Consider the following 70,964-nt stretch of genomic DNA (forward strand, 5'->3'; position numbering starts at 1 on the left):
AGCTGATCGACTTTGCAATGTATTAGTTGATTGTTTGTTCGATTGGAATATTGATACAAAATTGTCTACTATCACTTTAGACAACTGCAGCACAAATGATAGCATGATTGAAAAAATTAAGGATAAGTTGAAGTTGGACACACTCATTAAGAAAGGGTCTTTGCTTCATATGCGTTGTTCAGCACATATCCTTAATTTGATTGTGAAAGAAGGGTTAGCCGTCCTAAAAGAAGGGGTGGAAAAAATTCGAGAAAGTGTAGCATATTGGACAGCAACTCCTAAAAGAATGGAAAAATTTGAGGAAACAGCTAGACAATTGCGAATTTCTTTCACTAAAAAGTTAAGTTTGGATTGCCCAACTAGATGGAATTCTACTTACAAGATGCTTGATATTGCCATATGTTATAAGGATGTGTTTTTTAGGTTAAAGCAACGTGAAGCTCAATACACTTCTTTGCCAACTGATATGCAGTGGGAATTTGCAAAGGATGTTTGTCGAAGGCTAAAATTATTTAATGACATCACAGAAATCATTTCTGGCTCCAAATACCCAACTGCCAACATCTTTTTCCCAAAGATTTGTGAGATCAAGATTGCAATAAATGATTGGGTTAAATCTCCTGAGATAACCATTCAAAATATGGCAATACAAATGTTAAAGAAATTTGAAAGTTACTGGAGTGTTATTCATGATATATTGACAATTGCTTCAGTTTTAGATCCAAGGTACAAGATGGACATGTTAGAATATTATTTTTATAAATTGTATGGTAATGATTTTGATCTGAAACTTAGTAGGATTCGTCAAATGTGCTATGATTTGGTTTTGGAATATCAATCAAAAAAGAATGAAACTTCTTCTTATAGAGCTACATCATTGGAGTTGGGAAAGGATGTTGATAATGATGCGAATGAATTTTTAGAGTTTATGGCAAAAAAGAAAAAATCTAGAACTACAGTTATGAAAACAGAGTTGGATTATTACTTGGAAGAAGATAATTTGCCGGTTACACAAGAATTTGATATCCTATCATGGTGGAAAACAAATGGGTTAAAGTTTCCAACCCTTCAAGCAATTGCAAGGGATGTTTTAGCTATTCCAATAACAACTGTAGCTTCTGAATCTGCTTTTAGTACTGGTGGTCAGATATTAACTTCTCACCGTAGTCGACTTCATCATATTACTATAGAGGCTTTGATGTGTACAAGAAGTTGGATATGGAACTCAAACCATCTAGGTAAGTTACTCAAATTTATTAATATTTTTTGTTAGTATTTTTTGTGAATTCTCATCTAATATTCTACATTTGGTGTTTGTAGGTGTTAAAAAATTAAAAGGAAAAGATGTTCTCATGAGTGAAAATGAATCTGATGAAGAAGGTACATTATATTCTAGTAATTAAAATTTTCAATTTCAATTATTATATCATATCTAATTTTTCATTTTTTTTCTATGTGTAGGTGGATCGAATGCAAATGAAACCACTGATCATTTGTAAAATTAATAAATATTTTGGTTATTATAAAATTTTAGTAATGTGTAATTTTTTAGCTTTTATATAATTATTTGAATTTTATTTAGTTGTTATTTGATACTTTAATTTGAGATTTATACTATTATAATATTTTTCTTAATATTTGACATCATGAAAATCAAAAAGAGTATGTAATTTTAATATTGAATATTTTGATAGTATCATGATTCCGTTGGTGTGATTTTTAAATTTTTTTTATAAAAAATATTTAATTGATATATGGAACAATAAAAAAATGGGTATAGGTATGGGTATAAGAAAATACCCGTTACACGGTGGGGATGGGGATGGGTCAAAAGTTGTATACCCGTTGGGTTTGGAGATGGGGATGTGGATGAATTTTTATTATGGGGATGGGGATGGGATCATGATACCCGTACCCGCCCCGCCCCGTTGCCATCCCTAAAACCCACCCTCCAAACCAACCCTACATCATCTACAATCCCACCCTCCAAACCAACCTATGCATCATTTGCAATCCCACCATCCAAACAAACTTCATGGTCACCTTGACCCTCCACACCAACCTCATGACCACAATATTCCAAAAAATGTACTATTTGAGGTTCAGACACCATGTGTACAACATAAAGATGCACTTGACCATTGAGTATGCCAATGTTGACCATATGACATGCACTTTTGTCATCACTAAGCAATTCCAACCTTCCTTCAAACACATAACCTTCACCCACCGAATACCATATCTCCTTGACATTCACATATCCCATCTCCTTCAGAATTGGCAATATCTCAAAGTAGCTCCATCCGTCTAGGTCACATGACAATGTATTGGTCTCACCCACATACCCATCATTGATAAACTTCCCCCTATGGTGAAAGACAACTTCAAAAAATGGCTTGTCCATCTCTCTATAAATCCTTGTGAAATATGAAAATGCCCAAACAATAATACAAAATTTACACACACCGACAAACACTTTAAAATGGGGGACCACAACCTCAACACCATCTCTGTCACACATAACAGTGGACCACCGTTAACAACAAATTGACTAAACAAACACTGACTCAAACGATTACAAAAAGATGCATAATGAAACTCGAAACGCATAAAATACAATAACCCTAAACACTACAATCAATGCAATCAACAAACACTGATAAAACCCCAAAGCCATCACAACAACACAATCAAACAAATGTGACACAAGTGGAACAAATACGCACCTTTGATCGAAAATCCACTGTTCATCGATGTCAATCACAACTTCAAAGTTCAATTTCATTTTCGAATGCCACAAAAATCCCAAATCGTGTTTGCCAGCTTCAGAGTTCACTTTCATCCTGTTCCTCGACCAATATTCTTCCAATTTGTAAGAAACCCTTTCGAAAATTATTTAATATTTAATTATTTACATTTTTTGCTTTACAATTCCACGCAAGAAACTAATTTAATATCATGTGTGCAAAAAATGCATTAGAAAACAACCTTAATTAGTCAACATTAATGATTTTAACATCGTTAATGAAAACGGACTTGATTTATGCACTTAAACTAATTTGAGGACCAAATTGACACTTTTTTAAGGTGAGGTACCAATTTGACACACTTAATCTAAAGTGAGTACCATCCGAGTAATTAAACCATATATTTTTAGTCTCACGCAAGATTGAAATTTGTCTTTATACGAAACTTTATATTTTTTGGTCTCAAACTTTAAAAATGAATAAATATAATTATTTTAATTACGTTAATTTTTTTACCTATCAAACATGTTTCATACTAACATTTGAGTTGTTTATACTGTTTAACATGTTCCAGCTTCGATATTAATTGAGAATGTATTTGACAAGTAAAACAAAAAATAACGTAATTGAAATAAAAGAATTATATTTATTCATTTCTAAAGTTTAAAGACAAAAATATATCAATATTTTGAAAAAATAAATTTTAATTTTGGATAAAAATTCATAGACTAAAAATATATTTAATTTTTCTGTAATGCACTCTTACACGTAGTTGAAAATGTGTAAACATCAATGTTATTTTAACCGTAAAATTTAGAATATTTTAAATCATACAATTCAAAAATATAGTTTTAAATACTTTTCTAAACTATTCAATAGAATATATATTTTTAAATTTTAGATTCTACTATCCACATAGATTTATTTTTTTATGATACACTTTCACGGGATTTATTTATTTTCAATGTTTCTTGAATTCCCAAATTTAAAAAATATTTTAAATCATACAACTTAAAACATATTTCAAATTAAAAATTATATTTTTAAATACTTTTCTAAATTATTCAATATAAAATATTTTTTTATTTATAGATTCTACTATCTTGATGTATTTATTTATTTATTACAATTTAAAATAATTCCGCCAAAAAACAATTTGGTCAAGAGGTTCGAATGCAAATGATGATGAAGGGGTATTAGCGTCATTTTCTATTATTAGGGTTTTTGCCTTTGTTGTATTTCCCCTCATCCATTCCCATGATAGTGGAGAATATTCAGAAACCCTAATTATTCAAATCTTCTGAGAACATATCAACACCACCGACTCCGCCTCTTCCACTCCCGCAGCCATGGCCGCTGCCGACTCCTCCGCCGCCGCTCCTTTGCGCCAGCTATCGCAGAAAGAGACGGACATCCAGATGATGCTCGCCGCCGACGTTCACCTCGGCACCAAAAACTGTGACTTTCAAATGGAGCGCTACGTCTTCAAGCGCCGCACTGACGGTCACTCCTCTATTCTCAAATTCTTCTTTCTACTTTTATTCTTGCATTTATTCACCCATTTTCTTAAACAGTGGTCATTTACATGTTCTTAGTTTCTCTGTTTTTTTTATATAATAGAATATGTCTGTGTAATATAAATAGGTTTCATTTTTATACATCACCATTGTGTTCCAATTAAATTCATGTAGTTATTCATAATCACCAAAATGTAGAATTCTGGATACCTTTGAATCTCCTTCATAGTGGCCATGATCTTGTAGTAATAGCTAAGGGTGTTTCATGAGTGGTCTAAATTTTGAGGTATTTTTGAAAGGTCAGTGATCCATGCCATTTGATAATTGTATGGTCTTTTAATCTTCAATCCTGAAATAAATTTCCTGTTTTGTGTATGATTTATGCCATCGGATAAATTTCTCCGTAAATATTTACGGAGGAAGAAATCAAGAATGTTATAATTGAGTTTCCAAATGTTAAAATCGGCTAATGTTAACTTCTCCAATAATTGACGTGCATAATTTGATTTTATATTATGGAAATACTCAATTCATTTTGACTTCGTAGTTTTTTTCTCCATTATGTGTTTGCAAACTGGTTTATCAAGCAAGGAATTAGTTGGACTCTTGTTTTTAAGTAATTGGATTGGATGTGAGATGTGCATTACCCTGATATTTGTGTAAGGTGTTATAGAGCAGTAAGGGCTAATTTAATTACTGATTTGAATTTTATAAATGTGGTCTTTTTCAACTACATGACCCTGATAATTATGTGTTTACAAACTGGTTTATCAAGCAAGGCATTAGTTGGACTCTTGTTTAAGTAATTGGATTGGATGTTGAGATGTGCATGACCCTGATATTTGTGTAAGGTGTTATTGAGCAGTAAGGGCTAATTTAATTACTGATTTGAATTTTATAAATGTGGTCTTTTTCAATTACATGACCCTGATAATTATGTGCTTACAAACTGGTTTATCAAGCAAGGCATTAATTGGACTCTTGTTTTTAAGTAATTGGATTGGATGTGAGATGTGCATGACCCTTATATTTCCTTAAGGTGTTATAGAGAAGTAAGGGCTAATTTAATTACTGATTTGAATTTTATAAATGTGGTCTTTCTGGTGTTTTCTTTTTCTAGCACAGTTATAGAGTTTTTCTCTTGCTACTAAAATAAAATTTTTTGGAGTTTTTGTTGATTTTTGGGGTTATGGTTTTTCAGGTATATACATAATCAACCTTGGAAAAACATGGGAGAAGCTCCTTCTTGCTGCTAGGATTATTGTTGCCATCGAGAACCCACAGGATATCATTGTTCAGTCCGCCAGGCCTTATGGTCAGAGGGCAGTGCTTAAGTTTGCTCAGTACACCGGGGCTCATGCAATTGCAGGAAGGCACACTCCTGGAACATTCACCAATCAGATGCAGACATCCTACAATGAGCCTCGTCTTCTAATTCTTACTGATCCAAGAACCGATCATCAGGTTATTTACCACTTGTAGAAGTTAGAACCAGATTATTGCAGCCATTGAGGATGTTTTGAATATCTGATAGTTATTGATACTGATATTGTTATACTGTGCATGATCTGCCACAATTTGCCTTATGTTATTGATATCTGTGCAGCCTATTAAGGAGGGTGCTCTTGGCAATATTCCCACTATTGCCTTTTGTGACACTGATTCTCCAATGCGGTATGTTGACGTTGGGATTCCGGCCAATAATAAGGGGAAGCATAGCATTGGTTGTCTCTTTTGGCTTTTAGCTCGTATGGTGCTGCAGATGCGGGGCACTATTCGTCCGGGTCACAAGTGGGATGTGATGGTAAAATACCTGTTGCTTTTCTGAATAAAATGGTGGCTGTTCCGTATCTCTAGAGAAGTCTTAGTCTGTTAGCATATGTGTTATTTGGGGGTTTTCTTTAACGTTTTTGGATTAGTAATCAATTATCTCAAATTTTCTTATGCAGGTGGATTTATTCTTCTATAGAGAACCTGAAGAAGCTAAGCAACAAGAGGAAGATGAAGCACCACCTGCGCAAGATTTTGCCATCGATTTCAATGGTGCTGCCATTAGCAGCTTCCCTGCAGACAGACAATGGCCTCCTGCACTCGACCAACCCTGGACAGATGACGCTCCACAACCAATTCCAGCAGTTCCTACTAACTGGACCCCAGAAACAGCTGGTACGACTATGAATTATTGGTTTATTTAAGGTCCTTGCTTTATGATGATTTGTACTGAGTTTTTATCTGCGGTGATTCAGGATGAACAAGTTCAGCTTGGTCATTTAGCTTGTTTATTATCCTAAAATCTATGTCTGGATTTGAATTTGAGATAATGCAATCTCCGTCTACCTTTATTTTATAAATTGTATGCAAAAATGGTACTAATCCCTGACTTTGCTATGATTCAACATTTCCTCTTCCCCTGTCGCACAAAGACGAGAATTTTTGATTCTGCAGTGATATGATGATGGGGGCACACACGCACATGCATTTTCTGATACCACTTATAATTGTTTTGAAATTTATGTAATCACAATTTGTTTGACTAATGTTCCTTTTACAGCTGCAGGAGATTGGGGTGAGGCTGTTCCTGCACCGGTCCCCGCTGCCGTACCGGCTCCACAAGTTGGTGTGCCTCCAGCTCAAAATCTTCCTGCTACTGGCTGGGACTAGGACAATTTATTTTGATTCCATGGTGTTAAAACCATAGTTTTTTTCCCCTCGGCTCAGAATTTTCCCTTTCGAGATTATCTTAGAAAAAAACATAATTTGCTTCTCAGTAAAATTTTGTTTGTTGACATATTGTAGGAAACTTTGTCATTTAAATTCAATAATTATTTATTTTATAATGGAATTTAACTTGTTTTATTGCATGTATTTCATAAATAGTTAATTTAACTTGTTTTATTGCATGTATTTGATCGAATTTCTTATGGAAAAGTATTTTGTATTTAAATGCCTCAGTAATACATAATTTATTTTTTCAATCACCTATTTTTCTAAGAATTCAGTGTCTTTTGTTAAGGACTTGAGTTAAGAACTGGGCTTACAAAAGAATTCACTTATTTGAATTCATAAGAGACAATTCATTTGTTAAATTGTAATAATTATATAAATATACGAATCTCACTAGATCTAAGAATCGATTGAGAATGGTTTAGAAGTGTTATTGTTGTAGTTATGAATTAAAGAACAAAACGTCAATTTTGACATTAAACAAATTACATTTCATAAAAATAATTACTTTTGTTATGTTAAAATTAAAATTTGTATACAGAAGATATTCTTATATATAATCACAAAAATGTTAGCTTTAGTATTTTTTTTAAGATTACATATTTATATATTGCAATTAAAATTTGAACATGCAAAGATCCTAATTTATTATGACACAAATACTATTTACTTGACATGTTCTCCTCTCAATTAATCCTGTTTTTTTTTTTTTCAAAAAAAACAATACGATCTTCTTATTTGTGTTGAAATAAAAATATTCTAAAAATATCAAGAAAAATAATACTTTTTAATCCCTGAAAAATTTTATATCTTGGTTTCTATTTTTTCAACTTAAATTGGACATGCCTTTATATTTATTTCATATTCATATTATGAGACTATTTTGATCCTTATGCACACAGAAACTTGTAATCTTCAATGCTTTTGATATTCATTGAAATTTTGAGTTGCACATCTTGATTCTAACGCAAACTCTTACGTTTATCAAAAATGATTTAGAATATGTTTGGAGAATTCTCTACAAGTAATTTTACAGTAGAACAACATGAAAGAAAAATATAATCGATTTTAGAGATTAAAATTAATTTATAAAATTATTTATTATTAGGTTTTGCATAAACTATTTTTTGTTTATAAAAAGTTTGTTTTTTTCTCTTCTAGAAAATCTCCTCTGAAACACATTCTTATTATTGCATTCGTTCTAACTTTTTAAACTCCATAACTAGAAAAATATAAAATATAATTAACCACAAGATTTCGACTAAAATCTTGACATAATTTTTCTCGGGCAAAATTTTCAACCACAAACATGAAATTATTTCTAGGAATTTTTTTCATAATTACACGAAATGTATTTAAACTCAATTTTGGTTAAAATGATTTCTGAAAACTGTGATTCTTATTAGTACTACATGGTAAGAAAATCAATTTTTTTTTTTTGTAATAGACTTTTTTTTCTTTTTGAATAATCATTTATTCATTCAATTAAAATGGGAAATAAAGTATTGTTTTTTCACATGGCCCATTCGGCCATGCGATCCACGAGTTAATACAAGCGACAAATTATTTGCGAAATGCAAGCTGCCTTTGATATTTTTTCAAAGGTCATTCAACATTTAAAATGAGAGGTGCACATTTTCCACCTAATCCAAATTTGAGGTGCACACTTACTACTTGTTGATTTATTAATATTTGCTGGTCACTAAAGTTTAAAATCACTAAAAAAATCATACTTTTTTTGATGATTTTATTAATTTTAAAATCTAAATTAAAAAATGTACAAGGTCAATAACTCAAATACAAGTATTGTTGTGTAAAAATCTAATTTTTAATTTTTAAAAATAAATAAAAAATGTAAAATGTATAAAACCAATTGCTCAATGTTAAAAAGTTAAAAAGTCTAATTAAAAATGTTAAGAAGTTTATAAAACTCTTTGAATGAGTCACTTTTTTCAAGAGAAAAAAATTTGAGAAAATGAAACAAATAATTTTTTTTTTTCAAATAAATTTAAGAAACTCCAAGTGTTATTTTAAATTTCACACATGCATTCACTCATACCGTGAGATTCACGAGTCCTTATTATATTAGTAAATAAATTATTCAATGTTACCTTGAATATTCATGGTACTTGCTTTTTATGATTCCTCTGTTCTTTCTCCAAAAGCTTATCTCATATATATGCCATGAAGCCACCAACATCACACTAACACTAAACTTACCACCCTTCATTGGATCTATCATTCTTCAACTTTCTTCTCCACTGATTCCATTCTCTCTCTAAAGGTATCTGCATTCCCCCTTTCTTTCTTCACCCATTTCCGTACGCTGTTCAGTTTCTCATGTTTATTTTGTCTGTGTGAATCTTTTGCACTAAAAATTTGATTTTGATTGGAATTCTGAGGATCCTTAAGCTGATTTGATCTGGGTTTTTCTTGTTTTATGTTGAAGGGGGGGAATTTTGTTTTTGGTGGTGAGTTTGTTAAGCAATGGCCCGCAAGAAGATAAGAGAGTATGACTCCAAGAGGTTGTTGAAGGAGCACTTTAAAAGACTCTCTGGCCAGGACTTGCCCATCAAGTCTGCACAAGTAAGCATTATCTTAGTTTTTTTTATAATTAAAATTAGTAATGAATGAACATTGTTGAGTATATAAATGTATAATTTAAATTGTGATGTGGGGTTATTTTTTATTATTGATAATTTATTTAGAAAACTGTCGAAATGTAATTCAGATACAGAAGTAGAGGGAGTGAAAACTTCACTCTCCATTTGTAAATAAATTTCCAAAATAGTTTATGTTGGCTTGGCTGTGAATCTTATACCTTAAAATTCTGATGGGTTATGGTCACATTGGAATCACGGATTAAGTTTTGTTATCCTTTGCTTGATTATAGGATTCTGTTTATCTGAAGCCAATGTAATAACTCAAACACCTACTGATTTCTGATCATTGCACTGCATTAATCTGATAATGATCTTCAAATCTTACAACTTACTGTTAATATGGTGTGTCTTCATATGATGTATAACTGATTTGTGGAAAAGAAATTTGTATCTTACTAGTCAATCAGTGCAGTGTGCAGATCAAACATGAATAATAAATTTGTTGTGTTCTATTTCTCAGGTTACAGAATCCACTGATTTCAATGAACTACCTGAGAAGGAACCATGGCTTTTATCTTCAAAATTGGTTGTGAAACCGGACATGCTATTCGGAAAGCGTGGCAAAAGTGGTTTGGTTGCCTTGAATTTGGATTTGGCAGAAGTTGCTTCTTTTGTGAAAGAGCGTCTTGGCAAAGAGGTGTTTTTTCCCCCTTTGTCCCTCCAAACCTTAAATTATTTTTCCTTTTTCTTAATCACCTTCTCTTTTTACTTTCTATTTACTTTCTTAATCTTTGTTGATAATGTAGGTTGAGATGAGTGGATGCAAAGGGCCCATAACAACTTTCATTGTTGAACCTTTTATCCCTCACAAGGAGGAGTTTTACCTTAACATTGTCTCAGAGAGACTAGGGAACAGTATAAGCTTTTCTGAATGTGGAGGAATTGAAATTGAGGAGAACTGGGATAAGGTGCCAAAATTCACTTTTACCTTGCATATAAATTATTTGAAGTAAATTCTTCTCACATCTTCCTTGTAATTCCCATAACGTACAAAGTGGTTTGTTCATATTTCAGGTCAAGACTGTATTTATGCCAACAGGACTGTCTCTTACATCTGAGAGTATTGCTCCACTTGTTGCAACCCTTCCCTTAGAGGTATGTTAATCTTAGTAATTGTTAGTTTTTTAATAAGATAACTTTCTTACTTTTTGGGTTATTCAGTAGGACCATGGGATTGAATATCACATGCTATTTTGTTGCCGAACGCTTTGTTTCAATTATTTATAAGTACTTTATTCATGCTTACAGATCAGGGGAGAAGTTGAGGAATTCCTCAAGGTGATTTACACTTTATTCCAAGGTATATTACAAAATATGCTTTTACCAACATTAGATATGCTTATGAAGAAAAGTTCATTGATATTTAAAGTTGCAGTTTTAAACATTTTCTTTTCCTATCTTATTTGTCTTCTCTTAGACCTGGATTTCACTTTCTTGGAGATGAATCCTTTCACTTTGGTCAATGGAAAGCCTTATCCTCTGGACATGAGAGGGGAGCTTGATGACACTGCTGCTTTCAAGAACTTCAAGAAGTGAGTTTCTTGACTCTATTTCATCATGTATAATTGAATGATGTTTTGATAGTAAAACAAACTGAATTATGCATGTTATTTTTATTTACAGATGGGGAAACATCGAATTTCCATTGCCATTTGGAAGGGTAATGAGCAGTACAGAGGCTTTCATTCATGGATTGGATGAAAAGGTGAACAAAATTATTACTTCTAGAAATCATGAATTCATAGAACTACGAATTCTGTTTCTTAACAATTTTATGTTGTTTGTTTGTTTATTTTCCTCCCAGACAAGTGCATCTTTAAAATTCACAGTATTAAACCCGAAGGGCCGAATTTGGACAATGGTAGCTGGGGGAGGTGCTAGTGTCATCTATGCTGATACGGTGTGTTCATAATATATTTAAAAGTTAAACTCAGAGCTAATCTATATTATATTGTAATATTAAGCAAAAGACTCTTTCTTACATACTAATTTATTAAAACAGGTAGGTGATCTTGGTTATGCTCCCGAGCTAGGAAACTATGCAGAATATAGTGGTGCACCCAAGGAAGATGAGGTCCTGCAGTATGCCAGGGTTGTGATTGATGTAATTATCTCAAACATTATTGATGTGTATTTATCATCAATTTATGGATACAATACATGATCATACATTACTTTGTAACATGATACAGTGATTGTTTCTCTCTATGGAAATCTCTTTGCAGTGTGCAACTTCAAATCCTGATGACCAAAAGCGAGCCCTTGTGATAGGTGGAGGAATAGCTAACTTTACTGATGTTGCTGCTACATTCAGCGGCATAATCCGTGCTCTGAAGGAAAAGGTAAGGACATATATCATCATGAAGCTTTTTTAATGATATATTAATTTGTAGGTTAAATATGTTTTTAGTCCCTGAACTTTAATGTGAAATTGAAATTCGTCCATGTATGAAATTTTGGTATATTTTTGTCCCTAAACTTTAAAAATTAATTGATACAGTTATTCTAACTCAAATATGTTAACTTTTTTAAAAGTAATTGAGTTAAAAGGACTATATCTAGTCATTTTAAAATTTAGGGACCAAAATGTATCAAAGTTTCAGATAAGGACGAATTCCAATTTCGTCAAACTTCAGGAACTAAAAACATATTTAACCCTTAATTTGCTTATGGTAGAGTTAATGATTGTTGACCTATTACAAACCAGGAACAAAAGCTAAAAGAAGCAAAAATGCATATCTATGTGAGGAGGGGAGGTCCCAACTACCAAAGTGGTTTAGCAAAAATGAGGGCTCTTGGAGAGGAGATTGGCATTCCCATTGAGGTTATATAACAAAATGATGCCTTTATTGATTGCACTGAGAAACCATCTGAAACTGTTGCTTATAGTTTTTCATAAAGGAACTTTTTCTTATCTATATTTTGGTATCTTTGCAGGTGTATGGACCTGAAGCAACAATGACTGGTATATGCAAACAGGCAATTCAGTACATCACTGCTGCTGCTTAATTATCCATTCTTAGGACGGTGTGAACTTCTTTTACAAGTATTGTCATGGATGATTCGAAGAGATTGTTAATTCTTGGTTCTCTGTCCAACTCTCAGAAGTTATTACTTTTGTGAGTTAGAGTGCAGGCTGTTATAAATTAGTCATCCAATAAAGTGGTGAAGAATGTTTTGTATCTTCCAGAATTCTGATAGTACATTAGTGACATTATAAAATGGTACAAGTGTAATTGTTTTATGTTAAGTCAAACTACAATTTCATGGTTCACTCATTTACTTTCATTAACTGAATTGGTTTTCTTTCCATTTATGTGGACTTAAATTTCTGCTTGAAAGGGTATCTCAGCAAGCTTGTTTAGATATATGCAATTATGAGTAAAATATAAGTCTTTATTCAATTTTTTAAGTAATTCAAACTCATATATAAAATATTAGAATTATATTTTATCAATAAAGCGATTCATGAAATGTAGCTAAACAATTCCCATTATGGATGATGTTGAAATTTATCATTCTACTTTTTGTTTGTTACAGTCAGTAATAGAAGCTTTTACAAATTCTCTGAAGAAAACAAAAACGCATGCTTGAGTTATTTTGAGGAGAATTTTTGTTGATGATATACCCACCAACCCTTATGAAAGCTTTAGAAAAATCAAAAACTAAAAGTGTTAAAAGAAATTTCACAAACATAAATTTGGAATAGGGTTTTTTAGTCTACCAGGATATGTGTCCCCACACTCAGTGGATGGTACTAATTCTCCATAAATTCTTTCTTTTATATTTTACTCTTCTAATAATTCTTTTTGGAAAAGTTTTTCCAAAATTCTAACAAAATAAAAAAATTAGTTTATGTAAGACCTAGTTTATAAAAATTCTTTTATATATTTGTTTAAAATTGTTATTCTTAACTTCTGTATAACATAATTTTAACTCATGAAAGAAGTTATTTTATTTATTTTTCTCTAAAGTAAATAAATTGTCCAAATATAACCAATACCTATTATCGTGCATGTAGGTTCTCCACTGATAAAGAGAATTAGAAATACATAGCTCCATTTGTGAAATAATAATTAGTTAACCATATATATATATATATATCTTCATAGACAAATACAACAATGAACCCAATAATACATTTCAGCATCCACGTGTGTTAGATTTTTACTCTTGGGTGAAAGCTGCTATTCTCAGTGCATTGAAAATTTATGGCTTTATAATTGGCGCAGACTGCACATTCGCTAAAAATATAATCGGTTTATAATATATAAATGAAATAAATCTCTTTTTACATACTGGTTTTGTGTAGATAAATTAGAATTAAATTTACTTTCAACCTTGATGGTGATGGTTACACTATTTGAAGTAAACTAAAAAGTTTAGAAAAACACAGAAGTTGGGGGTTAGGATGAGCATGTTCTTTTGCTGCTATTTCATCAAAATCAGCAGAAGGTAAAGAAGAAATCTAGTTTCAGTTTGAGTATACGATGTAGTTATTATTTCAAGCATCACAATAGCTTCAAAGAAAGAAATTAAAATGAGGCATAAAGTATGATGTACATTAGGAGAAGCTCATTTTTCCTGCTTAGCTGATTCCAATAAAATTAAGTCATGTCAGATTGTTCAAACTTCAGGTCTTGCATAGCTTGTATACAAGAGTTTTGAACAGCTCATTTGGCTAATTAACAGAGAATTAGCTGTTGTTAAAGAAAGATTTGGTGATTTCACAATGCCAATGTGCATCCCTCTGCAAGCAACAAGAGATGGTGGTGACTGCTTTAGAGCTTCTTCAGTGTTGCTTTTAAGTGTGGTTGAAGAGTTACTGTGTTGGTAGCCATCTGAACCTCATAGCAAAGAACCCCATCAACCAGCTCAAAACGTCTTCGTATCTCTTTAACCTGGGTAGAGTGGTATCAAGTATTTTAGGCACTGATGTGAAACATTTTAGTCTATTATTAAATTATGTTTTAGTTTGAATTAATAGCATAATGCATCTTTTAAGCTTCAATTTGAATATTTTTCTTTGTGTTTATTGTTTTTTGTCAAACGTATTACACATTAGGTGTTTTATAAGTGTGCAGAAGCATTTTTGGATGAAACTATCTCTATTGAAGGCCCCTCCACTCTCCCTGCAAGTTTGTATTCTATTGTTTTATTTTATTTTTCGATAAATAATTACTTCAGTACAATAAGTTTTAAGCTAATAAAAAAAAGGCTTTAATGCAAAAATTTTAATTTACTACTATTTTTTTTTTCTCAAATTTCATTCATATAATAAATTTAATTAAATTGAATTGATTAACAAAATTATCTAAAAATATAAAAAGGTCCCTATCAAATAAATAAAAAGTACATAAGCTAACAGAAGTAAAAGAAAATAAAACAACATCAAAAAATACTATTATAAAAAATTATATCAAAGTAAATTTTAAAGATAAACTTTTGTATTATCAATTTTTTTCAAAAACAAATTCAATTCGCGCCTGCAATCACCATTCTTTAAAATATTAATAGCAACCAAAATCGTGTCATAAAGCACGATTTTAAAAAGCCATGCCTTCAAAAATGATTTTCACATAAAGAAAAAAAGCAATTCTTGCCATAATGTTCAAAAGTCCTCACCCGACTTCCCTCTATTTCTGTAGATATCTGTTTACCAATCATTGTTGTCACAACAATAACAAGTCTTTATCTCATTAGATGAGAGCTTTCATATGAGTTTGTTATACTTGAGATATGAAATAGATCCCTGTTGCCTTTCTCCATTTTATTCATCCAACTTATATTTTGTGTGCGACATCTTTATTAACTCCTCCATTATTTGATAATATTAATTAATTCTGGATATTAAACTTAGAAACAAGTGTCATAGCATCTTATTCTTTTTTTTACTTATAATTGTTTTCTCTTATTTCTAGCTCAAATTGCAATGCATATACTGTGTCTTGTTCCTACACAAATAAAAGTCCTTTGCTTTCAAAGTTTGTCTCCAAAGCTTAAGTTTAGAGCTAGCATCTTCCTTTGATTCCTCAATCCACACTATATCATCCACAAAAAGCATGTAATTAAGGATAATCTTATGTTGCTCCTGGTAACCACCCACATCCAAGATTAACCATGTTAGGACTTGAAATTGAGCTATGATGTAATCCTATTCTTATAGAAAAGACTTTAGTCTCACCTCCAAGTGTTCTCACTAATAATTATCCAATCACATGTTTTAGTCATGGACTACTTTTCCAAAGTCTTCCACAACGCTTCATTTGATACTCGATCCCAAGTTTTTTCCACGTCAATAAAAACTATATCTAGGTATTTTTCTTCCCAAGTTTCTTTTATCTCCAAGACGAATTCTACAACATGAATCTAAAATTTATTCATCCTCTTAAATTTCTAGTGCTCCCATATTATAAGTCAATCCTTGTTCATCACATAAAAACCATAATCCTCACAGATGGTGATAAAAAAATTTCTTAAGAAACATTTCCAATACAATTTTTTTGATACATTCATATTATCAGAAGATGCCGTACTAAGAAGGTTGTTTTTTAAATCTAACATAAAAGAAGCAATCCAATCATTGTCAGAGTGTAATGTATGTGAACAATGCAATCATAAGCATGAGACATCAACATCAGTATTATTGCATTTGGCAAATACTAATTTAGATTACCTTAGAAGCATTCCCCACCATTTCACTCTGAAGTTGTATCACATTCTCTTCAAAGCTGTATGTCCCTTTCTGGGAGCACAATATCAAATGAAACCTTAATAGCAGAGAAGGACACTAAAAGGAAATAAAAAATAAAAGGCAAGAAACCTGATGGACCAAGAAGCAATGAAACGATCAAGACTTTTATGTTTAAACAGTTAAATAAAGGAAGAAAGCAATAAATCAAGCATATATTCGGAAGAATATCTCAACATGACAACAAACAGTATAAACACAACCCATTGCATAACTTATGGATAAATGCATATAGAAGGAAATTTATGCAATTGCCTTATCACTCTTGCAAGCAACTGGTTATAATGGATTGAATGCAATGTTAGGAAAATTGGAACTCAAAACGTAGCAGAAATGGACTGTTTTGCCAGAGTTTATTTGGAGCAAAATACAGAATAATTGGAGCAAAATACAAAATAATAAACATGTGCTTGTTATAGTTTGACAAGTAACAAATGAATTCAAGGATTTAGGTTGATCCAAAGGGTATTACTTAACAAAACTAAATTAAGCCCCTAATTTTCTTATTCAAATAGAGTTGTCTCAAAATTTAAATTGAGGAGTTATGCATATTAAGAGTCCATGGAGCTTCTAAACCCACCATTCCTATAGCATACAGATTATACAGACACAAGTATGAAGCTAACTGGTAAAACAATTTATCCGTAACAAAAACCAAATCAAATTGAAATATAGTACTTGAACTTCCACAAGGCCATTGCTTTGAGCAATCACAACTTCAATGGTGCCATCAGGTTTAGGACGCCAGTATCCACTCTCACCGTGCATAGGCTCTCCAGAGCTGAGTTTCCATGTCTTCTGAGTGTACCCTATCACAGGCTATACCCATTTCACACACAACCAAACCAAATAAACATAATCAGTTCACAACCACACACAAAAGAAGAGAAACAAGATGAATTAAACTGAAGTCCAGAACATATATCATCATAAATGGTTAAAAAAAGAACGTAATTGAAAAGCACAAATAATGTACATTTAATTGTTCATGGCCATATAATTAGAAGTTAATTACTTTTCTGTACTCCAAACATCATGTTTCGGATAATACTTAAATTTTCTTTGCCTTAAGCAATCTTACTAGTTATATATAAAGGGCGAAATTGCTCCTTATCATATTCCGGATCTGAACTAGTACTACTGGATAAACTGAAACAACATCGTACTAGTTGATTCACTTTGAATGGTGGAATGATTTTGAATTGATTGACCATGTAAACTAATGGTGTGTCAAAATAAAATTCTTAAAAAAAAAAAAAAACCCCAGTTAATAAAAAGAGAACTTCAAGAGACCCAGATAGTGTTTATGGAGAAAGAGAGAGGAAAACCTTGTTGGGGGAATGGGAGAAGAAAAGCTCTTCGCCATATGAGAAGGAATGTATAGTGGGGAAGCCTCCTTCTCCTTGGCCTCTCCAAGTGCCCAGAAGGAAGGAGAGCGGTGCCACCGCGGGGTGTATGACGGGCGGTGATGTTGCCGGCGCCGGAGACTCCTTTTCAGCATCCATTTCTGTTTTTCTTTGGAAAATGTGTATGTGAACCCAATTATTGTGGAATCCAAAATGGGGTATTTGGATTTATTGCTTTGACTTGACTTGTGTGTTACTTTGTTCTGTGTTTACGAAGGTGATGGCAGTTGTTATGAGATAGTTGTACGTCCAAAAGCCCGTAACTTTCTAAGAAAAGAATACATTTATTATATAAATTTAAATTTATGAAAATATAATTAAAATTTAATATAAATATTTTATTTTGTAAATTTAAATAATAATAATAATAATTTATTATTTTTATTATTATAATATATCTAAGTTATCTATATATATTTTTCTAGTAAAATACATTCTACCGTACAATTTTTTTCAAACAATAATTGAGCCAACTAAAACAAAAATATTAATCCTAAATAAAAAATAATTTTATACATGAAAATGGGTTAATTAGTATTTGGTACTTATATTTGAATTTTTTTTTGTTTTTTTCACTTAATATTTATTAAATAGAGATAATGTAGTCATTTCATTAATTCGGTGTTAACTCTATCTTTTTTTTGTTTGGCTGCTACCATGAAGCCCTGTAAATTTTTATAATGGTCTTTTATGACAAAACTTTGTGATGGTTGTATTTTTGTGATTTCCGTTATCATCCTTCTTGTTCATATGTCCACGTTTTGAACATAATTAGCATTTCTTTATCGTTTATATGTGAATGTTCTTCCATGAATATTTGTATGATTGGCGATTTAGGTAGGCCATAAGGTGCTTAGATAAATGTAATTTATCTTGAAGTTGCCTATGTAAATGTTGGCAGACGTTTAATTGGGTAATGAATAATTCAACCAACATCTGCCAGCAAATATTGGTAAATTATTTTTTTTTTGTTTGGCTACTACCATGAAGCCCTGTAAATTTTTATAATGGTCTTTTATGACAAAACTTTGTGATGGTTGTATTTTTGTGATTTCCGTTATCATCCTTCTTGTTCATATGTCCACGTTTTGAACATAATTAGCATTTCTTTATCGTTTATATGTGAATGTTCTTCCACGAATGTTTGTATGATTGACGATTTAGACAAGCCATAAGGTGCTTAGATAAATGTAATTATCTTGAAGTTGCCCATGTAAATGTTGGCAGACATTTAATTGGGTAATGAATAATTCAACCAACATCTTCCGACAAATATTGGTAAATTAATTGATAGTTAAACTAAGATTGTTAATAAAAAAAATGTCATGTGGCCGTTTAGGTACTTAGCAGAGTACGATATAAATATTCATTCAACAAGGGTCGCTTAGGTAAGTGACACAAAACACGAGATAAATGTTTGTTCAATTAGGACCGTTTAGGTAGGTGACAGGACATGGAACGTGAGATAAATATTTGTTCAACCAGGACCGTTTAGGTAGGCGGTAGGGAACGCGACATAAATATTTGTTCACCCAGTTAGGCGGTAGGAACGGGAGATAAATATTTGTTCAATCAGGACCGCTTAGGTGACAGGGAACGAGGGATAAATATTTGTTTAACTAGGATTGCTTAGGTAAGCGACAGGGAACTTAATTGTAACTTGCATGGTATTTTGTAAATGTTCTGTAGGATGAAAGAAAAAACCTTATTTATTGATGGGGTGCCTCGTTAAAACTTCTCTGGCCAAAACCCTCTTTAGGGATAAAAGATCAGATGAGAAAAAAAAGTACACATAAGGTTACATAGTGTCATCTTTACAAGTTTTTATTAATGAATGCTTAACTAAAATAGAATTTCAAATGTGTAACATTCCACGTATTTGGTATAGGATCCCCCAATAACTACTCTAAGCAATATGTTTTGCTGTCGACATCTTCTCTTATTCTGAATGGTCCTTCCTACTAGCGGAGAACTTGCCCTCTCTTTTCCTCTCCTTGCTTGCCATGTGCCATGCTAGATCTCCTTTTACGAATGTTCGTGGTTAGAGTTTGGAATTGTACTTTCAGGTCGCCTCTGTTTGACCGCCATGTTTCTGATCAATGCTTTTTCTTGTAACTCAATCAGGAGATCCAGACTTGTACCGAGACTTTCCTGATTCCAATCTTCGTTGTAATTCTGTCTTTGTAATGAAGGTTCTCCTATTTCCACTAGTATCATAGCTTTTGTGTCGTATACAGGGCTGAAGGGGGACTCATTGGTTGAGGATTACGGTGTGCACCTATAGTCCCACATGATTTGCAATAGTTCTTTCGACCATCTTCCTTTTGATTAATCTAGCCACTTCTTAAGCTCTGTCAAAATGAATTTCTTAACGGCTTTTGCTTGTCTATTGCTTTGGGGGTGTTCGAAAGAACGAGTAACATGCTTAATTCTGAGACCTGTATAAAACTTATCCAATTTTTTATCGATGAATTGTCAGCCATTATCCATAATGATAATGTGCAGTATTCCATATCGGCATATTATAATTTTTCAAACAAATTATTGTACTTGTTGGGCTGTGATTGTTGGGAGTGGTTGAGTCTCAATCCACTTAGTGAAATAATCTACGATGACTATAAGAAATTTGACTTGTTCTTTTTTCTAGAGTGAATGACCCTAAAATATCCATGCCCCATTTAGCAAACGGTCATGGGGAGTATACATGATGATGTTCTTCTTGCTTGACATGTGTAATGTTGGTGTGTTTTTGGCAGGGAATACACTTCTTAACGTAGTTGTGGCAATCCACTTCCATTGTTGGCCAAAAGTAGCTGACGCGTAGAATTTGATTTTTCATGCTTCGTGACCTTGAATGATATCCATAAATTCCTTCATGTATTTCTTTTATTATGTATTCCGCTTGTTTTCTCGTGATGCATTTTAGGAGTAATTGACTATAACCCCTTTTCTATAGTTTCTCTCCTACCAGAGCGTATTGTGCCACTTTCCTCACCCGGTCGCTATCTTTCGGGTCTGATATATTACCCGTCTTCAAGTATTGTATGTATGGGTTCATCTAAGCATCGTTGTTATCGTCTATATACATACAAGTGCCAACCTTGTCCATTGATAGGTCCTCCAACGTTTGTTGAAGTAGGGATCTATACTTACCTTTCTTCTTTGTGCTTGCTAGCTTCGACAATATGTCAGCTCTAATGTTATCACCTATGGGAACATGTTGTATCTATATCTCATTGAAGCCAGTATCCATAACTGTTCGGACCAAGTGATAATATTGAAGCAACAATGGATCTTGAACTTGATATTCATTATTTAAGTGGCCCACTATGAGCCTAGAATTTGTCCTGCATAGTAACCATCACGCTCCCACTTCCCTAGCCAATAGTAAATCGACTAAAATCATTTCGTATTCTGCTTAGTTGTTTGATGTTTTAAACGCAAAATGTAGGGACTTTTCTATGAGTACTTGGTTAGGTGTTTCTAACATAATGTCAACACTTACTCCTTTTGGCTTTGAAGATCCATCAACATATAAGATCCACTAGTCTTCGCAGGCATGCGTGTTTCCTGTAAGTCATTGGCAAATTTGGCCAGGCACTGGATTTTTATAGGTCATCGAGGTTCATACCGAATGTTGAATTCGGACAACTCTATTGTCGAGAACAATATTCTTCCTACTAGATCGAGTTTTTGTAGTATCTTCTGAATGAGGTAGTCGATCTTTACAATCACCTAGTGATTCTGGAAGTAGGGTTTGAGTCTTCTTGATGGGTTACAAGGGATATGGTTATCTTCTCCGCCATTTGGTACCGCGTCTCTGGATCTTGTAGGGTTCGGCTGACGAAGTAAATTGGTTCCTACTTTCCATCAATCTAGATGTGGATAAGCAAAGGTTGGGTATTATCTGACTTTCTTAGGATTGGGAGAGAGGATGGTATTTCTTTTAGCGGTTCAAACACGTTCTGACATTCATCTACCCAGGTGAACTTGGTTGATTTCTTTAATAGTCGGATCATGGGCCTCGTCTTATCGGCTAGTCGAGGCAGGAATCATGATATCATTGTTAGCCTTCCTATTAATCGTTGTATTTCCTTGACATTGTTGGGGCTTCGCATATCAATGATTGCCTTACATTTTTCTGGGTTAGCTTTCTCTGTGTTAACATGAATCCCAGGAATTTACTGACATCCACTCCAAAAACACGCTTCTCCAGATTCAGTTGTAGGTTAAACCTTCTTAGAGCTGTGAATACATCCGTTAAGTCCGTTGAATATTGCACTAGGTCTGGCGATTTCACCACCATATCATCTATGTATACTTCTATGCTTTTACCTCTCAAGTGGCTGAAAAATTTGTCCATCAACCTTTAGTAGGTTGCTCTGGTGTTTTTGAGGCCAAAGTACATGACCTTATAGTAGTAATTTGCCTCTTCTATTATGAAAGTGGTTTTATTCATATCGGGTTGGTGTCATGGGAATCTGATTATACCCAGACTAAGCATCAAAAAACAGAAAACATAGTTCCTTGTCGCTACGTCAACTAATCTGGCTATGTTGGGTAAGGGGTATGATCCTTGAGGCATGCTTTGTATAAGTCAGTGTAATTGACGCACATTTTCCACTTGCTGCTATACTTCTTCACCAACACTATGTTGGCAAGCTAAGTGGTGTATTGAGCTTCTCCTATGAATCTGACATCTAAAAGCTTTGTGACCTTTATCTTAGCCATTTATCTCTGCTATTCTCCTAATTTTCTTTTCTTTTGGGATACATGTCAGGCTTATTTGAAAACAGACAACCTGTGGATGACTACCCTGGGATCAACTCCAAGTAGGTTCGTAGTTGACTAGGCGAATAGATTTGCATTTTTTCCCTAGGGTTTCGTCGATTACCGCATCCCCTTCTACACTTAAGGTTGATCCAACTTTCAAGTTTCTCTCTCCAAAAAGAGACATGTTTTTAGTTTTTCCCACAGGTTCGATTCTTGAATCAGTCCCTATTCGAGGATCAAGGTCTTCTCCTATTAAGGCGGCTCTTGAGCCAAGTACTTGTTCAACATTGTTTGCTACTATAGTTAGCTCCTGGGGTCGTAGACTGACAATATAGCATTCTCTAACTAGCTTTTGATCTCCATGGATGGTGATGATATCCCTAGATGCTGACGGGAGTTTCATAGCGAGGTGAGGAGTTGATACCACGACTCCTAGTGTGTTTAGAAAGGGCCTTCCTAATAGGACATTATAGGAAGTATGTGCTTCAACAACTAAGAAACGCATAAGTCTCGTCTTCGTCTAGTTCCCTTCATGGAATACTGTGTGCAAATCTATGTATCCTTTAGTGCACACCCTTTCTTCTAAAAATCCATATATGGGCTAATCGTAGGGGATCAAGGGTTCTTCTAGTAGCTGCAACTTCTTATACGTCTTCTAGAGGATGTCTATTAAGCTGCTTTGGTCAATAAGCACCTTTTTCGTGGAAAATATTCTCGAGTTCAATGATTACTATAATTGGGTCATCCTGGTATGGATCCACCCCTTGAAAATCAACGTTTGTAAAGCTGATGGGTGACATCCTTCTTAGTCTGAAGGATGAATAGACCACTTTTGTTCTGCATGTATATTTGCAAATCTTGTTATATGTTTATTCTATGTCCTTGTTTTTTTGGCATTTTAGGCTTTGCATATGAAAATACCGACTCTTTACTAATAAAACAAAAAATTCATAAAAATTATTTCAAAAATTGTGTTGTACAATTTGAAGAATCTACCCTTCTATGCTTTCTAAAGCAAATTAGTTTTCTTCAATTTGTATATTCAAATATCTTCCATGCTCATATACTCATATTGTTCTTCCATAGAGTTCCTAAGTTTATCTTCATTCAAATATGGATGAAAATCAATAAAAAAATGCACATAAAAAAAATAAGGTTCATTCTTTCATGAAAGGTTGCAAAGATGATGAATACCACCCTAGGTAAACTGTCAAATTCTGTTAAAACTAATTTATTTCTAAATCTTCTACCATCAAATTAACAGTTTCATGTTTTCATTGAAAATGACAAAGTGTTGAAGGATATTCATATAATGTCTCAACTAACACTGAATAGTAATGAGATTAGTGACTGCTTTTGTTTTGAAGTTGAAATACAATGTTGTTATTATAGTTTACAAATGATACTATTACTTTCAAGTTCACACTATTCATGGTTTCCTTCCCATATATCATATAAAAGTATTCAAAAAACATTTCACAAAATATTAACAAAAAACAGAATGATGTTGTTCCTGAAAATAGACCATGTATAAGTGCCAATAACTCGGGTAGAAAGCTTTCACAATTTACTTTCGCTACCTTTCATACATTATTTTTAAAAAGCCAAATTTGTTAACATTTTTTAATGTTGTTATGACTTCACGAGGATTAGTTGTCCAATATAGCGATGAGAATTATTGGAAAAATTCAACAAACGCATGGAACATGTAAGGTAAAAGAAAATGTTATAAAATATATTTGTATTTGGTTTGGTTGATAGTTGTGTTTACTTTTCAGAATAGAAGAACTGAATGCCAAACATGTTCTCTTTCCTCACAATTTTTAATAGAAGTGATTCGTGATTTATAACTTGCAAGAAGGAAAATAAAATTTATTATTAGTCAGAAGTAGGTATCTTTTCTATGAATTAATAGATTTTGGTAAGTTTCCTATCAGTATAAAACTGTTATTAATTGTGAGTGTTGGTTATATTGGTAAGATTCATTGCATATTATTGTTATGGCATTAATAACACGCCACTGAATTGGATTTTCATCAACCAAAGTGATGAAAAATATGAAAAGTTTGTTTTTAAGATGACAAAATATAAAAAATAAAAAATATAATAAAAATATGTGAATAATAAAAAATATATATAAAACAATATATGAATAATTGGATAACAACATCAATAATAAACTAAACCAAATAATACTTCATTTAATAGTATAATATACTTACGTTAAATATAAATAATAATTTAAAAAATAATTCTATGACGGGTCAAGATACTAGTTACTAATTAAACTTATATTATTTTCATGTGTTAATTGCTTTGTGATATGTAATAATTATGGTACATACACCAGCATATATAGAAGTATAAGTGTCGAAACAATATCTAAAAAAATTACAATCTTATTTATAATTTTTTTTTTGTATAAAATTTATATTTATGTATTTATATCCAGTTTATACTTAAATTGTATTTTGAAAATTTGTATGTTTGTACAAATCTTCATTTACATTTGTATTAAAGTATATAATTGTGTGTACATTTCACACATTTAAATTACAAACAAAAAATTATTAAAGAAAAAATATCTTTGATAACTACAAAGAAATGCTGATTTTTTATTTTATTATATAATTTGTAAAATTATAAATTAAAAAGAGTTAAATATGTTTTTAGTCCTTTAATTTTTGAAAATTGTAATTAGTCCATTTTGGAAATCTTTTAACCAATTTAGTCTCTTATATTTAGAAATACATATATTTAGTCCTTTAAATCAAACTTTTCTAAGTTTATTTGACGTTTCAAACTTGTTTCTCAATTAACATTAAAGCAAACATGTGTCAAATGATATAAACAAACTAAAATATTATAATGAAATGTGTTTGAAACATCATATATAAAAAATATATAAATTTATCCCGATTAAAAATCATATATAAACTACATAATTATATACATTTAAAATTATTACATAATAAACCATATAAAATTATAAATGTATAGAATTATATGATAAATTTTAAAAAATTAAAACTTTAACCAATAACAATAAATTTATTTGATAAATTGAAATTATAATAAATTTATAAAATACTAAAATAATTTATTTAATTATATAAATTTATAATCATGTATAAAACTATATAATTGTTTGATATGTTTATTAAATGGTATAGATCTTACATTTTGCCTGCCACATTCATTATCTTAATACACTCTTAACTGTATTTTTATTCTATAGGTAATATACATTTATTAAATCTTATGATATCTATTTCAAAAATCCTATTAAAAAATTTAAAGTTTAAAAATATTCAATTAATAGACAGACTAAAAGAAATTGCAATTAAAAATTATTAACCCCATTTAGTTTGTGGCTTGGAGTAAGCGAGTATCAGACACAGTTGAAGGGTTTTCCATTTTCCCAATCTCAGGCATTTTTTCCACACTGAGAAGTAAAAACCCATTGAAATAGAATGAACAAAGGTGGAGCAGCGGGATTAGGAGGTGGCGCCGGTGCCGGAAGCGGACCCACTGCGGCAGCCGCTTCAGCCGCAGCGCAGAAGCAGAAGACGCTGTTGCAAAGGGTCGAAGGTGATATTGCCAATATTGTTGATAACTTTAGCCACCTCGTCAACGTTGCAAGGGTATTCCTTTCTTTTCTACTTATTTTACCAACTAAAAGCTCTTCTAGAGAAGTTTGTCCAAACAAGATGTTCAGTTCACCCAAACAATGTTCAATTCATCCAAACAATTTAATTCATGTTAACCATGAAAAACACAAATTTTTAATTTCTCTTTTTAAGAAGTTATGTGTGGGATAAGTCTGAGCCTTTAATTGTGTGTTAAACCATGGCCTTTGGAGCAATAGCATGGATGATAAGAAGAAAGGTTTTAAATTGATTTCGTATATTCCTTGTGTTACTTGATATTGAGAGTGCCCATGAGCAGTGTCATTAAAGTTGCAGTAGTTTGCTGTTGTAGAGAGTAGAAACACTGAGAACGGTTGCAGTTGTTCTTAATTACCTGGGTTAGAAGTGAAGAAAAGAGGGGTGACATTGAGGATGAGTGAAATTGTTTATCTGATAGAATGCAATTTAAGGTGAGAAATCTTTTGTATTTTTGTCAAAAAACCAATTATGGTGAGAAATCGTTTGATAGGTTTAGGTTTCGTCACTGCCTTGTGAATGTGAATTTGGGTAAACATTTACGGAGTCATTTTTTTATGATTTTAATTTCACAAAATCGACTTCGGTTGAAAATGATTTAAAAGTGAAGTGATTTATGTTTAGAGACTTGTATGTTGAAAGTGAGTTTGTTGCAACACTTTCTCAGCTCGAAGATGTATTGTGTTGCTTCTAGCTGTTGTTATGAGCAAGACAAGTTTGATTTGAGACAATAAAATATTAATGTTTTTCTTTTAGGGTAAATTGCATTTGGTACCCTAATGTCAGTTTGGCTGTCCAAACCGCCTATCCGGACATATTCTTATTCATTGAGAGGCTGAGATAATGAGTATTTTCTTTTAAAGAATGACCAAAGGAGACCAAAACTTCATTATGGAAGAGTCTCTTATGAAGAAAACTCTTAAAATAACTTGATGATGTCTCTACATCCAGGATCTATTATGGTTTTACTCTTTTTTGGTGCCTACCATTGCTCAAGTAGGTTGGGAGGGAGTTGAATTATAAGATAAACATAATATATTTAGACAGATAGTAATAAATTTATTCGGAGTGGTTAACCTTCGGCATGGGAAATTGTGTATGGTTCAGTTACAATTTCAAGAAAAAGATAACCCAGCTGTAATTTTGTGATTCCGTAAAATTGGTGAGTTGGTCTCTACCAATGAACTAGTTTCTTGTTCACATTTCCTCATTTAGATGTTGACAAAGACTATCTTTCTCTTCATTGATAGTCACTATTTATTTATCCACTTTTTCCTTCTCATTAATGCACTGGTGTGTGTCAACAGCCACTATGCATGCATGGGGTTGTGGATGATTTAGTTTTTAAGCTGACCTGAGCCCTGTTCTGATCCCAAGGGTGTAAAAATTGGGAATGTCTTCAATATATTAACACACTAAAATTATGAGCATCTTGTTATTTCTACTTAACAAATGCAGTCTTGCAGGTCAATGACCCACCAGTTAGAAACTCACAGGAAGCTTTTATGATGGAGATGCGTTCTGCTAGGATGGTGAGAGTGCTTTTTCTGTTCATTCTAGTGCTTCTGAACAAGAATGGTTATGAAGATATATTTTTTAACTTGAATTTTATACATCAGAATCTTAAGGATTACTGTGGAGAGAAATTTGCTTGTGATAGATTATGTCTGGGAACACTGGAAATATTACAGACTCTATAGTTACCTCTTATATAATGCAGAGTTAATTGAATTATAATTTTGTTTTCATTCATATTAACTTACTTCTTTCAAATGTCGCAATGTCATTCTCTCCATTGTTCTGTTTTGTGAGACTTGTTAAGTATGGTTAAGTTGACAAGGTTTAGTAAGAGTCACTGAAATCTATTCGTTTTCTGTTTATTTTTTATATTGATTTATTACACAGGTTCAGGCAGCTGATTCTCTGTTGAAGTTGGTTTCAGAGCTGAAGCAGACTGCAATATTTTCAGGATTTGCCTCTCTTAATGATCATGTAGAACAAAGAAGAATTGAATTTAATCAACTAGCCGAAAAAACTGATCATACTTTATCCAAAGTTGGGGAGGAAGCTGCTGCTAACCTAAAAGAACTTGAATCTCATTATAGTTCTTCAGCACAGAAGACCATGCAAAACCTGCAACCATAGTTAAGAATCTCTATATGCAGTATGTGGATCATGCTTTACACAGTATAGTAGTTTTTAATTTTGGTTTCAAATATGTTCTTTCTTTACTGAGAACATGGAAAACAAAATAGGAGCGCTCATTTTGAGTTAGTTTATGGATGTAATTAGCATATTAGATGAGGATTTAACTAGGAAAGGGTCAAAAATTCACTTCTTATGATTACAATTACTGAAAGTCAAGGAATTTAAGATTATGTGGTTGTTGTAACATGTTTCTTTAGGACGGGAATGTGATAACTTTTTATTGAAATTAAAGATACGATGTGTTAAGACTATGATGATAAAAAACTATATATAGATATTGATGTACATTTTTCTGTCATATCAAAGTTTAAAGGCCAAGTAAATGGAGAGAGAGGCAGAGGAAGAATAAATATAGAGGATATAATGGTAATTATAGACGATATAATGTGTTTGTTACGTTTTTGTCTCTTAGGATTTTAGAATATTAAAATTTTAACTTTTAAAATTTCGAAAATGGATAAATTGTATTCTGTCTTTTAAAATTTTAGTTATTCTATATTATTAAGATGTATCCCAATATGGTTAATGTACAGTTTTGGCATGTTGAGGTGATAAGTTTTTAAATAAGCTTTTGACATTTATCACTTCAAAGTTTATCGATATTTTTCACTTGAAAATTTATAAATTTTCACATTTAACACTTCAAATTTTATTGATTATTTCTCACATGAAAATTTATTAAAAAAATGAAAATTTATTAAAAGAAAAAAGTGAATATAAAGTATGAGAATTACACCAAAATCTCTATGGTTTAATCATTTGATTTTACATTAATAAATATTTTAAAACCTTATTGAAGAGTAAATTAGTTTCATAACTATTATAATAACAATGCATTATAGTCTAAATAATTTACGAAATTGGAAAAACATACTAAATTTTTGTACCATATGAAAAAATAAATAAAGAAATGCAATTGACTTCTATAAATTTAGTTCCTTAAAATACATTACATTAATTGAGACAATTATAATCAATATGATTTTAGGGACACTAATTGAGAACGTAATCACATTTTTTTTATTTAAATATAACAATCCATCAAAATATCAAACACCTTCAATAGTTAAATACTTTTTTTAATATAACGCCTTAAATAATTATTATATATTACTTTAATTTTTAATAATTTCAAAATTATTAGTTAAACAAATAATACTTGATGAATAGTTTTTCAATAACCCATAATCTAAAGAAAACTTGTATGAAACTTTCTAAAATTTAAAAAACACTTATAATCGCTTAGTGTGTGTACCATGGCATGTGACATTTAACAAATAATAAGATGGAAATGTATCGGTGATAGTTAGTTATGAAGCACATAAATAATTAAAAAAAATTCTAACATGAATAAATTTTTAATTTTGCCCAATCAATTGTTGGCTTATTTCTTCCTCATTTTCATTTTTTTTTTCTTCTTCATGTTTTTTAGGATTAAAAAACGTTTTAGATTCTTCAATTTAAAATATAATTTTATATGTGTTTAGGATATTGTTTGCTTTGAAACGTAAATTTTATCACAATTTTATTCTTAAAGAGGTCTCGGAAGATGAGAAGAGAAAAGAATATTTAAACCCTCTTAGACATCAACTTCTAAGTAATGTGAATTTATTGAACATGGTAAAAACAAAAGTAAATTGGGCAACATGATTTATAATACATTTTCATATTCAAAATAAATTCCAATTCAAAAATTTCTTAATTACAATCTAGAATATGTTTTAAATTAAAAAAAATATAATATATTTTAGATTATACAATTCATAATAATATATTTGTATATTGTATAATTCAAAATATATTTTGAATCTGAAAATATATCTTAAATACATTTTAAAATATTTTTTAATCTGAAATATATTTTTTAATTTTGAATTGTACATAATTTACAATCTAATTTTATATTGTACCATCTAAAATGTTTATTATATATGAATAATTTAAATTTTTCCTACAACTATGAATGAATGTGTAAAAAGAAATATGTGCCTTTCAATAAATCGATACAAGTAAACTTATAACATAGCTCTTTAACTCTTAATTATAAAAGAAACGACTCATGCAGATTGAATAACATATAAACCTACACTTAACTCCATGACATTTAATACACATAATCACATTAACTAACAAAGATAAACTTGAAGTTTTGGAGCCTCCACATGCAACATTAATACTAGCCACACCATATTTGCTCAAATATGAATAATGTTATATACACTAAGAAAAATAATAGGAGTAAGGTTATGCATTTCATAACTTAAGAATATACTAAATTTATCACACAAAACACAGGAAGATTAGTAGAAAAAATATTATAAGAGGATTTAAAAAAAAAAAAAAATAGTACACCATACAAACTATGAATGCTTAACAACACAACATTGTTCCTTTTATTTTGTAACAATTACCACTTTTCCCATGTGGAGAAGAAAATGAAAATACAATATTGTTATGTGGAAGCTATGCAAAAATGGTGGTGACAACAAAATGTTACATGTAAGAGTAGGCAGAGAGGGGAGGGTTGCAGTTAAACCGCCATTTCCATTTCACAGAGAATATGACGCCTCTCCATTCTTTTCCAAAATCTCATTGATTTTCATATAGTTTTGATTTGCCATTTTTCTATATATAAATGTTGGTTTTTTCCTAATTCTGGTTGTATTGCTATCTTCAACCTTTTCTTCCACAATTTCCTCTCAAGATACCCTAGTGTTTTTGATGATGGGTGGTGCTCCAATCAACAACCACCTCATTTTCAACACCCTCATGTCATTTCCTGTCTAAATCAACAACCTTCCCCTTTTTCTCCAATCATTTTTCTCTCTTCTTCTTCTTCAAAGGATAAAAACTGTTAGATTCATTTGTCAATGCATCTGAAACTTTGTTGCTGATGTTGTAGCTCTTAGATAACCAGAGGGAGTTATCAGCATTCATGCCATTTCTGACTTTCAGGTTTTATTTCCCCCAAATCTCTTTTCTCATGGATAATCAATCTTCAATTTATGTGCCATAATTGGTTGTTCATGCGCCTTTCTGATTTGTATTGATAATGATGATTTGGTACTAAAAAATTTTATTATTATTATTTTTGCTTCTGACTTTGAGAATGGTCACCATGTCCTATGATCTGCATCACATTTCATTACGTGGATGCCATGAATTTAGTTTTTCGTTCTTTATTCTTTTGACGTTTATATCATGGCATCGTGCATGTTCAACAACTTCCCTATTAACTTATATGCATATTCTCTCACAAACACAATTATTTGAGTGGTTATATAGTTTCAGAACAAAGGTAGTTGCAGGAATTCAGTACTGTTAGTTTCTTAAATTATGGAAAGACCAACAACTAGTTTCTTATATTAGATGTAGTTTTGTTTGAATTTTTATACCATTTAGATTTGTTTCAACATTCCATGTTACATCTCAATATAACTTATTTGTATGAGTTTTCTTATTTCTCTCTCTTTTTCAGGAGTTTCTCTTGAAGGGTGTTATTGTGTTGCCTTTTGATAAGATCAAATCCTGTCAAGATGCCTGATTTACCACCTGAGGTAAGAGTTTCGTCTCTATACATTCCCATAATTGACCACAAAATGCAAACACTACATTTCTATACTTCTTCACAAAAGTCCTTTTTTGAAGTATTTTTATGGCAATTGTCATCATAGTTTTTTAAATTTATGCAGTGGGTATGCATTAACATATATAAAAACTTCAAGGGAGTAGAAAGTAAGAAGAAAAAAGAAAATAGTTTTAAAAAGAAAATTAACTTAAGCATAAAATAAAAAATAAAAATTTAAAGACACAATAACTTCTATAAATCTATGTATGCACAAATGAATTTTAACCAACAGTTTTTTTTTCTATTTTTCTCTCCGGAAAAGTCTCTCATGTGAAATATAATTTCAAAGAACAAAATGAATCTTTGACCCAATTTGAATGCATCCATTTTTGGAGGAAAAAGTGAGAATTGACCAAAACTTCTGGTTCATCCATAAACACAGATGAGACACAATATGTCAGAAGAGGCACACCCTAGTGTTCATAGCAGTTGTGCAAAGTCAGGAAACAACTCACCAACTCATCCCAATAGTGTGAACCAAGCAGAAAATGTCTACACTTCAGGAAGGGAAACTGGACAATTGGACCATGTTTCAAAATCTGATAATGCAAAGTTGGAAGGTAAATCAAGGCCCCAGAGGCTAATTCCACCAAACAGGAACATCTCTGACTTCAACCCTCAACAACACCAAAGTCCAAGCACAGTAAAGAAGCCTGGTCAAACCCCTGATCACCATCATTCAAAGACAGTGTCTGTGTCAACCCCACATGGAAAGACCTCGAATCATGCGAGCACTGGTTCTCGCAGTAACAGCTTAGAGAGCACAAGTGCACCCATTAGGCCACATACTGGGGGTGATGTGAGGTGGGAAGCAATCAACATGGTTTCAAAGTGTGGCCCTCTCAATCTCAGCCACTTCAGGCTTCTCAAGCGCATTGGTTATGGAGACATTGGGAGTGTGTACCTTGTGGATCTCAAAGGGACCAAGACCTACTTTGCCATGAAAGTAATGGACAAGGCAGCACTCATAAGCAGAAATAAGCTTCTGAGGGCACAGACAGAAAGGGAGATTCTTGGACTCCTTGACCACCCCTTTCTCCCAACTTTGTATTCTTACTTTGAAACTGAGAAGTTTTACTGTCTGGTGATGGAGTTTTGTAGTGGAGGTGATCTTCATACTCTTCGACAGAAGCAACCTAACAAGTGCTTCACTGAAGAAGCTGCCAGGTTAGTTAAACCTCACCGTCTTCTGATCATAATTCATATTGAAAAACTTGTATGCAATTGATAAACAGTATAGCAATATCTTGTACAAGTTTCTTCTTGGCAGTTTTAGAAGAAAACAAACGGAAATCAATTTTAAAGTATCTCATTAATGAGTTAATTAATAAACACTATTGAAATTACTCTTAATTTTTACTTTTAACTTAAGTAGAAACTAATTTTATTTTATAAAAAAAAATATTAATTTATTTTATGTCATTACCTTATCCAAGGCTGGGCATTCATCAGCATTTCATGTTTATATCACTTTTCAAACAGGGACTTGTGTTAACCATCTGATTTCAGTTAGTAGATCAATCTAAGTACTTACATGCTTAAAAATCTTGTGATAGGTTTTATGCCTCAGAGGTTTTGCTAGCTCTGGAGTACCTGCACATGCTTGGCATTGTATACAGAGACTTAAAACCAGAAAATCTTCTAGTGAGAGATGAAGGGCACATCATGCTCTCAGATTTTGACTTATCCCTTCGCTGCTCCGTGAGTCCTACACTAGTCAAATCTTCATCTGCACATGCAAGCAACAATAATGGTGGCAACAGTGACTCCAGTGGCGTACTAAGTGATGACCAAGCAAGCACTACTCAAGTATCTAGTTTTTTTCCGCGCATTTTACCTTCAAAGAAGAACCGCAAGGCAAAGTCAGATTTTGGCCTATTAGTTGGCGGAGCACGCCTTCCTGAACTGATGGCAGAGCCTACCAATGTGAGATCAATGTCATTTGTAGGAACACATGAGTATCTTGCTCCTGAGATTATCAAAGGAGAGGGTCATGGTAGTGCAGTAGATTGGTGGACTTTTGGGATCTTTTTGTATGAGCTGTTGCATGGATCAACCCCTTTCAAGGGTGCAGGGTATAAAGCCACACTTTTTAATGTTGTTGGACAACCACTTAGGTTCCCAGAAACTCCCCAGGTCAGTTCAGTGGCTCGTGACCTTATTAGGGGATTGCTTGTGAAAGAGCCGCAGAAGAGAATTGCATATAAAAGAGGAGCTACAGAGATAAAACAGCACCCATTTTTTGAGGGAATGAACTGGGCTCTAGTCAGAAGTGCCACACCTCCCCACATACCAGATACTATAGACTTCTCCAAATATGCCACCAAAGACGCAACACCCCCGGTGGACAAGAAGATGGCAGATATTGCTAATGATAAACACAGCCATAATGCTAGTGATTCTTACGTAGATTTTGAGTACTTTTAGCAGTCAAAGTTCTATATGGATATAACACCCTTCTTTGACAAGAATATACTGTACAAAGTGTCACCTCTCTTCCCCAAAAAGAAAATTGAAGACTTCTATGAGAAACATACAATGTAAACAAGCATGTAAATTTGTTCAAAAACATTCTTTTTCCCCCATTTTTTTGAAAATGTCTGTAATATTGTTGTAAGGACTTCCAGACTAGCACTGCTTGCAAAATTCAGTGTTCAGAATATTTTTTGACAATGAAAAGATGTTTGTGGTACACGACATGAGTTCTTCAAATATAGAATTCTGTGGCTCAAGCAAAATGTAATTTTGGTGATCTCAGATTTGGAGTATTTAGTACAAGTCATACATTTGGTTAAAAACACAGTTTGACAGGAATACACTGTACAAATTGTCACCTCCACCTTTTTTCCCTACAGAAAATTGAAGACATTTCTGAGAAATATACACTGTAAAACACAAGGCATGTAAATTCGTTCAAGAAAGTTATTTTTCCCTTAGTTGTTTTTTTATTGTCTTCAATATTGTCATAAGGTATTCCAAAGTAGCACTACTGTTTACAAATTTCAGTTTTCAGAATGTTATATACTTCTAAAATGTTTAACTGTGAAGCAAGTGGAATTCCATCCTTCAAGAAAGAAAAAGAAAAAAATACGGAAATGGAGAACATTAATGGATACATTCATCTTGAACTTTACATCTTCGATTGTGAAGATAATCTTGTTCGCAGCTCCTCAGCTACAGCATCAATGAACTCTTCAGTATTCAAATACTGGGATCTAGAAACCCTAGACATTAGAAAAAAAGACCAAGTTTTAATCTGTCATGCATTAAAAGAAAAATTTAGAAAGACCAATTCGAGTGCCAGAAATTACTTAGGTCCATGAACAAGAAGCGCAAGATCCTTTGTCATCTTTCCCAATTCAACTGTTCCAATGCAAGCTGCTTCCAATTTCTCCGTAAACTCCAACAGTCTAGCATTTCCATCCAACTTTGCCCTGTAAAAGTTATCATGCATTTGAATAAGCTTAGGAAAAACATATTTTTTCCTAGTTTTTCTATATGTATGGATAAGCTTTTAAAAAAAGTGCTCATGCTATCTTTATTTAGTACTCTGTTTTTTCCTTTCAAGAAGATACAATTTTTACTTTATGCTCACTAGTAAAATTAACTTTAGATACAATACTCTCACATATACAGTCAAGACAATATTTGTGCAGATAGACCCTTGACTTATAAAAAAAAAAGCACTACAAACTTGTGCTTTCATTTCAAAAGCCTTATCTAATAATTGTAAATAATTTTAGACACACCTTTTACTAAAAAGCATTTTTCCTAAAAAAGGCCACAAACAACGGCCTATAAATATGAAATTGAATGGAAAAGGATAAACTTCTACTGATTCTAGCATAAATAATAATTAATCAAACTAGTTTCCATTGCAATCTCTACCTGTGTGCAAGACCTCGTGACCAGGCAAAAATTGAAGCAATACTGTTTGTGCTGGTTTCACCACCTTTCTGATGAACCCGGTAATGACGGGTTACAGTGCCATGAGCTGCCTCTGCTTCAATGGTTTTTCCATCCGGACAAACCTGTCGCCAAATTTAGCTTCTTGATTATCCATACTAGAGATTCAATGTGGCAAAAAGAAGGTCGGAAGGAAATACAGTTTGAATGAACAGAAAAGAGAAATGCTACAAAAGGTTAGAAGAGCAATACCAGTACTGATGTCATCAAGCCAAGAGAACCAAATCCTGTTCAATGGAAATTATTGTAATGAATTTCAAGAAACTTTGGCCCATCCATCAACAGAAACAGCAGAACACTGAATAACTAAAAGCTAAGTGAAAGTCATGCGCATATGGATATCTCACCTTGAGCTAAGAAGTCGCTCTGCACATCACCATCATAATTCTTGCAGGCCCATACATAACCTCCATCGCTTTTAAGAGCATAAGCAACCATATCATCTATAAGACGGTGTTCATACCTAACAATCAAGAATGAGTTAGCAATCTACTTGTAATAAAGGTTTCAATTAGCATGATGGGAAATTCAACTAACCATATCCCTGCAGCTTTGAACCTGTGGCTCCATTGAGCCTCAAAGACTTCCTGGAAAATGTCCTTGAATCTTTCACAAAAGCAAAGAGTTAAAAAGGTGCTTCAGGGTTTGATTAACAGCAACTACAATAGCATCTCACTTAGAACAGAAGAGAAATTAAATACAAAGAAAGATGAACCAAAAATATAATAGCATACCTTCCATCATATTTCTTTAAAATGGTATTTTTAGTGCTCAGATAGAGAGGCCATTTCTTCTGGTAAGCAAAGTTCATTGAAGCCTCAGCAAAAGCTCGAATGGACTGTTTCCAGATCAAATACAACATAATATTATTATCATCCAAGCAATAAGAAATTATTTGAGAAGAATAATAAAAAAATAAGAAAGCATCATCCAGATGCAAACCTCGTCAGTATTATACATGGACAAAGCTATGCCTCCAGCACCAGTAAAATTGTAGACCTCTAGCTCTTTAGTTCCTTCACCTCCACTGGGAGCTGTAAACACACAACTGAACACCATAAGATTCTTTGATTTTATAGGCCTCTCTAGCTCTTTTATCTACTAGGAATTGAAAGCAATCAAAGTCTCAGATTTCATTCAGGAACTTTGCAATATCATCAAGATTAAATCTTCAAACTACTTGAGCCATGAGAAAAAGTTGAGTGGAGAGTGAATTTACCAAACACCAATTTTAGCTTTCCTGGTCCTTTTATAACTGCATCTGTTGCCCGATATTGGTCTCCAAAGGCATGCCTTCCAATGCATATTGGCTTTGTCCAGCCTACACAATAGACAGATAGTAATTAACACTTGCAAAGTTGCAATCATAAAGTAAAACTCAAAATTTCAAATATGAAAGAATCTTTTGCATTTTATGAACCTGAAACAAGACGAGGGATGTTTTTACATATAATTGGCTCTCTAAAAACTGTACCTGTAGAACATAAAGATTGAATTTTCCCCTGGATGTCAGATCAAATTCAGAAAACAAAGCAAGATATAAAAACCATTAGAAAGTTTAGTTACCATTTAAAATGTTCCGGATCGTGCCATTTGGACTTCTCCACATTTGTTTTAAGTTAAACTCCTTGACCCGAGTTTCATCTATGACAAAGAAAACCTTGGCATGTAAATTTCATTTATAATGCATAACAAGTTACTACATGTAAGTCATGACGTAGGAAAAATATGCATCATTCCAGCTTAGAACATCTGTGAATACCTGGAGTTATAGTTGCACATTTGATTGCTACATTATACCTGCAATGACAAATTTTCCCTGGCATGTTAGGAAACCTCAGTGTGTAAGACAAGTTTCTCTAATAATTAACGAAAATAAAAAAAGGAAAGCTACTCTAATCCACAGAATTCAAAAAATGATAAAATCAAATCATAAATTATGTATTTTTATTTGAGTTGATTATTTGTCAATCTAAACCAAATACTCCTAAAAACTATATCCTCTTGATATACTACAAAAATTCTTTCTTTCCATTCTAACCTAGGCTTATTCTAAAGTATCGTATTTACACAGAACTGAGCATATTAAATAGTTAGTCCTTATCTCCATTTAAATCATATTTTTTTATCAAGTATAGAGGCAGTTTAGGCTACACCACTACAATGGGATGGAGCATTACAAGCCTTTTATACCATCACAGGTATAAGGATAAATTCCAACCCCACAGCCCCAATTTCCACAATTATACAACTAGGAACCTCTAAAGTGGATTTACCAAGGTGACATGATCTATATCAGCAAGTCAAAGGGCTAAAGGTAGGTGAGACCAATTTCAAGCTTATAGTGAGATGATTCAATGTTGAACCAATCACCAGCTTGGTGGCACTGAAACCCAAGTTCAGTTATCCTCTGCTAAATAAACGCATAAGAGAGTGAAAAACAACATTTCAACCACTTGAGCGAAACATTTATATACAATAATCATGGAAAAACAAAAGAAGACAGATAACAAATACTAAAATGATACATAATATCAAGATTGAACACACACTTGAGTGTAGCTTCAGCACTTTCAATGGTAACTCTATCAGCAGTGGCATCCCGATGAGGAAGGCCAAGGTCAAAATACTTAATATTTAGCTCCAAATAAGGAAGAATAAGCTGCAAGAGAAAAAAAAGAGAGGATAAAATACAAGAAAAAAGAATACAGCATCAACTTACTTGATTACCAAAGATAACTCAAGATAAAACTACCTTATCTTTTATCATTTTCCAAATCACTCGGGTCATTTCATCCCCTACATGCAAAGACAACGAAAGACTGATTATTCAGATCGAGAAACGGAAAGTCAATCACATTTTAAGCATCTATGGAAAAATCCTATGATTCCGAAGACAAGTTCTATGAGGATGAGACCCCCAATTTAACTGAATCTTCAGTAGTGACTAAATCATATAGACAGAAACACTTAATTCAAATATTTTAAATTATTATTAAGTATTAAATTTTCTATCATAATTTTTCTTCAATTTCACAACTTGCTTTAATTTTTCATCTGGTTCTAGACAAGCTTTTAGTGTTATTTCAATATGGTTCTAGACAAGCTTTTCATGTTATTTCAATAGTTAGTTTTGCCTAATTAAACGTTCCAATCAAGCAAAAACATCAAATTTAATAAAGGAGGAGACATAACAAAAAGGCTTGAAGCATAACAAAAAATGAAAAGGGGTGATTGAAATTGAAAGCCCAGATGAAAAAAATGGTTAAAGCACACAACTTTCTCACCCTGATAAAGAACTAAGCCCTCACACTATTATTAACATTCGTCAGAAACGAAAGATAGAAAGATCACACGTACACAATAAAGAGAGAAGTGTGAAAGATGCATAAAGTGATTCATAGCATACCATCCATTTCGACGATGGGGTTGTCGACTCTTATCTTCTGAAACCCCATTTTGTTGCTAGTTTGGTTGAGGTGAAAGTGCGAACTCAGAGAGGATCAACAATTCAAACTCTCAAACACACACACTGAAAGGGAGAAATTGGGTTGTGTTTGTGATTATGTGACTAAAAGAAAATATGTGGCATCAACCACCACGTGATCACTGCTTTCGCAATGAACAGAGTAAGATTAATTTGCATTTACCGTTCAATCACGTTGAATGGAGGATCCGTGAGAATGGTTTGCTAATATACAAGACATCATGGTTCCTTTGTTCTTTCCACCACTTCATCCACTTCCGACCAAAATAATATGCTACTAAAGATTTATTTTATTTCAAAAGGCTTACTTATTTTATCATTTATTTTATTTATTAATAAATATTCAATTAAGTTTTCCAATTTTAAAATTATAACAATATTGTTATTTATTTTTTGTCCAATTAACATTAAAATTGGCTACAAATATTTTTTTATATATAAAATAACATGCTCAATAACACAATGTATTGGAACTAATTAATTTCTATATTAGTAGTGGAAACACAATAGCGACTAAAATTAACGAGGAAAAAGTTATTATGTTAAAATCTAAATCCAAAAATTATCAAAATATTTTTTATAAAATTTGTAATAATTAAAATTAGTAACAATATATCAATATTAGTCAATAAAATATAAATTTAGTTAAATAAAAGTTTAAAAAATTGGTAATTCAAATTATGATAAATAAATCTATTGATTATCAAAATGTAGGTTAAATACCTTAATTCATAAATAATTAAGAGATAAAGTTTAAGGAGGATAAAAGACTTTCTTTGTTTCTTCTACATTATGCCTTATTTTACATTTCTTGAAACATTGTTTATGAAAACATGATATGATGAAATTTATTTTTTGAAATATATATATATATATATATATATATATATATATATATATATATATATATATATATATATTTAAACTTGACTGTTTTAGCACCATAAAAAAGTAAGATTGTTATATGAAAGTTCAATACACTCTTTACCAGAGTTGCCAACGAATTTTGACCCCAAATTGGCTTATTGCAAATATATAGTTTTATTTTCTCAATTCTAAAACTTAGGATCATTTCCTTGCCTGAAGGATCTACACCAATGAAAGTGAAGCTATATAGATGCCCTCAAAGTTAGAAAGAAGAGGTTAAGAGATTGGTAGTTGATATACTTCAAGAAGCCATTATTCAATATAGTGTAAGAGCCATTTTCATCTTCCAGGTCAAGAAAAATGATAAAATTTATACTCACTACCTTACTCGTAATGTTATCACCATTAAATAGAGTTTCCAATACTAATAGTGGATGAGTTAATTCGTGAGTTATTTGCACTACTAAAACAATTCATATTTTCTGATAATTTTGTTTTGAATCCTGTTAATTTTGTTTTGAATTTTTTTTTAGAAATATTTATAAATTTTGTTATGAAAAAAAAATTACAGAAAATTGCTGCCAATTATTTTGCAAAATATTTTGTATAAAATATTTTTTGTAACAAATTTTGTAGGAAATACTTACAAATTTTATAATTTTATAGGAAATAAATTATCCACCAAGGAATTACCTGCCAATTAAAATTCTTAGAAAAAAATAGTAGGAAAAAGTCTTTTCTTGTAAATATTTGGTGAAATCATTCCAGAGGTCCCCATATTTGTAGCGAATTCTCAAGTAGGTCCCCCAATTTTCATTTGACTCAATTGGGTCCCTAATTTTGAAAAACAACAACAATTGAGCCATAACCGTTAAAGTTGCATAAACAACGTTTCCAAATGATGAGGTGGATAAGTAAAACGGATACGTGTCAGTGGTATTAAAAATTCTCTGTAGCCTACGTGTCAAATGTGAAATAAATTGATTGAAACCCTAAATGGATTCATCTTCTCCGCCGAATCTTCTCCGTTGAACTCATCTTCTTCGTGGTATTGACCTTCTTTCAATTGGTGCATTTCTTTCTTCATCCTCAAATGTCGCTTTGCCATTCTTGTTCCTCTTGCACTTGTAATGGTTGGGGAAGAAGAACCCTAGTGTATCTTCACGTGGTGCTGGAGGATCGAGGAGTTTGGGTTTACAACCCATTTGCTACTGTGGAGAGAAATCAGTTTTAAGAACTGCGAAAACAGCAAAGAACAGGGGGGAACTATTTTAGGTATGTTCAAAATATAAGGTGAGAGAGGTTGAAGGTATGTTTTTTGTGTTTTTAAATGGTATATGGGATAACTATTTTTGTAATTTTTTCGCAGAGTGGAAGTGAAGATGGTGGATGCAATTACTTTAAATGGTGGACTGAAGATATCATTGAAGAGATTGGTAACAGTGAAAATTGCGAAGGTAGGGGTGAAATTTTGGTGAAGACTGAAGAAAGTGATGGTGATAAGAAAACGATTACTAATTTGGAGAAATCAGTTGCCATATTTGAGAAATGAATGAAGGTGTTGATTGTGATGGTTATATTTGTTTGTGTGGTTAATGTAATTGTGCTATCAATGCCGATAAAGAATGCATCATTTGTTGTTGCAATGTCCCTTAATGGTTAGAATTAGTTGTTTAGGATGCTTATTTCCATGTACTATTTTTATATTTGTGTATCAATGAATTTGGAAATTATTTCCATGTACTGTATTATGTGTATCCACATATGCTAATTTTAAATCTGATTCTACATACAATTAATCAAAAGCATGAGACCTTGTAATTCATAATGAAAACCAAATAATAGATTACATATCAAGAGGTCCTGAATTGACGCAAAATACATCACAAAAGTGGTCCAGCCAATGAGTAGCAATATTAAAATACAAAACAAAAGTGGTGGTCCAGCCACTCATTAGCAATATTAAAAGATGTCTCGATGCAACGAAAGAAATTTAAAAAGTTCCAAAGTGACCTTAAAGGTTCACAGCTATTACAAAACGAAACCATAAAAAAAAAAGAACTAACACATACAACTTCAAAATATGGCTTGAAGTGATCATTGTATTCGACCCCTCCTAGCATTTAGTTTCACTCTGCCATTTAATGCACCTCGTGATGGCTGGTGGGATGGTTGAGTTGGAGTTGGCTGGTGGGATGGTTGGGGTGGAGGTGGTTGGTGGGATGGTTGGGGTAGAGGTGGTTGGTGGGATGGTTGAATTGGAGTTGGCTATTGGGATGGTTGAGCTGGAGGTGGGTGCTGAGATGGTTGAGTTTGCGGTTCAGATGCATCAGTGGGTGTTGGCTGCTGGGATGCTTCAGTTGGACGTTGTTGTTGGGCTTCCCTTAATTGAGCCAAATGAATTTCAATTACTTTCGGACAAGCCCTTCTATTGTGCCCAATTTGCTTACAAATACGACATGTTTTACGTAAACCACCTTTTCTTAGTCTTGTTTCATCTCTTCTGATCTCCCATTGCTCTAATCTTCTTTTTTTCTTTGGTCTGCCTAATAAAATTCTCTTAGAGGGGGGTAACACATCAGGGTATGGAGTTGTCTCCAATAAACTGTGACCATTGATAGGAAATATTATGGAAGTGTATATCTCTTCATAAGTAGACTTCCTAAAAACTGATGGGATTAAGTCTTCTCCATTGAGGTTTAGAAACTTCATTGTAGACAATGAATGACAGCAAGGAATACCACTTATACTCCATTTCCTACATGTGCATGATTGTTCGTCTATATCGACAACGAACCTCTCCCATAATTGCGAGATGTGCCTAACTTCAAATAATTTCTCTGCTAACCAGCTACAATGACACATAGAACACCAATAATTAAACAGCTTTCATTTTTTCAAATTAAACAAAATGCAATCCTTACCTAGGAATCCAATACTTTGTTAATTCTGACTCCTTCTCAAATCTGTTCATAATTCTAGGACAAATAGATCATGATATTGATTGTATTTTCATTCTGTTTTTTTGCCCACCTTCTCATCAAGTATACACGAATATCTTCCAACATGCTTATCACAGGCTTAGTCCTTGTATGCATCAATACACTATTGAAGGCCTCAGACATATTGTTTACCAAGGTATTAGATTGAGCCTTTGTGGTAAATCTTGATGTGGACCAATATCTAAGTACAACATAAATATTCGAATTATGATAGTATACAATCCCATTTGGTTGGAAATAAAATCACTGACTATTGAAAACAGTGCAATGGAAATTGAATTACCTGGGTGGGATTGCTATCAGATGCTTAAATGCATCTTCGTTCACATCTTTTATATTCCTCATCTCCCTTTCCCATGCTTGTGGGTGTGTGGTTGCAGCTGCTCTCCACATAAGACGTCTTAGACTTTTGGCTGGAAATTTCTTTCTGAAATTGGCATACATGTGCCTTACACAGAAACGTTGATCAACTCTAGACAGAAGTTCTTGTATGGCTGGTAGCACGCCCTGACAATATCATAAATAAAACAATAGGTTAAAGTTTTTCATATCAAATAAATGTTTGAAAAGAGCTTGAATTTGAATATACCTTTTGTTGATCAGATATAAATGTATAGGATGCACACAATGCAGGTCCACCAAGGTCCTCAATAAGTAGCTCTAAAAACCAGGACCAGGAATCCTTGTTCTCAACCTCCACTACTGCATATACAATAGGCAGCATTTGGTCATTAGCATCTCGACCAATGGTTGTTAATAACTCTCCTCCGTATTTCCCTTTCAAGAAAGCCCTATCCAATCCAATTATAGGCTGCATGAAATGAAACTGTATTTGCATGCTTTCAAACATGCGTAAAACCTCTTGAATATTGGCTCCCCTTCATTCTCCTCAACATTAACTTTGACTGTTGATCCTAGATTTCTTGCTAGAAGCTCATATGCGTAATCATGTATCCTTTTGTATTGTTCTTTAAAGGACCCTTCATCATTTTGTGCTGCAATTGCTTTGGCCCTATAAGCCATACACCTTAAGATACCAACATTCCATTTTCTACTAATTTTTTCACAAATTTCAATTTCTTTTACTCTTGGGTTTTCCCTAACTATTTTTTCCAGTTTCTTACTCAACCACTTTGAACTAAGTACATGTAGGCTGAATTCCCTACCACATGTGTGCTTATCTACAATTTTTCGCAACTGCCAGGTTTTAATAGCTTTCATGTAACCACAATATGTTGTCCATGGGCATTTTCCTTTCCCACCTATACATCTTAACCTCACTCGTCTTCTGTCATTCTTAACAAACTTTATGTTTCTCCCATTTTCAAGTGCATAGCATTTGATAGCTTCTAAAAGTTCCTCCTTTTCAGTGAAATATATCCCCATTTCCCATTTATAATCAGCCATTGTCTTGGGCATTGTAAAAGTCCCAAAATTCCCATACCCATCTTCATCACTATATACTACATCACTCATATATTCATCAGATATCCATTCATTATTCGAGAACCCCCTCACATCATCCTCCACGTCAATGTCATAGCTTTGGTTCCCTTGTGGCCCAGAGGTAGTAGATTGTCCACGGGAAACAGATTCAACTTCAACTTCTACATTACCAGACCACTCCTTATTACGTAGTTCATCATCAATATCATAATCAACACTAATATCTAGTAGGTTGTCAGTACTCTCATCCATGCTATCATCTGGTCCAGACTCAGTCCAATTGTGAACATCACCATCTTCTTCTATCTTAGTCTGCCCCACATCTTCTTCAACTTCACAGTTCACTTCAACATCCCTTAATTCACCATCGGCTTCAGCTTCACAGTTTACTTCAACATCCCTTAATTCACCCTAAACTTCAGCTTCACAGTTCACTCCAACATCCCTTAATTAACCCTCGGCTTCAACTTTACACTTAACTCCATCCTCCCTGATCTCATCCTCACCTTCAGCTTCACACTACAAACCCTTACTTAAAACAACACCAACATCAACCTGAGTTCCCTCTTCCCTTATCTCAACATCACATTTGTAAGACCCGAGAAATTTAAATAATTAAATAAATAATTATTTAATAAATGCGGGTAGTAGGAGCCCTTATGGTATTTAATGTGAATTGTTATGATGTGAAAAAGTACTAGCTCAAGTGGTTAAGAGTACTTAATTGTGTGAGAGGACTTGGGTTCGAGTCCTATGTATGTCAATTGTATGTTATTTTAATAACTGCATTATTTTGAATGTTATGTTTAGATGTGATTAGTGATAATGTAATACTAAAATTATAGGAATTATCACGAAACATGAATTGGTTGAATTGGTTGTGCACAAGAGAAGTCCTGTAACATCCACTGGCCCACCCCAGTGCCATGTCAGGTCTGCAGCACAGCTGGTAGCATCTTTTGGTTTACCAGAGTGTTAAAGGTCAGGTTGGGAGTTCGATACCCACTGGCAACAACCTGCCTTGCGAAGTGGGGGGACACTTGGGGCGAGGGGTTGGGGTGTATTGGGCTGCAGACCTGACATGGCACTGGGTGGGCCAGGGGATGTTATAAGTCCCAATTCTTCAAAGTGAGCAAAAATTATCCATGTTAATTAAATAGTTATTTAATTAATTATTTAATTAGGATGGGTAGCGAGAACATTTAAAGCAATAAATGTGAGGGACTATGACGTGGAAAAGTACTAGCTCAAGTGGTTGAGAGTACTTTTATTGTGTGTGAGGACTTGGATTCTAGTCCTATGTGTGTCACTTGGATGTTATTTAAATTATGCATTTTTATGTAATTATATATTGAATGCGTTGTGTGATGATAAATTCCTAGACTTGTGGGAGTTATCATGAAATATGGATTGGTTGAATGGTTTGGCCTTGGTTGGGTATGTGCATGAGTGTGGGTTCAAACCTTGGTGAGAACTAAATAATTTCTTTTTGCCAAATTTTCCTTTTGCATGAATGTGAAAGGGCTAGAAACTTAGCAGCCAAAGGAGAGGTAACCTAAGGGTTGGAAAACAGAGGGTTAATTGAACATTGGACTAGCATTGGTGTAATTCTTAATTAAAAATTCGTGTAAGGCACTAAAAGGGTAATAAGTGAGAGTGATTGTGAGAGAGAAGGTCATAAGAAGAGAAAGAGCGCACTGTATATTCGTACTCACCATAAGCAAGGGTTTTTCAGAGTTTTGGGGGTTGATTGAGAGAAGTGGTGGGGCTGAAATCACCAAGGATTGGACTGGAAACAAAGGCTAAGAAGGTTTTGTGAGGGGATAGGCATACATATTCGAATTTGGAAAGGAATCCAGGTAAGGGGAGTTGTTTTTGATGCTTTAGATACCTATACATTGTATTGTGCTATGGTGATTGAAACTACATGCCTTTCACCCGTTTTTCTGCACTGTTTGATTGGGTTTCTGGGTTTTTCCCAGAAACCGCCTGGCGGTTCAAGCCCTATCGCCAGGCGGCTCATCAAAGATGAGCAACTGTTCTTATGTTGGGTTGAATCGTCTGGCGGCGATGAGTTCCTGCCAGGCGGCACGACGCTGTTCGAGTTCTAGTTGATGATTTTGATGTTGTTTTGGGTGAATGTAACCAATTGCTGAGGTTCAGTGATTGTATACATATATATCTATAATATTTTATCGTTCCGAATTGATATGTTGGAATGCTTGTGAATTTATTGGATTTTCGTGTATGGGTAGTTTGGGTGGAAACCTAGGAATGAATGTAAATCTTGGGTGGTATGGGCTAATTAGGATGTAATTGGAAACATGGAATGCGAATAAAATGATATTGGTCAGAACGAGTGGTAAAAATGTTTTGAATGAATATGTGGTGGTGGTCGTGGGAGAAGAGTAGGGAGTTGAGATCTCGGAGTGTGTAGGGAAAATGCGAGATGAGGTCTGTATCTGATATGCCGCCTGGCGGCTCCATGCTGGCCGCCAGGCGATGGCGTGTAGCAGTCCAGGTGGGATGCTGTGCTATGGATAGTGCGAGAGGGGGAAGGAATACGTGGTGATGGAGTAGTTGGTAAAGTGAAAACTATAGAATTTATGAGTGAGGGGTTGGGGAAGCGGAGTAGCTTGAGTGGAGGATATTTAGGTGGAAAAGTGGTAGATTTTACATATATACTTATAGTGAGTCGAAGGGAAGGGCGAAATTATAAGGTATTGATGTCCAACAGGAAGTGAAAGCTTGGTCAGTTCAGTGTGTTAAGAAATTGGATGCTAGCAAGTTCATAGGAGGAATGGAATCGTTATGGTATGATATTATTCTTGTTACTTGAACAAAAGTGATTAGATGGATTAATCATTTTTTTTAGTATAGGTACTTGATTATGTGTACTAATGGATGGATTAACCACAAAGAGCCGTTGATATGAGAGTCCCTATTTGGTCATGAAAATGAGTTATCCAGTAAATTAGACTAACTAAGGTACCACAAAGCAGGAAGGTGTTGTTCTGGTATGGAGCTTGCCATTGATACCAGCCAGGCGATGGATGTAATAGGAGAGCGCTTAGTACTGAGGTGCACCTGGCAGCACGTCGAGCTCCGCCAGGCGGTTACGAGGAAATAAGGGGCACTGGAACGACGCTTGCGCCTGGCGGTGGGTGAATACCACCAGGCGGTCTGAAGCAATTTCGCCTGGTGGCGCGTGGACAGGGCCAGGCGAAACTGTTCTTCTTTACTTTCTTGGTGTGTTGTTCAATTAACGATGATACTTTGCTTGGATCGGGAGATGTTGTGCCATGAGCGAGTAGGTTCATGGATGGCGAATGACATGTGATGATATGAGCGGGGAGGTTCATATCCAGTTACTCTCACGTGGGGATACGAGCGAGGTAGGTTTGTATGTTTCGTGCTCACGTTGAGAGATGCCACGTGCGGGGAGGTACAGAGCTGGTGGATCACATGTGTTGGACTACGGGCGGGTAGGTCCGTAGAGCAGGACTACGAGCGGGGAGGTTCGTAGAGACAGGACCACGAGCGGGCAGGTTCGTGTGAGCATCATGTTCCCGAGTCCAAGGCTAACCAGTTGTGTGTTTTGAAGGCTACAAAGCCTTGGGGTTAAGGTCTTGGCCAAGAAATAAGTAGAATTGATAAGTTGGGTATATGAGGTTATCTTGTATTTTATATATCTGTTATTCTATTTTCACAGCTCACCCTTTCTTGTTTGTGTGTTTGTGTATGGCGATGATCGTGTGATTCGTTGCACGGGAGCAGATGTTGGCACAGGTGATGCTGAGGATGTCCAGGCGACAGAGTGGGGGCCAGCAGTGGGATTAGAGCTAGGATTTTACTCCTGTGTATTTTATGTTTTAAATACAAGACTTGGGAACTTATAACATTATATGGATTTAGTTATGAATTTTGGCGCGCTAGTTTAATGAATTTAAATTTTCCCGCCTTGGGATTTTTATCGAGATAACTATTATTATTATAATTATTATTTTTATTTATTTTAAGTAATATTCCCTAGGGATGTTACATTTGGTATCAGAGCAAACGTTTTGATGCTTTTGGGAAAACTGGGGAGTGAGCTGACGTTGTTGTGTGAACTTGATTGATGTGTGTTGGTTGTTAAATTTGATAGAGTATAATTTAATTCTTAGCTGTTTGATTTTAATAGTTGAATATGTGGCGTGCACAGGCAATGGCAAACAGAAGACGTAGAAATACCGCTGGCGCTGACGAGATTGCTAACGTAATCCACAGGATGGTGGATGCTATGCAGCCTGTGGCAGCACCACTGAGGGCTATGATCCCACCTGTTAGACCAGTGACCATGGAGGACTTTATGCGTCACAAGCCGGCTAAATTCACTGGGAAAGCCACCCCAGATGAGGCTGACGCATGGCTTCGTGAATGTGAGAAGATATTCAGAGTGATAGAGTGCACAGAGGCGCAAAAGCTCAATTTTGCCACCTTCCTGTTAGTGACCAAAGCCGAGTACTGGTGGATGAGCATGCAGCAATAGATGATAAACAGAGCTGAAGAGGTGACTTGGGCTAACTTCAGGACGAGGTTCCTGGAGAAGTATTTCCCTGATAGCGCTAAACATGAGCGCGAGGTAGAGTTTCTCACCCTACAGTAGGGAAGTCTGTTAGTGCAGGACTATGTGGAGAGGTTTGAGTACCTCTCGAGATTCTACTCGCAGACAGTGACGGAGGAGTGGCGCTGTAGAAAGTTTGAGGGCGGCCTCAAACATGAGCTGAGGCATTTTATTGTGCCACTGAGGGTGCGAGAGTTTCCAATCTTGGTTGAGCAAGCCTAAAGTGTAGAACAGTTGGAGATGGGACCCAGCTGGGTCAACCGCACACAGAAGAATAGTGCTGAGGGAAGATTCCAGAAGAAGCCCTATAGTAGACCAGTTGCGTCTTTATGGAAACCGAGGTGCTATAATTGTGGGGGTGAACATCTGCAGCGAGATTGTACTAGACCCACCCGCAGCGGAGGCAATGGCATGGGCACTCGTAAGTGCTATGCCTGTGATCAGCCAGGACACTTTGCCAACAGATGTCCTAATAGGAAGACTGCTCCAGCATCACGACCTCAGCCATCCTCATCTGACAGGCCGAGAGCCGCAGGCCGGGTTTTTGCCATGACCAGCACAGAGGCCACCCAGTCAGGTAATCTGATTCTGGATCATTATTTACTTTTTGGTAACAGTGTGTTAGTGCTATTCAATTCAAGAGCTTCGCACTCCTTCATATCTCATGATTGCGTGAAGAAATTGGGGTTGTCTACTCGTGACCTTGGATGCGAGTTGATAGTCTTGACACTCGTATCTGTACAGGTTTCAACAAATGTAGCCTGTGTTGGATGCTTGATGGAGGTAGAGGACAGACGCTTCAAAATGAATCTAGTTTGCTTGCCCTTGGAGGGATTGAAGGTCATACTGGGAATGGGCTGGCTGTCTATCAACCACGTGGTGCTTGATTGTGGACGGCGCAGAATTGTATTCCCAGAAACAGAGGGGATAGAGTTGGTGACGTCTGGAGAGGCAGTGAAAGAGATGAAGAGGGGATCGACTTGTTTTGTGATAGTGACCCAAGAGAAGAAAATGAGTATAGAACAGCAGATCAGTAAGATACCGGTAGTGGATGAATATGCCGACGTATTTCCAGACGAGATACCTGAGTTACCACCCAGCCGGGATATAGATTTCTCAATTGATCTAATCCTTGGAGCGGGTCCAGTGTCGGCAGCGCCATACAGAATGGCACCGGCTGAACTAGCAGAGTTGAAGAATTAGATAGAAGACCTGCTAGAGAAGAAATTCATCCGACCCAGCGCTTCACCATGGGAAGCCCCAGTGTTATTAGTGAAGAAGAAAGACGGTAGTTCTCGACTGTGCGTCGATTATCGGCAGCTGAACAAGTTGACGATAAAGAACAAATACCCACTGCCGAGAATTGATGATTTGCTTGATCAGCTCAGAGGGGCAGGAGTATTCTCCAAGATTGACTTGAGGTCTGGCTATCATCAGATCTTAGTCAAGCCAGAGGACGTCCAGAAGACAGCCTTTAGATCGAGATATGGACATTACGAATATGTCGTGATGCCCTTTGGAGTGACCAACGCTCCAGCTGTCTTCATGGATTATATGAATCGCATCTTCAGACCATATCTGGACAAATTCGTGGTGGTGTTTATAGATGATATTCTTATCTACTCTCGGACTAGGGAGGAGCATGCTGGCCATCTAAGAATTGTGCTGGAGGTATTGAGGGAACATCAGTTGTACGGTAAACTGTCCAAATGTGAATTCTGGCTGGACGAGGTGCAGTTTCTGGGGCATGTAATTTCTTCGCATGGTATATCAGTGGACCCGAGTAAAATTGAGACAGTGTTGAAATGGGAGAGACCTCAAACTGTAACAGAAGTCAGAAGCTTCTTGGGATTGGCTGGGTACTACAGGAGGTTTGTGGAAGGGTTTTCTAAATTGGTGAGTCCATTAACTCAACTCACTAGGAAGGATCAGCCCTTCTCATGGACTGATAAATGTGAGGAATGCTTCGAAGAGATGAAAAGGAGGTTGACTACCGCTCCGATTTTAATTATTCCAGATACTAGTAAGATGTTTGAGGTATACTGCGATGCATCCTACCAGGGTTTGGGTTGTGTACTAATGCAGGAGAAGAGGCCGGTAGCTTATGCCTCTAGACAATTAAAGGTGCACGAGAAAAACTACCCTACCCACGATTTGGAGTTGGCTGCTGTAGTGTTTGCTCTTAAAACATGGAGACACTATTTGTATGACTCCCAATTTCAGGTGTTTAGTGATCATAAAAGCCTGAAATATCTGTTCGATCAGAAGGAGCTAAATATGAGACAGCGGCGTTGGATGGAGTATCTCAAGGATTACGATTTTGAGTTGCTTTACCACCCTGGTAAAGCTAATGTGGTTGCGGACGCCTTGAGTCAGAAACGGATGCACATCTCAGCTATGATGGTGAAGGAGTTGGAGTTAATCGAGAAGCTCAGGGATATGAACCTGGGTATACAGCTGAGTGGGGATTGCATCAGATGCGGTGTGCTTACATTGACTAGTGACGTACTGGGGACTATACGAGATCAACAGAAGGATGATGTTGAGTTACAACAATTTGTGAGTTGGATAGGGACTGAGAAGGGGAAAGACTACATGATTGGGACAAATGGTATCCTAAGGTTCAGAGACCGAGTTTGTGTGCCTGGAGATTGGAGACTGAGGAAACAGATTCTGGAAGAGGGCCATAAAAGTCGTCTTAGCATACACCCAAGTATGACTAAGATGTATCACGATTTGAAACAATCTTTCTGGTGGAATGGGATGAAGACTGACATTGCCGACTTCGTGGCATCGTGCTTGGTATGTCAAAAGGCCAAGATTAAACACCAGCGACCAGGGGGTACACTTGAGTCGTTGGATATTCCTCAGTGGAAATGGGATAGTATAGTCATGGACTTCGTCACTCATTTGCCGAAGTCTGCGAAGGGGCACGACTCAATCTGGGTAATAGTGGACAGGTTGACAAAGTGTGCTCATTTCCTTGCTATTAATTAGAAGTGGTCAATGGAAAAATTGGCTGAGTTATACGTGAGGGAAGTGGTCAGGTTGCACGGTGTGCTGGCCAATATAGTGTCAGATAGAGATCCGAGATTCACGTCTCGTTTTTGGCAGTCCTTACAGGCAGCGTTGGGGACTCAGTTGAGGATGAGTTCTGCATACCATCCTCAGACTGATGGGCAGTCAGAGCGTACCATTCAGTGTTGAGGGCTTGTGTATTAGATCATATGGGTAGTTGGAGTGAGATGCTTCCCCTAGTGGAATTCACATACAACAACAGTTATCACACTAGCATTGGTATGGCTCCATATGAGGCATTGTATGGATGGTGGTGTAGGACGCCATTGTGTTGGAACCAGGATGGGGAATCAGTAGTGTTAGATCCCGAGTTTTTACAGCAAACCTCTGAGAAGGTTAGGACAATCCAGGAGAGAATGAGGGCTACACAGAGCAGACAGAAGTCATATGCAGATAGGAGGAGGCGCCCTCTAGAGTTCGAGGCTGGGGATCATGTATTCCTCAGGGTAACACCGACGGCTGGTATTGGGATGGCCATCAAATCGAGGAAGCTAACTCCGAGATTTGTTGGGCCTTATCAGATTCTGAGGAGAATTGGCGTTGCAGCTTATGAGATTGCCTTGCCACCACATCTGACGAATCTGCATAACGTGTTCCACGTTTCCCAGTTGAGGAAATATGTTGCAGATCCGTCGCACGTACTGGAGTCAGATGATATTCAGATTCGAGAGGATTTGACGGTGAACACTGGACCAGTGCGAATTCTAGACTCACAGGTGAAACAGCTGCGGGAGAAGGAAATTAAGACTGTGAAGGTGTTGTGGGATGAGACTACTCAGGAGATGACCTGGGAGATGGAGGATCGCATGAAGCAATCTTATCCGCACTTATTTCCTGGTAAGTCTTATTTTCGAGGACGAAAATCTTTAAAGGGGAGTGTAATGTAAGACCCAGGAAAATTAAATAGTTATTTAATTAATTATTTAATTAGGAAGGGTAGCGAGAACATTTAAAGCAATAAATGTGAGGGACTATGACGTGGAAAAGTACTAGCTCAAGTGGTTGAGAGTACTTTTATTGTGTTTGAGGACTTGGATTCTAGTCCTATGTGTGTCACTTGGATGTTATTTAAATTATGCATTTTTATGTAATTATATATTGAATGCGTGGTGTGATGATAAATTCCTAGACTTGTGGGAGTTATCATGAAATATGGATTGGTTGAATGGTTTGGCCTTGGTTGGGTATCTGCATGAGTGTGGGTTCAAACCTTGGTGAGAACTAAATAATTTCTTTTTGCCAAATTTTCCTTTTGCATGAATGTGAAAGGGCTAGAAACTTAGCAGCCAAAGGAGAGGTAACCTAAGGGCTGGAAAACAGAGGGTTAATTGAACATTGGACTAGCATTGGTGTAATTCTTAATTAAAAATTCGTGTAAGGCACTAAAAGGGTAATAAGTGAGAGTGATTGTGAGAGAGAAGGTCATAAGAAGAGAAAGAGTGCACTGTAAATTCGTACTCACCATAAGCAAGGGTTTTTCAGAGTTTTGGGGGCTGATTGAGAAGTGGTGGGGCTGAAATCACCAAGGATTGGACTGGAAACAAAGGCTAAGAAGGTTTTGTGAGGGGATAGGCATACATATTCGAATTTGGCAAGGAATCCAGGTAAGGGGAGTTGTTTTCGATGCTTTAGATACCTATACATTGTATTGTGCTTTGGTGATTGAAACTACCGCCAGGCGGCTCATCAAAGATGAGCAACTGTTCTTATGTTGGGTTGAATCGCCTGGCGGCGATGAGTTCCTGCCAGGCGGCGCGACGCTGTTCGAGTTCTGGTTGATGATTTTGATGTTGTTTTGGGTGAATGTAACCAATTGCTGAGGTTCAGTGATTGTATACATATATATCTATAATATTTTATCGTTCCGAATTGATATGTTGGAATGCTTGTGAATTTATTGGATTTTCGTGTATGGGTAGTTTGGGTGGAAACCTAGGAATGAATGTAAATCTTGGGTGGTATGGGCTAATTAGGATGTAATTGGAAACATGGAATGCGAATAAAATGATATTGGTCAGAACGAGTGGTAAAAATGTTGTGAATGAATATGTGGTGGTGGTCGTGGGAGAAGAGTAGGGAGTTGAGATCTCGGAGTATGTAGGGAAAATGCGAGATGAGGTCTGTATCTGATATGCCGCCTGGCGGCTCCATGCTGGCCGCCAGGCGATGGCGTGTAGCAGTCCAGGTGGGATGCTGTGCTATGGATAGTGCGAGAGGAGGAAGGAATACGTGGTGATGGAGTAGTTGGTACAGTGAAAACTAGAGAATTTATGAGTAAGGGGTTGGGGAAGCGGAGTAGCTTGAGTGGAGGATATTTAGGTGGAAAAGTGGTAGATTTTACATATATACCTATAGTGAGTCGAAGGGAAGGGCGAAATTATAAGGTATTGATGTCCAATAGGAAGTGAAAGCTTGGTCAGTTCAGTGTGTTAAGAAATTGGATGCTAGCAAGTTCATAGGAGGAATGGAATCGTTATGGTATGATATTATTCTTGTTACTTGAACAAAAGTGATTAGATGGATTAATCATTATTTTTAGTATAGGTACTTGATTATGTGTACTAATGGATGGATTAACCACAAAGAGCCGTTGATATGAGAGTCCCTATTTGGTCATGAAAATGAGTTATCCAGTAAATTAGACTAACTAAGGTACCACAAAGTAGGAAGGTGTTGTTCTGGTATGGAGCCTGGCGATACACTGATACCCGTCAGGCGATGGATGTAATAGGAGAGCGCTTAGTACTGAGGTGCACCTGGCGGCACGTCGAGCTCCGCCAGGCGGTTACGAGGAAACAGGGGGCACTGGAACAACGCTGGCGCCTGGCGGTGGGTGAATACCGCCAGGCGGTCTGAGGCAATTTTGCCTGGCGGCGCGTGGGCAGGGCCAGGCGAAAATACTGTTCTTCTTTACTTTCTTGGTGTGTTGTTCAATTAACGATGATACTTTGCTTGGATCGGGAGATGCTGTGCCATGAGCGGGTAGGTTCATGGATGGCGAATGACATGTGATGATATGAGCGGGGAGGTTCATATCCAGTTACTCTCACGTGGGGATACGAGCGAGGTAGGTTCGTATGTTCCGTGCTCACGTTGAGAGATGCCACGTGCGGGGAGGTACGGGGCTGGTGGATCACATGTGTTGGACTACGGGCGGGTAGGTCCGTAGAGCAGGACTACGAGCGGGGAGGTTCGTAGAGACATGACCACGAGCGGGCAGGTTCGTGTGAGCATCATGTTCCCGAGTCCAAGGCTAACCAGTTGTGTGTTTTGAAGGCTACAAAGCCTTGGGGTTAAGGTCTTAGCCAAGAAATAAGTAGAATTGATAAGTTGGGTATATGAGGTTATCTTGTATTTTATATATCTGTTATTCTATTTTCACAGCTCACCCTTTCTTGTTTGTGTGTTTGTGTATGGCGATGATCGTGTGATTCGTTGCACGGGAGCAGATGTTGGCACAGGTGATGCTGAGGATGTCCAGGCGACAGAGTGAGGGCCAGCAGTGGGATTAGAGCTAGGATTTTACTCCTGTGTATTTTATGTTTTAAATACAAGACTTGGGAACTTATAACATTATATGGATTTAGTTATGAATTTTGGCGCGCTAGTTTAATGAATTTAAATTTTCCCGCATTGGGATTTTTATCGAGATAACTATTATTATAATTATTTTTATTTATTTATTTTAAGTAATATTCCCTAGGGATGTTACAAAATGTATGAGAATTTGAGTGCATGTACTCTGCTATTTTATGTATTTTCGTATTTTTTGTAATTTTCCATAAATCGCATGGCAGGTGATGAATCACCGCCAAGTGACTCATCTTGTTTCTAGGTAATTGGGAGTTCTAGAGACAGAATCGCTTGGCGACACGGGCTTAACCACCAGGTGACGCATGTTGGTGTACCCAGTTTTCTGGGTTTTATGAAGGGCTTGGCAGTGATGAATACCCGTCAGGCGACGCGAGCCATTTTTGGCTCGATTTTGATGTTTCTCAGGTTCTAGGAGGTTTCTAATCGGGGAGAAATCGCGTTCTAATCTTTATGGATGATTAAATATCATATTTCATTGGAAATTCGTGGAATTGAGGTTTAATTGACAAGAAAATTGCATGAAGGTTGTCTTAGGATTGATGATTTGGGGATTTTGAAAATGACACTAATCTAAATGGAAAATGTGAATGAATTCGGGTATTTGAAATGTTAGAGAATGAATTGTAATCCTAAAAGATGGAATCGTATCTTATAGAGTCATAAATTGGTTGAACTCAGAGTTGTTGTGAATGGGCTGAGGCTCGCATGTGCAAATAAGAATGTTGGGGTTCCTGGAGCAACAAGAACCGCCTAGCGACACCCAATTGGCCGCCAGGCGCCATACCAGTGATGCGTGGCGCTTTGATTCACAAAAAACGCTATTTTTTTGTATTTTTCGCGGAACAAGAACTGCCCAACGGTAATATAGTCCCGCCAGGCGCCACCTTCCTCACTTTTGGGCGATAGGCGCTAACTTTGTTTTTCTAGTTTGCGCAGTTTTCGTAAAACTGTATTTCCCAGTTCGTTAACCGTCCAATTTAGGTGAAATTTTGACAAGTGGTCCATAACATGTAGTTCTTCACTGTGAATGGTGGAGATTTGATGTGGAGGATAGTAGGTAGAGATATATGTCACGCATGATTGGTTGTTTGAATTCCCTAATAGTATGATTACTAATGGATGATTAAGTGTTCAAGTGATGGTATGGCCTTGATTGGTGAATGTATATATATATATATATATATATATATATATATATATATATATATATATATATAAATATATAGATGTGTGATTGATGAGTATATTTTTGGTAGTGCTTGCTAAGACATGGTTAATATATGAACTTATATATTACCTCGAATGTATGATGTTATAAGTGTGTGAAAAAGGCTACTATTGATGATATCACTATGACCGAGTGTTGCATGATCATGACGGGTTTTGGGGAAGTATAGGAACATGATAATCATACCTTAAAAGTAATGGAAATTGTGAGGGCATGCAGAATAAGTATTTAGCTTTGATTGTGTCTTATGTGAGGTATGTGAATTGTAAGCATGCAAAGGGTTGAGAAAATGAGAAGGGGAAAATAAAGTGTGTGTTGGAATTGATTTAAGAGGTAAGTATATATGAATTACAAGAGAGAGGAATGTGTGCTTATACTTGAAAGATGCATATGTGTTGTGATGTTGTAATTTGGAATATATGAATGTGTATGTTGATTTCTGGATGTTTGAGAATTGAATGAGTGAATGCTAGAAAATGAATTACAGTACCTAAAACCAGTAGTATCAAATTACTGGTGTGGTGCCTGGTGGTGTAGAGTGGACCGCTAGACAATAGTAGGAAACATGGATGTCTTCTGAGTTATGGTGCCCTGCGGTGATGTGGAACCGCCAGGCAGTCTGCACTGCCATTTTGCCTAACGGTGCTTAGGCTGCGCTAGATCATGGTGTAGTGGCAGGGTGCGTTGTGATATGTTTTGCATGGCTTGTTGTGTTGGTCCTGGTCTGGGATATTCTTGATGTTGTCATGAACGGGTAGGTTCATGATTGGTGATGAACACGTGATGATATGAGCGGGGAGGTTCATATCATGTTACTCTCATGTGGGGATACGAGTGAGGTAGGTTTGTATGTTTCGTGCTCACACTTGAGAGATGCTGTGAGCGGGGAGGTTCGTAGCTGGTGGATCACATGTGTTAAACTATAGGCAGAAAGGTCTGTAGAGTTGGACTACGAGCAGGGAGGTTTGTATAGTTTGACCACGAATAGGCAGGTTCGTGGAAGCATTGGAATCTTTAAGAACAGCTTGAGTATGTACCTTGTATAGCGTAGTATGCTTTTCTTGTTTTTTTATCATGTTGTGATGTGAGATTTGGATCAGGGGATGTTGTGCCATGAGCGGATAGGTTCATGGATGGTGATGAACACGTGATGATATGAGCGATGAGGTTCATATCATGTTACTCTCGTTTGGGGATATGAGTGAGGTAGGTTCGTATGTTCCGTGCTCACACTTGAGAGATGCTGCGTGCGAGGAGGTACGTAGCTGGTGGATCACGTGTGTTGGACTATGGGCGGGTAGGTCCGTAGAGTAGGACTACGAGCAAGGAGGTTCGTAGAGCAAGACTATGAGCGGGAAGGTTCATAAAGGCAGGACCACGAGCAGGCAAGTTCGTACGAGCATCATAAACTCTGAATCCGAGGCTAACTATTTGTGTGTGGTAAAGGTTGAAAAGCCTTGGGGATTAAAGTCTTGGCCAATAATTAACTAGAATAAAATAGATGGGTGTATCTTGATTTTTTTTTTATTAACTTATATGTTAACTGTTTATGAGCTCACCCTATCTACTTGTGTTTGGCGATGATCGTGTAATGCGTTACACGGGAGCAAATGATGTTGCAGGTGGTGCTAATGAGGCATAGCATCGGAGAGAGGGTTAGCTGGGAAAAGCTTTTACTGGAGTTTTATCATTATTGTTTTTTATGAACTTTGTAAACAATGTTTTATGGATTTGTGAATTTGGATACTGTATTGGAGTTTCATAAATTATGGATTTTTTGGATAACTTCCGATTAATAAATGTTTTAAAATTTCCCGTGTTTTTGGGAAGCAAAGTATAATAAATGAGGTTTTCATCATATTTCTTAATTTATATTACTTAAATTAGTACTATCCGACCAAGATGTTACAACATTCACCTTCACGTTCAATAACATCTCCCAAAATACCAACTCCACCTTCACATTCAATACCATCTACTATAACAGGAACACTTTGATTTAGAGCTTGAGGTTCACCCTCAACACAATCACCTAAAACACGTGATCCACCCTCCTCCTGTGTGTCAGGTTCATCCGGATAATACTCCAACATTTCAATGACTTGGGGTTCAGACAATCAGTGTTCCACAAATAAATGAACTTTACCATTCAGTCTTGCGATATTAGCCATATGCAACGCACCATTGTCATCACACAGAAGCTGCAATCTATCATCTAATATTGAAGAACCTCCAACTAAGAACCATAATTTATTCTCTCCAACATACCTGAGCCCTTTTATCACGCTTAAAACAACAAAGTAGCTCCACATGTCTAGGTCGAACGATAACATAGTACTTTCCCCATATTTGTACCGCAACTTCCCATCACTTATGAATTTACCTCCATGGTGAAAAACCACCTCAAATTCCTCGTCCATCACGCAAACACGTATACAGATAGATACATAAACCTATATATTAATCAAATATCGACAAAAAAATATGAAACATATTAAATACAAAACACACAGAAAAAGACACTACAACAACACTTTAAACATGGGGGACCACAATGCAAAAGCATTTACACATTGTGGGCCAAAAAAACATATTTAAACACCGACAAATCATAATCAATACTTTGCTTCCCCCAAAACACACAACACACATAACCAATATTCTGGTTCCCCAAACAACAAACACTAGAACATGCACCCAAAAATTTATTCCCAAATTCCCAAATGCTATAGAGAGAAACTCACCTTCTACCCTTCTATTTAAAGCAAATCGCAATTCAGATGATCGAAAACCTCGAATGCAATTCGATTCCAGCAGCTTCTCCCCCTTCTACTCTCTTTGCTTTGCTTCGCTTCGCATCTCTTCGACAAAAACCCTAGCTCACTAGTTTCCCCCAAATCAATTTGAAAACTATCTCGTCCTCTCCTATTATGCATTTTTCAAATTTAATTTTTAAGACTTAATTATTAATTAATTATGATCAAGCCACGTCAGTAAAACACAACACCTCAGCATGCCCAGTCATTATTCACTTAATAGTCATTGACGGTCGTTAACGGTTATGGCTGAATTGTTGATGTTTTACAAAATTAGGGACCAAATTGAGTCAAATTAAAATTGGGGGACCTACTTGAGAATTTGCTACAAATATGAGGACCTCTAGAATGATTTAACCTAAATAATTTTATCAAATTTACAAGAAAATTCTCATGTAATATAAAAAACTTTAGTAGTGTTGGGACTCAATTCTTTTTTAATATTGATTTTAGATTTAAGTACCATCAAATATTGTTGAATCCTAATTTATAGTTTTAAGACTGCTTTTTGTACGTAACATGAGCACTTTAAGTTGCCTGTGATGTTATTTGTGCTTGCATTACAATCTTTCAAAGCCTTATGAATGATATATTTAAGGAATTTTTGAATAATTTATTTTAGTATTTTTTTTTTTGTCTTTTATGAAACATTCATTTATAATAGGAATTGGAAATATCACTTGTTGCATTTGAAAATTGTCTTACAAATCCTACAACAAAATCAATTGTATGTTTTCATGTCTAAGTAAGCTCTATAAGTAAGATTCTTATAACCATTGTTTTTTTCACCATGTATGGCATAATGTTTTAATGACTTCGTCACTCATTAGCCTTCATTTCATGATTTATCTACAATTATGGTGGTAGTGCAAATTTTCTAAATTTGGTTGCTTCATTTCTTTACAAGTTGCTTTTAAAAGTAAATTATTTAAAAAGCCTTTTCTAATTTTATGGTCAAATTGTACAATTTTTCAGAATCCATGATCTCATAGAGTTTTGAGTAGTTTTTTTTTTGGTAAAATTTATTTAGACAATATTTTAGAAATGAGTTCCTATTATTATCATCAAATGGATGGACAAACAAAGGTCTTGAACAAAACCTCAGAAATGTACATTTGTTGTTGTTGTTTGATAATCCAAAGAACTAAGTCACCATGCTTCCTTTTATTAACAAATAATTAAACAAATAATACTATTAATAATAAAATTATTATAATAATAATTATTTGAGCAATAATAATACTGATATGTATATGAATAAAAGAATATTGATCAGAGACCAATAATTCTTATAACAATAACAAATAATAGATAAAAAGAATAAAGGAGGTAAATAGTAGTAATAATTTGGGTTGAGGCACACATAGCATTATACTTATAAAGAAAACGCCCTTACTGCACAGGGCAAAACAAAATCATATGCGCTTCTCTCCCAATATACAACATGTCAGATCGATTGAGTGCAGCGAAGGATATCCGAACCTTATGAGCATCAATGTCTTAAAGATAATATAGAGAAGAAAAAAATAACACTTTTGAAAGAACTCTAGTGTTTATTGTGCTTTTTCCCGTTCACCTAGGTAGTATTTATAGATAGAAAAGGGAGACACAAGAGTGAATTGTAATAAAAAAATATAGTCATTAACCCATAAAATTAAGAGTCCAAAAAATATTAGTAATTGTAAGATAATATTTTAATTATTTATTTTTTAAATTATATTAAAATATTTCTAACAATCCCTGCATAATTTAAAAATAAAATAAAACAAAATATATTATCTTTTAAAACAAGATATTGTAGTTCAGCGTAAAGAACCTTTCAGGTTTGAGCCTTACACCTAGTGCTTATAAACTTCCACCAGAGAAAATGCAGAGACTTAATTGTCTTGAGTTACATCCCTTATTACCGGGTTTTAGTAAATAACACATACAATATCGGTGTTCGTTTTAGGTTCTAATCAGGGTGCACGTTACGACCTTGTGCATGTATCTTATTTCATGGGTGTCACTTAGAGACTTGCTCATGTCTCACAATGGCAATCCCACCCCACCATCACACTCACTAGGTAAACTCTCAAATGGTGGTTTATGACTCACACCCCTACAATAATTGTCATTGGATTATTAAGAGGTATTTTATAAAATAAGCATAATAATGCATATACCTCAACCAAATTATTGCCACAATTTATAGTACACCTCGCCATAAGAATGAGACATAAAATTTAATCAAATTAGTTGGTGTACTTTAGTCAAACAATAACTTTGTTGTTACCCATTGAACTTCATTCCATGGGATCGCCATTCATGTGGAGATAGGTGTCCATTGTTGCAACTAATGTGTGGGCCATAATCACATTCCCCTCAACGACTCAAATACTTGTTGATGCATCCTTTGGTGAGCGAATCCGCAATTTTTTTCCTGATCTCACAAAGTCAAGAGAGATGATACCACGAGTAATTAAGTTTCTAATAAATTTTTCTCTCATTCTCATGTGTCAATTTTTCATTAACATTTTCACTTGAAACTTTAAATATAACAATTTGATTGTCACAATGCATTCAAAATAGTCAAAATAGTAATAATTTATGCTTTCATAGTAGATCATAACAAAACGATTTTTTTGAACATATTTCCATGATGATGAACCTCTATCCAAGGTTAAAACATAACCATAACCAGTAGTTGGTTTGTGTCACCAAAATCAATATCCAATTTACATTAAAATATCCTTCGATCATTCAAAAAAATTGGACATATTGCCATAATTGGAAGAAACACAAATAATATTACACTAGATGGCAAAATATTATATTTTCACTCACTTTAGAATATATAACCAATATTTTTTTTTATTAAGAGATATGTTAACCATTGCAAAATAACTCCACACTTTGAAATATTTTAAACGTGATTCTCTTTTGTTTCATAACTCAATAAGTTTTATCACAACCTTTTATGTTCAAAATATGGCAAGCAAAATATAAAGTTTCACTAATATAATGTTAGGCAAGCTAGAACTTTAAGCATAACATTTACTATCAAACAAAAGCATTTTTTTCCCTCTACCATTAGATTACCATTATATGATACCATTATATGAAGATGTTACTTAAGGAATAATATCATGAATTTCACACAAAAACACTCATTTATAAAGACGTATCACCACTTCTCTATTAATTAATTTTGTACCTCAAAATTTTATAATTTAAATGGTCTCTAACCAACTTCTCAATACCATGTCATATATTACAACTTTCAACATCTATAATAATCAACTAAGAACTACTAAATATTTTATTAATAAAGGTACTTAACTCAAACAAAGCATTTACCAACCAAACACATGTCTAGAAATAATAATTTGTTGTCATCATAAACCACTTCATAATCTTGTTGAGCAGCAAGGAAGTTTCTAAATTCAGAAACATGAAAAACTTTTTATTTAAAAAATAATAATTTCTGAAAGATAAATTTAATTTTAGTTGACAACCATCAATTTTTGATATGAAGATTTTTTTTTATCAACACACAGATGATCATAAGCATGATATCAAATAAGTCATTTTAATTTATATTATAAGCAATATTCTTAAGTTCATAAATCAGATAAAAAAATATTTATTATTGGTATTTTTTTTCATATAAATATCAAGATAAACTATTTTTCCTTGAAAATGTATAGTTTCATAACTCAATAGTAGTTTTAGTATGACAAATTATTTTATAATTGTTTTCATAGAAAACTCTTCATACATTCATGATATAGAAAATCTTTGTCAATTGTAAGAGTAGAAGATATTAAATCATAAATTAAGATAATAGAAAAAACATTAGTTTTATACATCACAAAAAATTATTCAATGAGTCAGAATTTTATTTATCCATAATTTCACAATATTGTTACCAATAGAGAAAAAAATTATACACATAAATTTTTAGGCTTAATTGAGACTGATTTAATTATAACTATAACAAACACATCAGTTCATAAAAAGATGCATTCAATCTACTATTCTATATTGTCTTTAATTTTAGAAATGAATACAAATGAGTAATAAAAAAATAAAAATAATTGTTCTTCTCTCTAAGAATGTTAGAAAATTATTAAACAAATAATACTGTTAATAATAAAATTATTATTAGGAGCAATAATAATAATGATATGTATATGAATCAAAGAATATGAATCAAAGACCTAATAATTCTTATAACAATAATAAATAATAGATAAAAAATATAAAGGAGGTAAGGAGTAAAAATAGCCAGCGTTGAGGCACGAATAATGCTATCCTTAAAGAGAAAATGTCCCTGCTGCACAGGGCAAAACAAAATCATATGCGTTTCTCTTCCAAGATACAACAACTCGTCAGATTGATCAAGTAGTGAAATTGATCGAGTGCAACGAAAGATCTCCGAACCTTATGAACACCAATGTCTTGAAGATAATGTAGAGAAGAAAGGAATAACACTTTTGAGAGAACTCTAGTGTTTGTTGTGTCTTTCCCCATGCACCTAACTGGTATTTATAAGTAGAGAAGGGAGACACAAAACTGAATTATAATAAAAAATATAGTCGTTAATCGTAAATAACATTAACCCATAAAGTTAAGAGTCCATAAAATATTAGTAGCTGTAGGATAATATTTTAATTATTTATTTTTAAAATTATATTAAAATATTTCCAACCCTTTGTCTCAAAAGATACAATTTGCATTGACCGATTTGATGCTAGTGTATAGTTACATCTAAATAGTCATCTACATAAGGTGAGAAAGTTATTTAAAGAGTATGAAAAAAGAAGAAGGAGAATTAATGTCTTATTAGAGAGTTAGATGACATGAATATGTTATGGGAGTGATAATCCTCTTTCTGAATATTTTTCTCTTCTTAGCTTTGTTCTTATATTAGTTATTAAGATGATTACATCTTTTATTAGAACACAAGAGTTTTCTTATTAAACTCTTTATAGCATAAGTATTCTTATATTTAGGGGCAGATTTTGACCGGTGTAGAGGAGCAAATTACTATCACTAATTCAATAAAAATGAATACATAATTTACTATAATAGTAATTATAAAAGAAATTGCAAGTATCTAAATCTCCTTTGTTCTTTTATATTCTTAAGTTCATCAATAATTTAATTAAAATTAAAATCGTTTGCTATTTTTCTTTCATTGTAAATAATTATATTTCCACTAAGAAATTCATCTTCCATTTTAAATTGCAATCTTGTTTTGATAATCTTCATGGAAGAAAATGATATTTTCGTTGTAGCCATAGAAACAATAGAAAAATAATTTTGAATCTTAAGAAATGACTCATCTAATTGAATCATTAGTATCATGTTTCATAATAGATGAAGAAATTGTTAAATTTGTTTGTGTTCTCATCTTCACGGGTTGCTTCCTTTTTATCACCTCTAAAAGATGAATTTATTATTTTATTTTTCACAATATACTTATTTTTTTAAAAGGTTTAAAAATAAAAAATAATTTATCATAATCTAATAAAAATTTGAGAGAAATAATTATTAAAAGAAAAATATATGATAATTAAGTCACAGTTAAAAACTAAAACTGTTCATGAAAAAACATTATGTTTTCTTCTATATTTATAAAAACTAATATACAAAATATTCATGAGATAAAAATAATGCTAACTGTTAAATTAATATTTTATTATCAAGCGAGACAAATTTTTTTTTTCAAGAATGAAAAATAAAAAATAAATTGTGTCTAACGTTTAAAAACATGTGAAAGTAAAAAATGAATAAAATATATAAAAATATAAAAAAATATCTTGATAGTTTTTTATTGTTTATTATATTTAATTATTTATTAACAGTAAATATTTTATAAAAAATAAAAAATATCTAATTTAATTTTCATTAATTTTTAATATTCCTAATATATATTAGACTTAATTTAAAAATTTTCAAAATAATTGGGTCACACAACCCCTTGCCCCTTATATAATCCGTTGGTGCTTATATCATATTTTACATCATATGTTTTGATCCAAATATTCTATTGAGTATCTATCCCAATTCTCGTTCTTTAATTATTTTACTGTCTTATTAACTATTTTCTTTCTTTCATCTATACCTTTATATCTGGATTCTTCTTTTTTAAGTTCACACTTGTTTTCCAATCTTATCAATTTTTTAAATTAAAATAATTGTTTTATCAATTTTTTTTAGCGACTGTTTCTTTAAATTTTAATATACTTTTTTTTTAATTTGACACTTTTTAAAACTTAACTAGTTTTTTAATAAAAAGTTACCTATTAAATAAACAAAAAATACTTATAATAAATTAAAAAAATTATTTATATTTAATTTGATTATTATTATTATTACAAAAATTTACTATAACTGTAATTATATTTATATTTATTTTATATTATCATAAAAAAAAAGTAAACACACTAATATAAGTTGATCAAATAGAATTATGTTTAAAATCTATTGTTCATGGTTATTATAAAGGAAAATAAAGGAATTGTGAAGTACATTATCGTTTAATTATACTTTTTATAATTGAAAATTATTTACTTTTTAGTAAAATTAAGGTGATTTTTTGTTTATGTAATTATTATTCAATTTAAAATTTCTACAATTCTTTTAAACTTCCGATAAATCAAATTATATTCTTATAGTGTTTATTATTGGTTATTAATTAAAATAAATAATTTGAAAAGGGAAATTCTAAATCTCTCTATTCTTTTCTTGGTGAATAATATTTAAATTATAATTTTTTTAAAATATTAATATTTTTTAAAAGATCTGTTACTACGATGAGTCTGGTTGTTTCCTTAAACCTACGAAGCGGACCCTTAAACCCTACGCAGCGGGTTTCTCCTTTCTTCTTTGTTCTCCATTCCTTCAATGGCTTTCAAAACCTACGCATCCGCCATAGCCGCCGCTGCTGCCAGTGCCGCATTACTGAATCAGAGCACGGCTTACGCAGATGGAATTTCACCTACGAATCCTTCTGAAAATCAACCTTCTCCGGCGCCGCCAAAGGTGCGAAACGATCATCCGAGGACCACTTCTGCTGGGTTTGATCCTGAGGCCCTCGAGAGAGGGGTTAAGGCTCTCAAGGAAATTTCCACTTCACCCCACGGGAAAAAGGTTTCAGCTTTATACCCATTTTCCCTTTCCATTCAACCCCACCATTACTCTTCTCCGTCGTTTTAACTTGCCTCTTATAGTACAGGTCTTTGAAGCCATCAAAAAGCAAGAGGAGACAAAACAAGCAGAGCTTGCTGCAAAGGTTGCTGAGTTTAGGCAAATGAAAGCCCAGCATGAGACAGTAAGTTAGTTTAATTCTCTTCACTTTACTGCAATGGAAAGTGTTGAATTCTGTTTTGTTATTGTTTTACTCTCAAGTGTGTTATTTGATCATTGGAGTTCCTGGAATAGCTATTTCTTTAGATATTGTAACAACTGGTATCAGCTGTCACGTTCCTGATTGCAAGCAGCTTTGCGGGAAATGGAGGGACGGTTAGAAAATCAAGCTTGTGGAATTGTTGAACTATTCCGAAAAATTCCTGTTAGATATCAAGAACCACTGAATACAGTTAAAACCTTTGAAAATCTACCATTGGCCAGTTAGTTAGGATTTCTGTTTTGAGTTAGTGTCTCTTTAAGGGTTATGGGTGGATGTTAGTTTATAGCAGAAGATGGTTCCCCAACTTGTTATAACTTATAAGTAGGACTTCTGTTATGGAAGAAGAGGTCTATTTCTTTGTTAGTTCCATTCCCAAGTTCCTGAACTTCTGAAGTCGTATTCTTGTAGTATACCAGTGTTTTTGTAGTATATCAAATGGTTACATACTGCCAATCCATTTTTTATTAACATAATGACACTGGTCTCTTATTGCAGCCCACGCCAACAAATCGACTGTTTTTTTTTATACAAAATTAAGATTTGTTTCCCCCATCGAAAACTAAATCACAAGCTTCTGAGAATAATAACTGTGCAGTTCTAATAAGATTTGTTATATTAATACCCTTATGATTTGTAGATAAGGGTTATTTTAGGATTCCATTTTCTAGTATCATGGCCAAAAGGATATCCAGCTTCTATCGTTTCTTCCAAAATTATGTTTGTACAGATTCCAGTGTGAAAGGAGAAATATCTTTCGACCAGTTAGTCAGTATATCTGTTTTGAGTTAGTGTCTGTTTCAGGGGTTATGGGTGGATGTTAGTTTATGAAGAAAATGGTTCCCCAACATGATATACATAGGACTTCTGTTATAGAAGTAGGGGGAGGCTTATTTCTTTGTTAGTTACAAAACTGGACAGATTCTAGTGTTGAAAGGAGAAACATCCTTTGTGTACTTGTTTTGTTATCAAAAGACAATAAAAATATATACGAACTTTTTTCTTTCTATCTCCATCATCGCAGAAATCCTAACGATTCCTGAAGATTCAGAAAAGTCATCACATGCTAACAATTCAGGACATAGAAGAAATCACAGTCCATATCTGACTATTTTGCTTGGGATTATGAATATTTTGAATATTGTACATCACTGTTGTTTAATAGATTATAAAATCATGTCCATTGCTTGGTAAGTTTTAGCTATTTCAGGACGAAATTCATGTAATCAAAGTTTTTTTTCATTGTAATTATGACCTTAAACTGTTGAATATTTGGATGAGGCATTTTTGCTTTGTTTTGTTGTGTTCTACTTCAGGATGTTTTGTGTCTTGTGATTTATTTCAGATATATAATTTGGTTCATCTTGCAGGAAAGACAAAAAATTATATATGATGAGCAAAAAAAGCTTGCTCAGCATCAGGCACAAACAAAATCTCAAATGGCCAAATATGAGGATGAGTTGGCGAGGAAGAGGATGCAGGTATTAAACCTTTTGAAACTCAGGATTTTTGTTGTGTCATTTATTTAGCATTTCTCAATGTTGCATTTTTTTCTTGGCAGGCTGAAAATGAATACCACCGGGCCAGGAACCAAGAACTAGTAAAAATGCAAGAAGAATCATCAATCAGACAGGAGCAAGCTCGACGTGCAACAGAAGAACAAATCCAAGCACAAAGAAGGCAAACTGAAAGAGAGAAGGCTGAGATTGAGCGTGAAACAATCAGAGTAAGGGCTATGGCAGAAGCAGAAGGCAGAGCACATGAAGCAAAGCTAGCAGAAGATGTTAACAGGAGAATGCTGGTTGATCGTGCTAATGCTGAACGAGAAAAATGGGTTGCTGCCATAAATACCACTTTTGATCATATTGGAGGTATTTTCTTACCAGATTCACGAATCTTAAAGGATTGCATTTACAGTTTAAGATGCAACTGTCATTACGTATGTGATTTTGGTTTTAAGTGTGTGGAGTGGGTCATTCCATACATATCCTACTGATTTTGAAAGAAAGCCCTTTAACATAAATTTGTGGGGTAAAATGGTATTTTATCGTATTTTATTCATAATTTGGTTTGCTCAGTGAGCAATAGCCTATAACATTCCATTAGTAATCAAAATATTGCAATTTGAGGGATGCTATTTTCATTCACTTTTTTCTTCAGTATCTGATGTATTTTAGCATAATATTGATGATCCATCAGTATCATCGCTTTACTGTGTTTGGTGATCTCCATTCCATACTGACCTGAGTTAAAAAAACATTATCCATATGTTGTAGGGGGTATAAAAGCCATTCTAACGGATCAAAATAAGTTGGTTGTCGCAGTTGGTGGAGTGACTGCTCTGGCAGCAGGGGTCTACACTACGAGGTAACTACACAATTACTTGTTATTGATGATATTATTTTATCATGCCTTTGCTTTATAATTGAGGGCAGTGGGGTAATGTAGTAATGGGCTATATTATACCATGTGCTATTTTTCCAGCACTACTCACTTCTGGGAATTGTGAACTTGAAGAGCGATGTTTTCCCCTTCTACATTGTATATTTCTTATTCCATGGCAACATTTCACTTTGGTGTTATTTGCTGCGTTCTAGAGTTGCATAGTTTTGTTCATACTGAACCTTTGGGTATTTTGCACATCAGTTGCTGTGATTGAGTTCATGGGTTGTGCAGTTTTATATTCACATCAATTGTTTTGGTCTAACCCAGGGAAGGTGCACGAGTAATTTGGGGATATATTGATAGAATATTGGGACAACCATCACTGATTCGAGAGTCCTCCAGGGGGAAATACCCCTGGTCTGGCATGTTTTCTCGTGGCATGAGCTCCCTATCTCGTCGTAATGATCCAGCATCTGCCTCTAAAAATGGAAATGGTTTTGGTGATGTGATTTTGCATCCTTCTCTTCAGAAAAGAATTGAACAGCTGTCATCTGCAACTGCAAATACAAAAGCACATCAAGCACCATTCAGAAACATGCTTTTTTATGGTCCTCCTGGAACTGGAAAGACAATGGCTGCTAGGGAGTTAGCTCGTAAATCTGTATGATTTTTCTTCAATCTGTTGATCTACTTATTCTAATTTTTAAGTATTTCATACAATTTACTTTCTTCTTGGGTCAAATAAGTGAGTGTGCATTGTTCATTTGGTGTTTCCCTTTAACAGGGTAAATTTTTATGTATGTTATCATTCTGCATTAATTGGCATGAATACACCAGCATACAGCAAACTATCTAAACTTTTTACGATTTGGGTCTGTTTCAGAATTTCTTCTTGCTATTTAGGGCCTACAATTAATAAATTCAAAATTATGTTGACTGCTCTACAAATTTATGCTCTCATACTTTCTAAATTAGTAGTTAAAATATATATTCAGTGCCATGTTTCTGGTT

At 34.3% G+C, this 70,964-nt stretch overlaps 8 protein-coding genes and 1 pseudogene across 8 annotated transcripts in view; 6 read left to right on the plus strand and 3 right to left on the minus strand.

The window, feature by feature from the left end:
* The first annotated feature begins 3,998 nt into the window (after positions 1–3,998).
* LOC114171760 (small ribosomal subunit protein uS2-like) lies at positions 3,999–7,120 on the plus strand. The gene is made up of 5 exons (XM_028056648.2): positions 3,999–4,250; positions 5,466–5,728; positions 5,871–6,068; positions 6,214–6,430; positions 6,816–7,120. Exons 1-5 carry the CDS (start codon positions 4,097–4,099, stop codon positions 6,923–6,925), a joined length of 942 nt encoding a protein of 313 aa, XP_027912449.1. The 5' UTR covers positions 3,999–4,096; the 3' UTR covers positions 6,926–7,120.
* Positions 7,121–9,074: 1,954 nt separating this feature from the next.
* On the plus strand, positions 9,075–12,925 carry LOC114164049 (ATP-citrate synthase alpha chain protein 1-like). Its single transcript, XM_028048525.2, has 13 exons — positions 9,075–9,272; positions 9,438–9,574; positions 10,112–10,288; positions 10,398–10,559; positions 10,666–10,746; positions 10,900–10,951; positions 11,069–11,183; positions 11,275–11,356; positions 11,456–11,551; positions 11,654–11,755; positions 11,877–11,993; positions 12,359–12,475; positions 12,589–12,925. Exons 2-13 carry the CDS (start codon positions 9,476–9,478, stop codon positions 12,658–12,660), a joined length of 1,272 nt encoding a protein of 423 aa, XP_027904326.1. The 5' UTR covers positions 9,075–9,272; positions 9,438–9,475; the 3' UTR covers positions 12,661–12,925.
* A 1,198-nt stretch (positions 12,926–14,123) lies between these two features.
* On the minus strand, positions 14,124–18,025 carry LOC114189615 (nitrobindin heme-binding domain protein). Its single transcript, XM_028078267.2, has 4 exons — positions 17,731–18,025; positions 17,081–17,221; positions 16,328–16,396; positions 14,124–14,552 (listed from the first exon to the last, which is right to left on the minus strand). Exons 1-4 carry the CDS (start codon positions 17,905–17,907, stop codon positions 14,433–14,435), a joined length of 507 nt encoding a protein of 168 aa, XP_027934068.1. The 5' UTR covers positions 17,908–18,025; the 3' UTR covers positions 14,124–14,432.
* Positions 18,026–25,955: 7,930 nt separating this feature from the next.
* On the plus strand, positions 25,956–28,685 carry LOC114175119 (mediator of RNA polymerase II transcription subunit 22a-like). Its single transcript, XM_028059880.2, has 3 exons — positions 25,956–26,225; positions 27,713–27,778; positions 28,152–28,685. Exons 1-3 carry the CDS (start codon positions 26,055–26,057, stop codon positions 28,389–28,391), a joined length of 477 nt encoding a protein of 158 aa, XP_027915681.1. The 5' UTR covers positions 25,956–26,054; the 3' UTR covers positions 28,392–28,685.
* Positions 28,686–31,123: 2,438 nt separating this feature from the next.
* Positions 31,124–34,774, plus strand: AGC1.7 (AGC kinase 1.7). The gene is made up of 4 exons (XM_028085608.2): positions 31,124–31,409; positions 31,933–32,011; positions 32,465–33,249; positions 33,639–34,774. Exons 2-4 carry the CDS (start codon positions 31,991–31,993, stop codon positions 34,507–34,509), a joined length of 1,677 nt encoding a protein of 558 aa, XP_027941409.1. The 5' UTR covers positions 31,124–31,409; positions 31,933–31,990; the 3' UTR covers positions 34,510–34,774.
* Positions 34,775–34,986: 212 nt separating this feature from the next.
* LOC114195221 (isocitrate dehydrogenase [NADP]-like) lies at positions 34,987–39,820 on the minus strand. Its single transcript, XM_028085620.2, has 16 exons — positions 39,699–39,820; positions 39,458–39,580; positions 38,804–38,847; positions 38,601–38,710; positions 37,811–37,848; positions 37,615–37,692; positions 37,469–37,522; positions 37,268–37,369; positions 36,991–37,082; positions 36,783–36,886; positions 36,586–36,654; positions 36,396–36,511; positions 36,241–36,275; positions 35,971–36,113; positions 35,394–35,516; positions 34,987–35,306 (listed from the first exon to the last, which is right to left on the minus strand). Exons 2-16 carry the CDS (start codon positions 39,504–39,506, stop codon positions 35,213–35,215), a joined length of 1,251 nt encoding a protein of 416 aa, XP_027941421.1. The 5' UTR covers positions 39,507–39,580; positions 39,699–39,820; the 3' UTR covers positions 34,987–35,212.
* Positions 39,821–43,101: 3,281 nt separating this feature from the next.
* Positions 43,102–45,933, minus strand: LOC146888667 (uncharacterized; annotated as a pseudogene).
* A 3,763-nt stretch (positions 45,934–49,696) lies between these two features.
* Positions 49,697–50,659, plus strand: LOC114187676 (uncharacterized). The gene has a single exon (XM_028075986.1). It carries the CDS (start codon positions 49,697–49,699, stop codon positions 50,657–50,659), a length of 963 nt encoding a protein of 320 aa, XP_027931787.1.
* Positions 50,660–66,984: 16,325 nt separating this feature from the next.
* The window catches only part of LOC114196035 (uncharacterized), a 5,436-nt gene continuing 1,456 nt past the window's right edge, over positions 66,985–70,964 (plus strand). Inside the window, exons 1-6 of the mRNA XM_028086531.2 lie at positions 66,985–67,312; positions 67,398–67,493; positions 68,939–69,049; positions 69,130–69,439; positions 69,845–69,935; positions 70,281–70,614. Of these exons, the coding sequence (XP_027942332.1) occupies positions 67,067–67,312; positions 67,398–67,493; positions 68,939–69,049; positions 69,130–69,439; positions 69,845–69,935; positions 70,281–70,614 (1,188 nt within the window). The 5' untranslated portion in view covers positions 66,985–67,066. The remainder of the gene's footprint in view (positions 67,313–67,397; positions 67,494–68,938; positions 69,050–69,129; positions 69,440–69,844; positions 69,936–70,280; positions 70,615–70,964) is intronic.

This window comes from Vigna unguiculata, chromosome 1, assembly GCF_037176805.1.
Source record: "Vigna unguiculata cultivar grain cowpea cultivar isolate G323 ecotype 2 chromosome 1, ASM3717680v1, whole genome shotgun sequence".
NCBI classification, from domain to species: domain Eukaryota; kingdom Viridiplantae; phylum Streptophyta; class Magnoliopsida; order Fabales; family Fabaceae; genus Vigna; species Vigna unguiculata.

Coding starts and splice junctions, on each gene's coding strand:
- LOC114171760 (XM_028056648.2), top strand. CDS start 4,097: ATGGCCGCTGCCGACTCCTCCGCCGCCGCTCCTTTGCGCCAGCTATCG. Junction 4,251..5,465: donor CTTCAAGCGCCGCACTGACG/GTCACTCCTCTA, acceptor ATGGTTTTTCAG/GTATATACATAATCAACCTT. Junction 6,069..6,213: donor GTCACAAGTGGGATGTGATG/GTAAAATACCTG, acceptor TTTCTTATGCAG/GTGGATTTATTCTTCTATAG.
- LOC114164049 (XM_028048525.2), top strand. CDS start 9,476: ATGGCCCGCAAGAAGATAAGAGAGTATGACTCCAAGAGGTTGTTGAAG. Junction 11,552..11,653: donor GTGTCATCTATGCTGATACG/GTGTGTTCATAA, acceptor TTATTAAAACAG/GTAGGTGATCTTGGTTATGC. Junction 11,756..11,876: donor ATGCCAGGGTTGTGATTGAT/GTAATTATCTCA, acceptor ATCTCTTTGCAG/TGTGCAACTTCAAATCCTGA.
- LOC114189615 (XM_028078267.2), bottom strand. CDS start 17,907: ATGGATGCTGAAAAGGAGTCTCCGGCGCCGGCAACATCACCGCCCGTC. Junction 17,222..17,730: donor TCTCCCATTCCCCCAACAAG/GTTTTCCTCTCT, acceptor AAATGGGTATAG/CCTGTGATAGGGTACACTCA. Junction 16,397..17,080: donor ATGGCCTTGTGGAAGTTCAA/GTACTATATTTC, acceptor TTGTGCTCCCAG/AAAGGGACATACAGCTTTGA.
- LOC114175119 (XM_028059880.2), top strand. CDS start 26,055: ATGAACAAAGGTGGAGCAGCGGGATTAGGAGGTGGCGCCGGTGCCGGA. Junction 26,226..27,712: donor ACCTCGTCAACGTTGCAAGG/GTATTCCTTTCT, acceptor GCAGTCTTGCAG/GTCAATGACCCACCAGTTAG. Junction 27,779..28,151: donor AGATGCGTTCTGCTAGGATG/GTGAGAGTGCTT, acceptor TTTATTACACAG/GTTCAGGCAGCTGATTCTCT.
- AGC1.7 (XM_028085608.2), top strand. CDS start 31,991: ATGCCTGATTTACCACCTGAG. Junction 32,012..32,464: donor TGCCTGATTTACCACCTGAG/GTAAGAGTTTCG, acceptor CCATAAACACAG/ATGAGACACAATATGTCAGA. Junction 33,250..33,638: donor TTCACTGAAGAAGCTGCCAG/GTTAGTTAAACC, acceptor ATCTTGTGATAG/GTTTTATGCCTCAGAGGTTT.
- LOC114195221 (XM_028085620.2), bottom strand. CDS start 39,506: ATGGGGTTTCAGAAGATAAGAGTCGACAACCCCATCGTCGAAATGGAT. Junction 37,849..38,600: donor AGTGCTGAAGCTACACTCAA/GTGTGTGTTCAA, acceptor TTGTCATTGCAG/GTATAATGTAGCAATCAAAT. Junction 37,370..37,468: donor CATCCCTCGTCTTGTTTCAG/GTTCATAAAATG, acceptor TCTATTGTGTAG/GCTGGACAAAGCCAATATGC.
- LOC114187676 (XM_028075986.1), top strand. CDS start 49,697: ATGGGACCCAGCTGGGTCAACCGCACACAGAAGAATAGTGCTGAGGGA.